This window comes from Mytilus galloprovincialis, chromosome 14 (assembly GCF_965363235.1).
Source record: "Mytilus galloprovincialis chromosome 14, xbMytGall1.hap1.1, whole genome shotgun sequence".
Lineage (NCBI taxonomy): Eukaryota > Metazoa > Mollusca > Bivalvia > Mytilida > Mytilidae > Mytilus > Mytilus galloprovincialis.
This window is the reverse complement of record NC_134851.1, coordinates 68,515,315-68,567,258: the sequence shown is the minus strand read 5'-3', so window position 1 is coordinate 68,567,258 and position 51,944 is coordinate 68,515,315. Positions and strand designations below refer to the sequence as shown.

Sequence of the window (51,944 nt, the reverse complement as noted above, 5' to 3'; positions counted from 1 at the left end):
GGATATACAGGCCTGGACCCATGTCAATAAATACATCTTAAGATATGTTCTCGGACATGTTCGAATTTTGTTTAGAACTAGATTTACGATGGTCTTCGCAATATGCTGAGACGGATCTAACATTGTTGGGCTCATGTTTAGACGAATTATATATATTAAAATTGAGAATGGAAATGGGGAATGTGTCAAAGAGACAACAACCCGACCAAATAAAAAACAACAGCAGAAGGTCACCAACAGGTCTTCAATGTAGCGAGAAATTCCCGCACCCGGAGGCGTCCTTCAGCTGGCCCCTAAACAAATATATACTAGTTCAGTGATAATGAACGCCATACTAATTTCCAAATTGTACACAAGAAACTAAAATTAAAATAATACAAGACTAACAAAGGCCAGAGGCTCCTGACTTGGGACAGGCGCAACAATGCGGCGGGGTTAAACATGTTTGTGAGATCTCAACCCTCCCCCTATACCTCTAACCAATGTACAAAAATAGACGCATAACAATACGTACATTAAAATTCAGTTCAAGAGAAGTCCGAGTCTGATGTCAGAAGATGTAACCAAAGAAAATAAACAAACTGACAATAATACATAAATAACAACAGACTACTAGCAGTTAACTGACATGCCAGCTCCAGACTTCAATTAAACTGACTGAAAGATTGCTTATTTGGCGATAATTTTCGTGAGGTTCATTTTCATTATCTGATGGGTTAAACACAAATGCAAATGTTTAAGAATTTAATTTGTTTAGAATTCATAGCAAACTTTTCAAGAAATATTTTTCTTTCTGTTCGACTCGTCAAAAATTTAAATTAGCATGAATAATATAATGGCCAAAAAAACAAAACAACTCTAAACAGTTCTACATCTTCTATTATTTATTTGATACAAATCAATCTGATGTACAGTAGTTGTCGTTTGTTTATGTAATTTATACGTGTATCTCGTTTCTCGTTTTATTATTTTATATAGATTAGATCGTTGGTTTTCCCTTTTGAAGGGTTTTACACTAGTAATTTTGGGGCCCTTTATAGCTTGTTGTTCGGTGTGAGCCAAGGCTCCGTGTTGAAGGCCGTACATTGACCTCTAATGGTTTACTTTTTTTAAATTGTTATTTGGATGGTGAGTTGTCTCGTTGGCACTCACACCACATCTTCCTATATCTATGTAGTTACTTGTGTATATTTTTTTTTGAAAAATTTTGATTTCAGTCAAGATAATAGCTATTTTTTGACTGAGAACTCACTTTTGTCCAATGACTTATGTTCTTAAGGGTAGGTCTTTGATTCATTCCAATATTCTCTCGAAGTGAGTCGACCCTTGTCTGCCAGGGCCGTGTTGTAATTTCATGATGTAGTATTGTCGGATCTCATTGGTGTATACAACAATGTTCTCGTTGGTAAAAAAAGAAAAGAATCAGATCTTTTAATTAATATATTCTTTAAAGCTTGACTACACAAATAAAAATTTAACCCTGGTATCTATGATGAGTTTTATTTACAACCACTGAATCGATGCCACTGCTGGTGGAGTTGTAAATTCCCCAAGGGTATCACCAGCCCCAGTAGTTAGCACTTCTGACTGAATTATCATTGATATGATCATATTTATAAATTACCTGTTGTACAAAATTTTAGAAATACAAGGGCGTTTCTACCTCAGGAATAGATTACCTTAGTTTTTGGTCCTCAATGCTCTTTAAATAAAGGCAACAGTAGTATACCGCTGTTCAAAACTCATAAATCCATGGACAAAAAACAAAATCGGGATAACAAACTAAAACCGAGGGAAACGCATTAAATATAAGAGGAGAACAACGACATAACACTAAAATGTAACACATATAGACAAAATCCCACGAGAATAACAAATATAACATATATATATAACATCAAAACCAAATACATGAATTTGGGATAGACAAGTACCGTGACACGTCTTATCGCAATGTGAATTTACACTCAAAAATAAGAGAAAACAAACGACACAACGTTATAATGTAATACACACAGAAACGAACTATAATATAACAATGACCATATTCCTGACTTGGTACAGGGCATTTTTAAAGGAAAAAATGGTGGGTTTAACCTCGTACTTTAATTGACTATTTTATTTCTAACTTTTTTGGATTCGGAGGTCACTGATGCGTCTGGCGTAAATACAAAATTTAATCCTGGTAACTATGATGAGTTTACACAATATTTGAGAGAAAAAAATATACAAGACCTACCTGGTATGGAATTCCTTATAAGTGTCGTTGATCCAATCATGTGTTCAGTTTTAGGACAACAAGCGTAGAATAATGTACATTGTCCTATAGTGATATGATACTTGCTAGAGCAGCAGTTTTTCACATTTGTGCATTGCATTGCACATTCCATTACAGATTCGACTCGCTTACTATATATTAACGCCTGACTTAAAACTATTTGTGAATCTTTTTCTTTAACAAACATTTGTGACAAAGCAGCACAGAAGGATAAAAGTTCTAGAATATATACTATTCTGTAATAAAACATACTTCTTTTTAAAGCATCATTAACTATATACTCTAATCGAGATGTCTATAAGACTTACAGTGATATAAAAAGTAAAATCACAAAAATACTTAACTCAAAGGAAAATTTAAAACGGAAAGTCCTTAATCAAATAGAATGATCTAAAGCTCAAACACACCAAACGAATGGATAACAACTGTAATATAACAGGTATCAATAAGGAAACTGCTTTTTATAGTGATAATGTCATCAATATAACTGTTGCTGAAATATTTAAATTTATAATCAATAATTGAACTGATCAAAAATATTGTTTGATACAAAAAGTAAAATCACAAAAATATTGATATCCGAGAAAATTCAAAACGGAAAGTCCCTTATCAAATGGAAAAATTAAATCAAAGCCCTGTAAGCGATTAAGGCAGTTAACCAAAAACCAAGCCAAATGTAATTATGAAAACTGTGGCAATGTTGCTTCAACATTAAACATTCATATATAGTACATTTATGTTTATCTAATGAATTAATTATTAAGGCAAATAATTTATACGTTATCAAGGTTTCAAAATCGATGCATATATCAATGTATATTTTTCATGGTGAGTCTGCAGTGGTACAAGTTTGCAATGATTGTAGTTGTTCTACTGGGTAGTTAACGTAGGTTTTAGTTGAGTGCTAGCAGTACACGTTGACTTATTACGAACATTTTATAGTATGAATGGACTGTTTTCCCTGGAAAGAAAACGGAGTATGCGTTCTTTAGTAGAAAAGTTATGAGACACGAATCAGACAAATGTTCACTACAATAGGGATCAAAGGTGAGGTCTGACACTGACCTGCCCATAGTAAATATAAATGATTTGTTATTTTTTTCGCATACATGCATATATATGGTTTAGGGGTTGGGATCTCAACGGTTTTCAAATTCTCAAACAGGAAGGGGTATGGTGACCATAGGGATCCCCTACATTTCATTTTATTTTTTATATTGTCCTATACATTGTACGTGAATATAAATGGTTTAGGGATGGGGATCTCATCGGTTTCCAAGTTCTCAAACAGGAGGGGGTAGGGTGATCCCAGGGACTCCTCCTATATTTCATTTAATTAGTTATATTGGCCCATACATTAATATATATTGTTTCGGTGTGGGGATCTCAACCGTTGCCAAGTTCTCAAACAAGAGAGGTGGGGTCACCGCAGGGATATATTATTGTTATATTGTTCCATACATGAGTATATATGGTTTAGGGGTGAGGATCTGGACCATTTCCAAGTTCTCAAACAGGAGGGTGTACAGTGACCCCAGTGTCTCCCCCTATATTTCATTTGAATTATTATATTGTCCCATACATGAATATATATGGTTTACTGGTTTAGGGGTGGGGATCTCAACGGTTTTCAAATTCTCAAACAGGAGGGGGTGGGGTGACCCAAGGGACTTCCCCTTTATTTCATCTGATTTGTTATATTGTCCCATACATGAATATACTGTGGATTCATTTATTTTCGTGGATGCCAATTTTCGTGGATTCAGGAAAACTTGCATGTTCGTGGATATTTGACTTCGTGGTTTTGCCGAAGTCTGCATACAAGCCATAAGAAAATTTGTCATTCATTCAACATTTAATTTCGTGGTTCAACTGTTCCCACGAAATCCTCGAAAATTGGTATCCAACGAATAATAATGAATCCACAGAATATGGTTTAGGGGTGGGGATCTTGGCCGTTTTTAAATTCTAAAACAGCAGGGGTGGGGTGACCCCAGCGACTCTCCATATATATCATTTGATTTTTCATGTTGTCACAAACATGAATATATATGGTTAAGGGGTGGGGATCTCGACCGTTTCCAAGTTCTCAAACAGGAGTGGGTGGGTGATTCCAGGGACTCCCCCTATATTTTATTTCATTTATTATATTGTCCTTCACTTAAATATATGGTTTAGGGTGGGGATCTCGACCGTTTCCAAGTTATCCATGGGTCCATCAATGCCCATGCTACGTCAATCTTTAAAGACCCAAATGTTGCTAAACACTTATCCGACCTCCATGATAAATATGTTGTTGTCCCCGCAGACAAAGCCCCAAATAACATCGTTTTTGTCTGTAAAAGTCACTACATTATAGAACCAGGTTTAATCCACCATTTTCTACATTTGAAAATGCCTGTACCAAGTCAGGAATATGACAGTTCTTGTCCATTCGTTTTTGATGCGTTTTGTTATTTGATTTTGCCATGTGATTATGGACTTTCCCAATTGATCTTCCTCTAAGTTCAGTATTTTTGTGATTTTACTTTTTAATTGCTTGATAAACGAATTAGGTATAGACAATTCACTTGGAAACTCAACATATACCCTCAAGACACTTACCAAAGAGGAAATCCTGGATAATCATAGGTCTGTTCTTTGTTCCTTTGGTATTTCAACCAAAGATGAAGAACTGGATCTTCAATCACTGTATTGGATACATAAACTACATAAGTGTCCTTACAAACAACGGTATATTGCTGGGTCTTCCAAGTGCTCCACGAAACCTCTTTCTAAATTATTAACATCTATTTTATCAGCAATCAAAGACGGGCTTCAAAGTTATTGTGAAACTGCCTATTCAAGAGGTGGCGTGAATCAGATGTGGATACTTAAAAATTCCAAAGATCTTTTAGAGTACATACAATCTAACTCTCTTTCATCTTGTAACAGTATTAAAACATTTGACTTTTCTACTCTTTACACAAGTATTCCACATTCCAAACTAAAAGACAAATTGAAAGAGTTGTTATTACTTTGCTTTATAAAAAAGAATGGCCAACGTAGATACAAGTATCTTGTCTTAGGCTGTCGGCATCCCAATGGGAACAAACTGTGCCCCTCTACTTGCCGACTTGTTTCTTTATTTTTATGAGGCTGACTTCATGCAGGAACTTCTTAGGAAGAAAGATAAGAAGTTAGCAATATCCTTTCACTCTACTTTCCGCTATATAGATGACGTTCTTTCACTAAACAATTCAGAGTTTGGTGACTATGTGGAACGCATCTATCCCATCGAATTGGAGATAAAGAATACTACAGATACAGTTAAGTCGGCTTCATATCTTGACTTACATCTAGAAATTGACAATGAGGGTCGGTTGAAAACAAAACTTTACGACAAAAGAGATGATTTCAGCTTTCCAATTGTGAACTTTCCATTTCTAAGCAGCAACATTCCAGCAGCACGGGGTATATATCTCCAAATTGATACGATATTCCCGTGCTTGCATTTCCTATCATGATTTTCTTGATAGAGGGTTACTGCTCACAAGGAAGCTATTAAACCAAGAGTTCCAAATGGTGAAGTTGAAATCATCCCTTCGTAAATTTTACGGACGCCATCACGAGTTGGTTGACCGTTATGGAATAACCGTTTCACAAATGATATCGGATATGTTCCTTACGTCGTAACTACAATCCCCTTCCCTTTCATGAATGTGACCTACCGAATTAAACTATTTACCGGATTTTTTTATCACATAAGCAACACGACGGGTGCCACATGTGGAGCAGGATCTGCTTACCCTTCCGGAGAACCTGAGATCACCCCTAGTTTTTTGGTGGGGTTCGTGTTGTTTATTCTTTAGTTTTCTATATTTTGTCGTGTGTGTTGTTGTTTTTTTTTTTTTGTGCTTTTCATTTTTAGCCATGGCGTTGTCAGTTTGTTTTAGATTTATGAGTTTGACTGTCCCTTTGGTATCGTTCGTCCGTCTTCTAAAAAGTAAAACTTATAAGGCTCATTTATACTACAAGAACAACAATCCATATCGTATAGGAAGCTGTGAAAGGTCCTGGTATGACAATTCAAAAGTAAAACTTATAAGGCTCGTTTATACTACAAGAACAACAATCCATATCGTATAGAAATCTGTGAAAGGTCCTTGTATGACAATTCAAATCAAAACTTAATGGCTCATTTATACTACAAGAACAACAATATCGTATAGAAAGCTGTGAAAGGTCCTGGTATGACAATTCAAAAGTAAAACTTATAAGGCTCATTTATACTACAAGAACAACAAACGAAAACATACCAGAGAACAATTTACAGTGAAACATGTTTAAACCGAACCTCTTCGGGACTTGAGATTTTGACCGATGTTCGTTTTATCAGTTCACAAAGCACATAATTTGATATGACGGTGCTTACGAACATGTTTGGTTTAGACAGGTTTTCGGTTTATACAGGATTCGGTTTAGTCAAGTTTCACTGTACATTGAATTGTAGGTTTCGTAGCTTGTTGTAGTCAATGTAATTTCGTATGTCACTGTTTAATTGTTTGCATATTTCATATTCATGTAGATTATTTGGTCTTATGTAGTATTTAGTTTTCTATGTTGTGTCTTGTGTACTGGTATTTGTATTTTTTATTTTTAGCCATGGCGTTGTCTGTTTATTTTCAATCTATGAGTTTGACTGTCCCTCTGGTATCTTTCGTCCCTCTTTTTGAGTCCTACTAAAAAGCGCCCGGGTGAAGAAAAAGCGCCCGGGGAAAAGAATAGGCGTCCAGGGAAAATATATAGAAATTGTATTGGCATGAGACAACTTTGTGTCGATGAAATAAGTTATGCACATTGATTTTTATTTTATATTTTAGACGAGTATTTTGCAAATTCAGATAATAAACATTTGTAATAAAGCACAAAAACAAGTATAAATGTTTCAATTTAAACAATAATAAATGAATACTATTTCGAAAGACAGATATAATGGCTCACAGCTTATGCTGAAGATTTATAAAATTTTAGACATCAAAAGACTTGTTTTTCAAAAACGATATCAAAATAAAAAATGCCAAAACAACTTAAATTTCACAGATAAATATTAATTTTATGAAATTAAAAGAGTTACACAATATTTAAGAACGATAAAGTGACATGCACATGTATATCAGCATCAGCAAACAAAACAATTAAACTATGCATGTTAAAAGCAGGTATTTGGTATAAAACAAATAATATTAAATCACCGATAAGCAACCGTGGTTTAAACAGTTTAAATTTGGTTTTTAAAAAAATGATCATAAATTTTCACGGCATATTCCACAAGGCCAGAATATAATATTTGCTTTAGCAGTGGGGTTAACTTTTCTTAGTTACAGGCATGTTGAAACCCTTCCACGATCTTCCAATGTCAATTCAAGTGTGTTTAATAAATCTACACACTTTAGACATAACAAGCAATGATTTTTTTTATTCAGGAAAACATTTATTGTTTATAAAATATTATTATTTTATTCACCGGGGTGCTTAATTTTCTTCCCCTGGCGCTTTTTCTTTTCTTCAGGCGCTTTTTCTTTTCCCAGGCGCTTTTTAGTGGGACTTTTTTTTTTTTTTTAGTCCTGCTTACTCAATCATGTATTGAAATTGAAGTTTATATAAAGCTAAACAGAAGGTCGCTGTATGACAAATTATGAAACAAATAAAAAAGCAAGGTCAAGATTTTAGACAAAAAAATATTTAAAGATACAATAAACAGACAGCAACCCAACACAACAACTGCAATACAGATTTCTTCTTAAAACAGACACATATAGAATGTGGGACCCGGGAAACATTTGTGTGTGAGCTTTCAGCCCTCTCAAACAAAGTCCTTACAAGACACTATTATTAAAGCTGTATTGGTGCAACATGTGTCTATAGTTCAGATTCACATTCAACACATGTTTAAAAGAAAATCACATTAAACATATTAAATAGCTTTTGTCTAATGAAAACTGACATAGTCATAAAAGTTGGAAAAAAATAACTGCCATTAGTAATTCTGCAATTTCATGGAGTTATGTCCCTTGAACAACCTACTGTCATTTTACCTACTTTCAGATGCAGATTTAGAGGGGTTTTCAGGGGGGGCTGAGAAACAAAATGGTTGAATATATAGGGAATCCCTGAGGCATGACTGGAGCAGGTCCCTCTTAGGCAGTCAGTGGGCCCCACTTATGAAAAATTCTTGATCCATCACTTTCAGACTAGTCACTTTTGATGATCCTTGTAACCTTTCATTTATTTCACATACAGTACTGAGCTTCATTTTAACAAAACTATAACATAAAGATTTCTAGTCAATTTTCATCATAAATCTATTAAAATAGAAATTATGTAAAAAAATGCAGCATGAAATAAGTCTTCAATTTTTATTTCTATATTTTCTGGTAAATACTACTTGCAAAAACTGAAATTAATTCACAATATATATTAGCACTGACACACTTACAATTAAAATGTTAAGTTAACACTGAAGGTTTAAGATTGCGTTCATTTTGCAGTGTGAATTATACTACATATTAAACTTTGCATTGCATTTAGCAATTGAGGCAAAATTTGAAATTGAAGACATCTTCCTTTGTCCATAACAGTGGGGGATCCAGAAATTTTCATAAGAGATGCCCATTGACTGGTAAAGAGGGGACCGGGTCCGGTCATGCTTCAGTGTCTCTCTAAATAATCAACAATTTTTTTTAGAAAGTGTGGGGGGGGGCAATAGTTCTCTAACTATCTAAATCTACCTCTGTATAACTTAGTTCAACATACTATGTAATTTCAATAGAATATTTTTTTGATTAGAAATATTATTCCCATACACATTCTTGTTCACTTGAATATCTGAGTATAAATTTTATTGATAAATTGCTTATCACACACATGGATAGGATGTAAAGAATGTTCACATTAAAAGCAATATGTTTTTGTGCTATAAAAAGCCTGGAAAATATAAATGTAATATGTAAACAAACATCATCAGAACTCAAATTATATCATTTTGTTTATAAAAATAATAATCAAGTAAGCTGCTGATGCTGTTCAGCTGTTCCTATGAAACAAGTGTTTGTTTTTATATTATAAATACTTTAATATGTTCATTTGAGGCAATGAATAACAATATAACTGCATGCTGCATCAAGCCAGTCCCATCAGGGTTTTAATTGCATGAATGCAATCTTTACCAGTATTTAAAAAAAAAGTATATGGTGATATATTAATATAGATTACAGTGACATTGGATATCAATACATGAAATGTTATTTTTTTATCTTTCATCCTACTCTCAGTTTATCATACATTTATTCAATATATATTTTTAATTATATAGATATCATAACAAGTAAAATAAAGTATACACATACATGTAATATATAACAAAGGGAAATCATTGAACCAATGGCATTATAATGATTATCCAAAACTAACTTTCGAAAAATGTAAAGTCCCTTAGTCTGTACTGCATGTGTTTATTCAACTTTTACATAAAAGTAAGAAGATGTGGTATGATTGCCAATGAGACAACTATTTATCATATACCAAAGAACTCTGATTGAAACATCTAATAAGTCAACAATGAGCAAAACCCATACCATGTAGTAAGCTATAAAACCATTAGCATGACAAAACGTAAAACAATCAAAAGAGAAAACCAGCAGATTGATTAGTGCCAAAAACAATTAAACTCAAATTGAAGGGGCACTATCCAATAGGAATCTACCCCTGAGATCATTCCCAAAACCAACATTCACAACATAATGGCATAAACAACAGAAGGTATACAAAATTATTAAAATAGTGTTCAGGTTTTACAAAAAATGCTGAACTCCAAGTAAAATTCAAATTTTAAAATCAAACAGCTGTCATACTTAACAGATTTCTCAAAAAGAGGTGGTCAATACGTTTTTGTTTTTGCTTGTGGAGATCAGTTTTTATTGGTGAAGAAATCTGAAGAGAAACACCCCTTTTGGTAGAAACAAATATGTTACTAGTTCAGTGATAATGGACTTCATACTAAACTCTGAATTATACACAAGAAACTAAAATTAAAAATCAGAGGCTCCTGACTTGGGACAGGCGCAAAAATGTGACAGGGTTAAACATGTTTATGAGATCTCAACCCTCCTCCTTATACCTCTAGCTATGGTAGAAAAAACAAACGCACAACAAGACGCATATTAAATCTCAGTTGAAGAGAAGTCCGAGTCTGATGTAGAACTACTTATACCACTCACCTCCTGAGGCTCCCAAGACGATACAAAAAAATTTATAAAGATCACTGAACCCTGAAATTGTCAAGGTTATGAGACATTGAGCATTGACTGTCAGATTTCTCTTGCAAAAAATCTAATGATTAAATCTTTGAAATTAGAAATTGACCAGATGACAAGTTTCTTGTAATATTTCAAAGACAGTCATAATTCTTGCCTTTTTAAAGCAACATGTATCTTCTGACATTTTCTTAAAAAGTATCACATCATATTGTGTAAAATCTGGCCCTATTTTTCCTCCTTTTATAACATTTTATATTATATTTAGATGAATTCAAAAATGTTTGTAAATTATGTAAATCTTTTGTTAACTTTGTCTTTAATCCACATTGATTTGACCTTCTCAATTGCAATCTGATTGGTCTTCTCAAAGGTCAATAATGGATTCTCATTGATGTCATCCAAGGGGAATGGCTTCAGATTTATCTTTTTCATGGAACCTGACCATTGATTTTGTGTAAGGATCTTTGATCTTTGACCTTTTGGTGGAATCTTGAAACAGCCAAGTTCGTAGTCTGCTATAGAAATGTATGCCAGATCTATAATGATTTTAACACATCCACTAAACGTTGAGTTAGAAAGGTCAAGGTTGAAGAATTTCAGGCACAAACTGGCTATTTTCTTGGTGTATGGTAGTTCTGCACATAATGCTGGAGGATTCTTAGCTAAAAATAGATAGAATGAAAGTCAAAGTCAGAAACAAAAACTTAGATAAAAAATTAATACTATCTAATTACATCCAAAATAGCCTTACTGATGATGGAAGTTTTTAACGACCTTGACTGGCTATACAGCCCTTGCACAGAATGTAGCTTAAGTTACTATCTTAATAGTTTCTGAATATATTTGTGGTGACTTTTTGGGTTATTAACTTGTGTTGTTTATTGTTCTAATTGATCTTTACCACACATTGTATCTTTACATAATGGGGGGGGGGGGGGGGACGTTAAACAGCCAATTGTCATCATCATTAAATGATTTGAGAGCAATTTGATTCAATTTTTAAAGAAATCCCAATGCATAAATAACCTCAATCAAATAGAATTGAATATAGTGTTTCTTTGGAGAGACATCCAATTACATCCAATTATTACAGAAAAGAGAAAAGTTGTCAAAAAAACAATTTAAAGAGATTAATGAGAAACTAAAATATAAAGAACAAAGAATAATGGGAAAAGTATAAAGAATAAGGACAAATGGTATAAAAATTTAACAATACAGAAATGAAGCCCCCCCCCCCCATCCAGACCCTTAATCATATACCACTTCAATGCTTACCTGAAACTGTTTCATTGATTAAGGCTCTCCCATCAATAGTCAGAGTGAGAGAAATACCATATTCTGTTGGTAAATATGTCATATTGACACACACTGAAAAATAAAAAGAGGCATATAGAGAGTAGGTGCAGTTTATCCTGCAATGAGGAATTGTTTTTGTTCTCTTTTAGAGGCTTTGTTTTGTTGCTTTACTTTGCATTTTATAAAGTGTTATACAATGTATTAATCAAACTTGTTATATTTGATAGAATATTTGTACCAGTCCCATGTGAGAAACTTCTTTAACTGTACTATTTAAATCCATTTCATGGTGTTCACGCTGGCAACAATCTCTTGTCCTGGAAGTGTTGAAGCTGTCTGGTCTATGATTCTATAAACGATATCATATGAGGAACTTCTGGACTTTCATTTACATGTTTCAGAATTAAGTGGGATGTCTATTTTGCCAATAAGATACATGTAGCAATAATTGCATGTACATGATGTATGGTAAACCTATATTTTATACATAAAAAAATGTCACTTTGATACAGATTAAAAACTAAATAACAAAATTGCCATGGTTACCTGTACTGTTTAGATCAACTTCATCTAGTTCTACATGTTGACAACAACCAGCATTGTATCCCACAACATGACACTCTCCGTTCCTGCCACCATGGATGATCAGTCTCTCGTTTAATTGTTGAAGCAGTCTCTCATTTTGTACCTGACCAAGTCTCGTCTGTAATTCTGTAAACAGAATAAATTAATATAATATTCATTGAATATTGACACACACGCACAGTATATCTGTGTTATGGAAATTTCGACTGCAGATTAACCACATAGAAGTAGAATATATAATTACTTTAACATGTTTAAAGTTTTTGTTATTTTTTAAATTTTTCATTAACATATTTTATTCTTTATCAATATAAAAAAAGAAGATGTGGTATGATTGCCAATGAGACAACTGTCCACAAGAGACCAAAATAACACAGACATTAACAACTATATAATTCAGATATATAAACATATCTAGCAATTCAATCTGGCCAAAAGACGATTCGTCCAAAAAACAATTTGGTCTACATGGCCTCAAGTCAGTCATGCACCAAAATGAAATATTTATCAAAAGTCAGGGATCTTGTTGCACCTTTATCACCCTTAATTTTATTTATAATATAAATCTAAAATATCATAAAAATCAAAAGTGTCAGTGTATTAAATATTTAGGGTTGACATGATGAAATTATTAACTAGAGTACATTTTCATACCTCTTACACTAAATGCAAATGTGTGACAAGACAAAAGAAGAATCACAAATATCAGATCTGTCATTGAAGTCATTTTGTTTCCCAATAAATTCCTTCCTGGAATGAATTTAGAGTGACTTCCCTTTTCCCAAATTTTCTCTAGACTTTTCGATACAAAAGATGGGAAAACCCTTAGATCATGTGACAGTACCTGTTTGTCTGGTCAAAATGGCGGCAGTTTTTAATTATTTTTGTTTGGCTATTTTACTCGATTTCAGCAGTGGCAAGCAAGAAATATACAAGATAAACGACGTTATTGCTGCTGATTATGACTTACCAAGTCTTCCGTATGACTATGATGAACTTGAACCTTACATTGACAAGGAAACGTTGAGAGTTCATCACCAAGGACATCATGCAGCTTATACAAAGAAGTTGAATGCTGTTCTAGAAAGCTGGAGACAGTATAATCATTCTGTGATTACTGAAAAAAATGATTTTTTTTCTTTCAGCATACAGTATAATCGTTTGAATACAGTTTAAATGCTTTAGTATTGACATGATATGAGTTAAGAATATTTTATATGTCATTATATATTGTTCTGTTTCAAGATTACATCAAAGACATATACCAGTACACTCTAACATTGTCTAATTTAAACAAATTTCATTATTTCATTTAGTCAAAGTTCATGTTTCCAGTAGTCATGGTAGTCATGGTAGTTAGCTGCTCGCAAGTGGGCATGTCAAATGACAACATCTACATGTCAGAGATGTATAGTAAATCATATAAGATATATGTATTCAATATGAAATAACATGTTATTTCTATTTTTAGTGGCCAGCAGAAGAGTCTATCCAGACAATTTTGATAGCTATTGAAAAAATTCCTCAGCAATATAAATCTGCAATAGTCAACAACGGTGGAGGGTAGGTGTTGTGTAAATATAAGACACAAATAGTATGCAGTAAATTCTTAAATTTTTGCTTGTATGGCACTGTACAACAATACCTTGAACAATGAGAAAAACTCTTGTTGTATAATCAGTTGTAAAAGGCATTAACATGGCATAATGTGAATCAATTCAAATGAAGAAAAAAAGATTGATCTGATTTATAACTAAACAATTTACAAAAACAAATGACAGACCTTGCAAACAACAACTGAATTATAGGCTTCTGACTTTGAACAACCCTGTTATATAATAACCTTTGAAATTCTATTGCTGGTTTAAATCATCGTCAATTACCAGCAGTCACCTTTAAAATCTCAAATTGATTAGTAATTTTTAACTGATGTATACTACATATAATATTAATGAGGTCATCCAAATCTTAACCTTTAATAAACAATTTACAGATTTTTAAACAGTTATCTAATTACATTTAGTAGATGTTGTTATCACATTAAGCTATTAACTTAACCAATCATATCTTTTCTCTTTATAGATTTGTGAATCATAATTTATATTGGTGGATCATGTCACCAAACCCTGATGAAGAAGACAGAAAACCTTCTTCAAATCTGATGACTGATATTGAAAGAAGTTTTGGCAGCTTTGATAAATTTAAAGAAGCATTTACACAGAAAGCATTGTCCTTGTTTGGATCAGGTATTTCAGATTTTTTTTATGAAATTGAAATTTATTTCCCCTTTTTTGGATCAGATTTAGATTTGTTATGAAATTGAGAATTATCTCCCCTGGTTCAGTCAGAGATATAACTCTATAGGGTTATTACAGAAAATAACTTGCGTGTGTTTTTACAGATACTTTTCCTTAAATTTTCTAAATCTATAATAACATATGTTTGTTATTTGTAAAATTATTTAATCTATAGTGGACTCTAGGGAACTCTTGGGACTTTGCGCAGAAACCAAATGCAAAGCCTTGATAATTAATTTTTAAATTGAATTAATACATTTTTGATTAACCATGGTAAATCAATGAGACAAGGCTATTAAAGAATTAACTTAGCTGTGATAACAAGGCATAGTTATTAAAGGAATGTAACTTATTATAATTTTTATAAGAAACTTGGGAATTACTGAGAAACTTGTGCAGAACCTCATTACATGCTCTGGTCATTATTTCTTACAATAAATTAAAATACATTGTAATTAAGCATGATTTATGTCTGAGCAAATGCTTTGAAGTGATATAGAGAAGCTGTGATAACACCCTTTAGTTATTACAGGCATTTTTTTCTGTAATAACATATAAGTGTACTGTTCAAAATTGGAATACTATGAACTGTTACATCTTTCAATAGTTAAGTATAAATAAAGACAATAGTAATATCAATAGAACTTGTATACATTTTAACTAAACTTATGATGTATATTGTCCCTTTGAAACATGTAACATAGGTATGTTATCACAGTTTTTGATTTTTTAGTCCACAATAACAAATGTATGTTATTTTCCTGTAATAACCCTATAGAGTTATATCCCTGACTGTTGTTTGGATCAGATTTAGATTTGAATAATGAAATTGCATAACTATCCCCCCTTGTTTGATTCAGGTGGCAAGTGACAGTTTTAGTGTACCAGAACATGTGTCTCATGCAGAAAATTTGTTATAGTTATTCTGTGAAGCATTGAGGTATATAATTGCATTATGTGGACTGAAAAAAAAATGTCTGTAAATTGTAGGTTATTGTACTACACATTGCCAAGTAAAAAGTTGCATACACAGGTTGGTGATTTCCTTCACATATGGGTCCAATCAGAAGTCAAAATTCTGGTCTCCTCACTTGACGACATCCAATCGAAGTGGGGGGAAATTTAGTTTTATTTAAAGAAAAATATCTTGAGATTTTGATGGTAAGGATACGTTCTGACAAGGGTCTTATTCACTGAATATAATTTATCTCTTGAATTTTGGCTTCAATTCTTGTCGGCTTTTAGCAGGATTCTGCAGGTGAGGATTAGATTGGTATCAGAGCATCAAATTTTTTGCCTTATTTGCAATGCATTTATAAATTTTAAAATCTCCATGCTGGACAGACACCCAAAGTAAATGGTTTTCTATATGTTCACATAAGCGTGCACACATCTTCGTTACTTGAAACCATACATTTTATGTGTATATAAGCTTGAATGAATTTTTCAAAAAATAAAATCAAAAATCCAGGAAATTCTGAAGATTTAATGGTTTCTGCCATCTCAGGAATTTCAGATTTTTCATGAAATTGAAAATTATCTCCCCTTGTTTGCAGCAGGTATTTCTGATTTTCATTATTAAAAAATAGTAAAAAAATTACCTCCCCTTGTTTTGATCAGTAATTTTTAGATTTGTTATGAAATTGAAAATTATCTGAAGTACCTGATCTAAACAAGGGGAGACAATTTTCAGTTGACAACAAATGCATAGAACTTCATATAGTTGAAAACTTTCATGACTAATGTAAAAAAAAAACACTTGTTAACAACATGAAAATTGTCAAAATCAGTCAACAAAACTTGAAAGTATCTTTATCACAGCTTCAACTTAAAAATCATGATTATAGCTAGTTATATAACAAGTAAAGTTTTAACCTCCACGTCAAGGACCCTATCCCTTTATCTGTCAGTCCTTCCCTCTGTTTGTACATCAAACAAAGCATTGTACAAATTCAAGCAATCTTTCATACTTTGATGAGTTTCCGTAAAACTTTCATAAAAACATTTTAAAAGATGACAGAAAGCTCCCTTCTGATTTTGTAAAATTTACTGGTTGATGAATTTTAATATCTCACATATCCTACTCCAGCTTGTGCATTAATTTTCTTTACACAATTGTTGAGATTATAAAGATAAAGAAAAATAGACTACTATGCTAGGATAAATAAAAACAAGCTATCAATTGATTTTGAAAATTTTCTGATTTACCATTCTTAAGTTTTAGGATGTCAGTCATCAATTTAAAGAAACGTTTTGCTTTCTTTATAGTATACTTAGATAAATGAGATTTATTTTAATTTTAACAAGAGACAAAATTGTTCAATGACATTATTTCATTGACAGATCATAAATGTTGAACTTTTGGAAAAATGATATGCTTAATACTGGAATTTGAAAAAAATAATTTTCCAGATTACAACACCATCAGAAAATTTACTTACTGACCCCGTATAAACTGTAAGTCAGTGGCAATCACACATTATCACCTTACTTTATAATAAAGATAGGGAACCCCTAAACGCAAGTCCAGTTTCAATATTGACTAGTATTTCCATTTATATCCAAGTTAATATTTTTTTCATTCTAGATAAAAATATTGAAACTCTAAGCCAGTACTATATTATATTATTCCTTAAATTACAGGTTATGTATGGTTGTCAAGGCAACCAAAGGACAGGATGCTCATCATTTCAACAACAGCCAATCAGGATTCTCCATTGTCACAAGGACTCTGCCCAATTTTAGTGATTGATGTATGGGAACACGCCTACTATTTAAAACATAAAAACAAGAGACCTAATCATATCTCTGATTGGTGGAAACTTGTGGACTGGAAAAATGTAGAAGAACTGGATTCTTGGTTTTTAAAAAATAAAGGGCATGATGAACTATACTTATGGTTTTAACTTAAATTATTTGTTCGGTAGATATCTGTCGACATATATTTGTTCCCCCTAACAGAAGGTCCCCTTAACCTACAATTTCATTGATTCCTGTTTGAAATAATATTTCATATCATTTAGTTTGTAGGGAAAAAATACCATATTTGTTCCAGTGGAAAAAATATTACAGAATATTTCTTCCATTTGGTTACGGGTACCGGTACTCATAATATGATGGAACATCCATTTTTAACGTTCTTTGTTACTTTTGTTTGTTTTTATAGTGATTAAGATGATAACACAATGTTGACTGCTGTACCCCTATTTTAACATTTTTACCTATTGTGTCCATTTGTTTTGTTCATGTATCGTTGTCAATATAATGGAATTTGATGCAACTGTCATACAAGTGAGGGTTAAGATAGCTATAAAACCAGGTTCAATCCACCATTTTCTACATTTGAAAATGCCTGTACCAAGTCAAGTATATGATAGTTGTTATCCATTCTTTTGATGTGTTTGAGCTTTTGATTTTGACATTTGATTAGGGACATTCCTTTTTTATGTTTCCTGTCTGAGGGTTTTACCACAAGTATCACATGAACTTAACATTATCAATCTTCTATGATAATGAGGTCATGGTCATATGAATCAGGTAAGACAGACATGTACACCTTACAATCATTCATTAAACCAAATATAGTTGACCTGTTACTTTAATACATTTGTAGTATCTCATAGACATAAGATGGTGTCAAGGTCTGATAATACCTGCCAGACAGACATGTACACCTTACAATTATTTCAATCATCAAATATAGCTGAAATACTACTTGAAGAATTTGAAAAACTATTACTTTATAGCACTCGAAAAACAGACAAATACACAAAAAAAATAACATTGACCAATGAGCCATGATAATAAGGTCAAATGTCAGATGATACCTACCAGACAGACATGCACACCTTACAATCATTCCAACTATAGTTGACCTATTGCCTGTAGTAGTTCAAAAACAGGCCAAAACATAGACTTAACATTGACCAATGAGCCATTAAATGAGGTCAAGGTCAAATGAAACCTGCCAGACTGACATGTGCCCATTACAGTCATTCCATACACCACATATAGTTATCCTTCTGCTTATAGTATTTGAGAAATGGACCTAATCACACAACTTTAATCTTGATCAATGAAACAGGGAATGAGGTCAAGGTCATGTGAATCCTCTCTGATGGTCATGTATATCTTGCAAGGGACCAATATACTAAATATAGTTGTCCTATTACTCATAATGAGAGAGAAATTCACATGACAAAAAAAACTCAATTTTGTTACTGAACCATAAAAATGAGGTCATAGACATTAGACATACAACAGGCATACACTTTGTAACATAAGGTAATGGTATAAAAGATGAGGCATCCAGGACATTTGCCTCCTGAAATTTAATGCTTTCAGCATATAGCTTACACCACTGCTGCCGGATAGTAATATCCATGCATACAACTTCAATATATACTGACAAACTTTATGAATGCAGCAGATCACCTGAGGACTTGTGGACAATATTTCAAATACATTTTACTTGAAGCTTTAGTTCTCCTTTTGAAGATCTTGTTTATCTGTTCAATGATCTTGAATTTTGCTAAAACACAAATGAGGATATGTGGTATGATTGCTAATGAGAAAATTATCGACCAGACCATGAGAATGTAAACGAACTATATGGAACTGTATGATAATTGTTAATTACTTCTTCTCCTCTAACCACACAGCATTACAGTAGTAACATTAATTAACAGCAGAGTGGTTTGCTACTAAATGTAGTAAAGAGTTATTTGTCTAAGCAAGTTAACTGGTCTTTATTGTGGTTTGTTAGTTCGTGCAGTGCACTACCACATTTCAAAAGCCAGCCCAACTTGTTGGTCTAGTACAAAGGAGGCTTCATATTCATACCACATTAACATGTTCTCATCTTGATCAGAAACATGCAGTGTTTTCCCTAGGCTATTCAACCATAGCGGTACCGCTACGCATCAATTTAGACCGCCATGCTTTCATCATTGCCGCTATGCATCCCATTATGTGTGAAAATCGTAGCTGTGTAAAATATTTATTATCGATATTTTGAAAGTGAAGTGACAAGTAACAAATATCCACAGGTGATTTAAACTCATCCGACTGATAATTGAATGCATCACGTAGCATGTGCCTGGATTTTACAACCTTCTTTATTAGTTCGTTATACTTCTAGACTTCAGTTACATTATAGAAGTTGCCAGATAGCTAATAAATAAATAGTCAAATTAATCTCCGCCGTGTTGCAAGTTAATCATGGACCCACCATGCATGAGAAATTTTCTAGGGAAGACACTGACATGGATATTTACTTGATATATATATGCATGGCCAAAAAGGGCCCTCAGGGAACATCCTCCTATGAGAAGGGAATGAAAATGGAAATGGGGAATGTGTCAAAGAGATACAAATGTAACAACCTGACCAAAGAACAGAAAACAGCCAAAGGCCACCAACTGGTCTTCAATGCAGAGAGAAATTCCTGCACCCAGAGGCAAGCTTCACCTGAACATATATGAAGCTGATCATGTTGATTAACTTGCATAAAAACTGAATAATAAATAATTAACAATTAATCTAACATATGAAAGACAAAACCTAATTAGAAAAATTGTTCTTTTACTGTCTCAAAAACTTTACATACATATACACAAACAGAAATATATCGTCTATTCTATTTATAGACACAGTTACTGCGGTAAGGATAACAATGTCTGTTGGCCTGACGGTAAGTATGTGATGTTACGTGACCCAGACAATTGGTAGGCAATGTCTTCTGCCGCCTCTAGTTTACGTAATTCGACTAATCCTTCGCCTGCCTCTCTGAATGCCAAGGCCAGTAACTTGGCTCCTTCTGAATCTCCTTCTGCTGTTATGACAGCAGCTTGCCTCATCATCTCGGCCTATAAAAAAAACCTCTAAAAAGTTACAAACCTCGCCACTATTTGAAATATGTTACTTTTTTCTCTCCAGTTTTTACTCATTCTAGAATTCAGCGTTTTTTTCTCTTTTTTTTTTTTTTTTTTGTGTGTTGCTTTTTATCATCATGATCATAAGGATTAATTACATAATAGTTATTGAAAAACTGGTGATTATGGAGATATACGGACTGCCCAAAGGACAGTGGTATTGACTAAAACAATGATAATGACTGAGCCATAGGGGAGGTCATTATTGCTGTCGCAGTCAAAACCACTGTCCTACTGCCAGTCCATGAGGAACCATGTTTTCACAAATTCTCATAAATTCAAAAAGTTCAAAGCAAACTCAAGTTATTGTACCACTTCTATAGCAAAGAGTGAAGACCAGCCGTAGTAATACATGTAACTATAAGTCACTGCCATTCATTAAAGTGCAATTTTTCAGTATATGAATACTAAATAGTTTTTTAAAATTTTATAATTTACGAAAACATATGGTAAACAATTCAACAACTTAAATATAAAATTGAAAACAGGAAAATGTTTTATTAAAATGATATCTCTCTAAACAGAGAAACCATGCCTCACCGGTCATTAACATGTAAAAGTCCGTAAACGATCGGTTTTCTGGTCAATTTTGTTCTGTTAAAGACCAATGGAATGAATAATAAAGAATGTCATGTGGCCCCTTTTTATCCAATAAGAGAAGCCAATCCTTAACCAATATGAAATAAGCGTTGATAACAGATCATTGAATGTGTCTGTTAAAATATTCGAAACTTTGATTGACTCGGGACTATTTGGAGATTGACATATTATTTAGACCCACTGCACATTCAATACCAAACTATGTGTCCTCTGCTTGTTTTTTTTTTTTTTGGGGGGGGGGGGGGGGTTGCTGCTTATTAATGTGTACCCCCATCTAATTATTTTCATATTTAATATAGATTGATCAATTAATTTTTTTACAGCTGATTTAACTTTTTAAACTTTTGACTTGTTCATTTCAAAATGTTCAAGGTCATCTGTACAAGTCTGTGTGTGCATGGTGTGTCCATATTGGCCTTTCTTAGTTCATGTTTAAAAATATACAAGCAATGGAATTCTTGAATTTCAAAATAGTAAAATTTTATAAAGTGAGACTTAAATATCATCAAATGAGCAATGAACAACAACACAGGTGCCACACGAAAACAACAAGACAGGTGCCACACATGGATCAGGATCTATCAAAGTGTTGGCGGCATTGGTTTGCTTAAGACTTTAGTTTTCTATGTAGTGCCTTGAAGATTTGTTTTTCTTTTCATTGTTATTTTTGTCATGGTAATATGGTATCATTGGTTTTTCTTTGACCTTTTAAATTTTATTGTTCCTTTAGTATATGAGACTCCTGATTTTGATTATGTGATTACTTGGTCATTTTACAGTGATTATTTGATTACCAAACCAAATATATATGATTATTTGATAAACAAGAATAAAATTGAGAAAGGAATTGGGGAATGTGTCAAAGCGACAACAACCCGACCATAGAGCAGACAACAGCCGAAGGCCACCAATGGGTCTTCAATATAGCGAGAATTCCCGCTACCGTAGGTGTCCTTCAGCTGGCCCCTAAAAATATGTATACTAGTACAGTGATAATGGACTTCATACTAAACTCTGAATTATACACAAGAAACTAAAATTAAAAATTGTACAAGACGAACAAAGGCCAGAGGCTCCTGACTAGGGACAGGCGCAAAATTGCGGCGGGGTTAAACATGTTTATGAGATCTCAACCCTCCCCCTATACCTTTAGCCAATGTAGAAAAGTAAACGCATAACAATACGCACATTAAAATTCAGTTCAAGAGAAGTCCGAGTCCGATGTCAAAAGATGTAACAAAAGAAAATAAATAAAATGACAATAATACATAAATAACAACAGACTACTAGCAGTTAACTGACATGCCAGCTCCAGACCTCAATTAAACTGATTGAAAGATTATGTCTTCATCATATGAATATCAGGCACAATCCCTCCCGTTAGGGGTTTAGTTTCATACTATCATAAGATATATATGAGAAGAACATAACCCGTGTTTTAGATTATTTGATTATCCTGTTAAAAAAATAATCAATGAATATGTGATTATATTGGCAAAAAAATTGTGATTATGTGATTACTTGACACCCCCATGAGGTCTGTCTTTTTTATTCAACATGGGGGGTACCTAAAAATGTTGAATGAAAATTGGAAATGCCTATCCTCATATTAATCTTACCTTTTCTACAAGATATCTAGCTCGTTCAGCATCTTGCTGGGCTACCTGTTTCATTTCTACAGCTTGTGTGAATTCTCTACCAAATGTTAAATGTGTCTGGAAAATAAAATATCTTTGGATTATCTTCCCTTGATCATTCTGAGAGTGTAAAGAATAGTCACAATCATCATTCCACTTCTCTTTAGTTTAAACATATTTATTTATAGTGGATTGGGAAACAAGTTATTGCAACTTATATTTAAATTAAATCCCTATCCACTTTGCGGGTGTGAGTGCTGCCTTGTAGCGGCATTAGCCTGCCCTTTTTTTAATACTACAATGGTGTCTTTTATGTGCAAGAGATATGGCTCTCTCTTAACACGGGTTAGCCATTTATCGTCCCCTTCCAAAGGACTATCATCGTTTCTCAAGACCATACTCGCAAATGGTGTCAAAGGAGAGCCAAAATTTATTCCCTCAAATTTTCTTCCCAGTGGGGATAGAACCAGGAACCTTTGTGTTTGTGGTCGGATGCACTAACCACTACACCATGGCTCTCCTTTGTAACATGTTTAAGGTATTTTTCCATTGAGTACCTTGACATAGCCTATGAGGAATTAGTAAAAAAAAAAACCACACATTTTCAACAATTTCTATGGTAATTCCATGATAACGGTTATAATAGAGACATATATAATTATATTGTCTTCCTGAATAGGAATTCGTTATTATCCCAGGGATACCAATATACGTGGATTTCATGGGTACAGTAGAACCTCAAATTTAATAATGTTAAACAAATAAACTAATTTTCTACATTCTTGTATAAATACATGTCAGACTTAAAATCCACGAAATCCATTTTTTATAAAAACTAGGATTTTTTTTTTTAAAAGCACATGTTTCATATAGTCCAAATTAATCTTAGAAATATTCTTAAAATTATTAAAACCCAAAGGTCAAGGACCAATTCTTGACCCCTGAAAACACTTACCAATGAAATATCATCCAGAATTAAACCAAATGTGGCAGCTCTTTCTGTTAACTCCTCACTAACTCTGTGTGATACAATTTCTCTCTGTGTTATCATTTCACTTGCATCAAACTGGGCCTAATAGAACAAAAAGAAAACAAATTAAAGGTGGTACATGTATTTTAAATTTCAGTTTTTTTCTGTGAAACACTGGTCATTTTTGTGGATCTTTAGGCCAAATAAATATATATGTGTGGTTCCAGTTACCAGACAAATCCTAGTTAAAACGTCCCAACTCTAGAACTTTTGTTTTCATTTCTGAAAAATAAATTTTCAAAAGATGAAATTTGTGAATCAAAATAATCAAATTCATAGATTTCTGTCATCTGAATTTCCATCAAAAGTATCTGGGATGGCTAAAATGCAAAAATTCATACAAGAATGCAACAAAATTAGCTAAAAACATATCATGATTGTTTATTTTACAACCAAACACATGTAAAAATGACGGCCTTCCTGTTTGAGCTTGTATAATACTGGAAACAATTTCAGTAAACACTCAATTTTTTCCCTGATTTTGACAATCAAAAATTAAAATTTTTTATTTTTTTTTAAAATAGCGACATACCGACCCTATTTTTTAAAAGTTTGTAACTGGAACCACACATATATTTTTATTTGGCCTTATAGCTGGCTGTTCATGCTGTTTGATGTGAGCCAAGGCTTTATGTTGAAGACTGTACTTTGACCTTTTACAAATTGTGACTTAGATGGAGAGTTGTCTCATTGGCACTCATACCATACATGCCATATCTTCTTATACATATTTACTTTATATTTATTCAGATCTGTAGGGTTTTATTTTCTCTTCTTTCAAGGCTACATTTAACAATTAACAATGTATTGACAATTTGAAAAAAATGTAAATATTAAATAAATGTGTTTGTGCTTAATTTAGATTTTTGAGTCAACCTCAATCATTGAATGAGGAACATGCAAATAAAATTATCAGTAGAAAAGGGATTTTTGTTTCAGATTACATTTTTTTACCCATTGAGTCTATCAAATTGTCTATCTTGGAGATATTATTACTTCAATACAGCCAAATGGAATATGGCAGAACAGGCGCGGATCCAGAGGGGGGGTTCCGGGGGTTGGAACCCCCCCCTTTTTTTTGGCCGATCAATGCATTTGAATGGAAGCATATAGCTGGAACCCCCCCTTTACTCTGGGTTGGAACCCCCCCTTTTTAAAATGGCTAGATCCGCCCCTGCAGAAGGAATAAGGGTAATGGTATCCAGGTAGTTTCATATTCCGGAAACAGTTTTCAGATGTGTGCTTGACTTTTAACATTAACTTTCTTTCTTCCTGTTTTACAATACTATAACTTTGCATTTTTTGAATTTTAATAGACAATATATTTCAAGACGTTCATTTGTGTAGGGATTTTCCGGTAGGAAATAGGATAGCTCTGGTGAAATCAAACATATACTTTTAATGTTAACAAGAGACGCCAATTCATCAAAACAAAATGAAATATTGTTTCATTTATACATCCTTGCATGCTGCATCTCTAATCAAATTTACTCACCACTACAGCCTTTAAGACTTCATTTGTGATGGATGGAAGAATTCTTTCATCGTAATCAAGACCAACATTTGTGTATATATTTGGGAGGGCATCAGCCTTTGGTCTGAATAAAATTCTCAATGTGACATTAACGTTCTGTAAATCTGAAAACATAAAATGATTATTCTTTGATTGCTCAAAAACCATCATATAGAAAAGTGCAAAGATTTTGTATACTGACAAAAATTGGGAAAATAAGCAAATAATATGCATGATATAAACACGATAAATATACGGGAAATGTGTCAACTCAAAAAAGTTCTGTAAAAGTGACTCTACCCAAATTTTTACTTGATCTGAGTTTTGAGGTACATGTAATTTAGGCATTGTGTATGAGTTTCTTAACATTTGTTTTTCAGAACAAAAAAAACGAATCCAATTTTGAGACAAACTGATGTATGGACCACGAACAGACAGACAAGGATATAACTTAATACCCCCTCCCCTGCAGCAGAGGCTGAAACATTCCTTTAAAAGAAAACAATTCAATATTCTTTGATTTTTACCCTTCTGATAACAAGTTGAAATCATGCTATCATTGAAGACTAAATGAAAATAATGTTGCCCTAATAAATGTATATTTTATTTCTTATGGATTGCTATCTCAATGATTTATTATATACCCCATCCCGTAACCCCTTTAAATATAAGCAAAACATAATCATGATAATGTACTAGGATGTTTTAAAATTATTTTATCTACCAGGCATCTGATTTAAACACAATCAAGTTACTGTGAAAGTACTTTAATTCGTGGGTATCAATTTTCGTGGTTTGAGCAATATTTACATGTTCGTGGGTTTTTATATTCGTGGATTTTAGTTTTCTAAAAATAATAATTGAAATATTAAAACCTTTTGACACGAAGGTTACAAATAGTCTGAATTGAAGGAAATTGCAAAGTAAACATTGACCTGTGTAAATCGTAGTGACAACACTAATTAGCTCAAGATAGTGTGATCATCAGATTAAAGACCATCAAAGGTGTTAATTATGCCATAAACATGCCATTTAAAGAAAACAGTAACATAAACAAATACCATAAACGAATCTTGAATTGTCAAATAATTCTTCTCAAGCCCAGCATGAATTATTATTTCCCATATGTACGAGAACTATGAGGATATAAATGAACACTTTATCATACTAGCATATCAATACCGGAAATCTAACTTTCATCGATAAAAATATTTTTTTATGAGAATTAAAAGATCAAAAGTTGTAAAGTTTAGGTTATTAAAGATTAAATTGGTATAATCCTGCATGCAGTTGTGGTTCTGTGACTGCTATTAACTTGGCGTTATTGAATATTTTCTCTAGATCTATCAGTAGTCAAACTTACATGGGGATCTTTCCATGTCTAGATTTGGACAATGGTTGTTTTATTTCGTTGGACACTTAAATTCGTGGATAAAAACATCCACGAAAACCACGAAAATTGGTACCCCACGAATAAAAGTACTTTCACAGTAATCAGCTACATCATGTAGTCATAGGCAGATCCAGGGGGATCGTGGGAAAAATTTGGTTATATAGGGAATCATTGAAGCATGACTGGAGCGGGTCCCCCTTAGGTCAGTCAGCGGGCTCCCCCTTAGGAAAAGTTCTGGATCCACCACTGGTAGTTAGTAGTTAGCACAAACGAATAGTTTTTTCGATAGTTTCAGTTGTATATTTATTATCAATGGAAAATTTTCCTACCTTTGCTTCCTGTAACAACAGGAACACTTCTTGGTCTTGATCGAATGTCAAATATGATTGGTTTCTGTACCCATGGTATCAAAAAATGTGTTCCTTCTCCAGAAACTATGTCTTGTACACCTCTGAATCTGTCAAATATAACTGCTCTATGACCACCATCAACTGAAAAAATAGAAAAGAATACATTTTCTATCATTGTGATATATATATGTGTTCTTTAACCAATAAAAAATTTGATTTTAATATTGAAAACCTTAAAAACAAGAATGTGTCCATAGTACACAGATGCCCCACTCGCATTATCATTTTCTATGTTCAGTAGACCGTGAAATTGGAGTCAAAACTCTAATTTGGCAATTAAATTAGAAAGATCATATCATAGGGAACATGTGTACTAAGTTTGAAGTTGATTGGACTTCAACTTCATTAAAAACTACCTTGACCAAAAACTTTAACCTGAACGAACGGACTGACAGACGGAAGGACGGACGGACGCACAGACCAGAAAACATAATGCCCCTCTACTATTGTAGGTGGGGCATAAAAATCATGCATGTCATGATGTTAACAATGCAGGAAAACTCAGCCTAGAGACAACTAGGTACTAAATAAAACCTGATCAAACAACATTGTCTAAAAGTTGTGATACACAGTCTGATTTGTCTAATCATTGTTTAAAGTCTTTGAGTAATCATGTGATTATGACAGCCCAACTTCTGAGAAAAAGTTTTGTTCATGTAAGAAACTCATTTATGTAGTCAAATCTTTCCTATTTATACTATTAAACATAACTTTGTCCAAGTCGATTGTATAGATGGTCAGAGTTTACGTATTGACGTATTGGTCCAAGATGACTTTTATAGCGGACTATAACTTTTAAATCATACTACATCTTCTTTTTTATAATTAAAAGATGTTCTGAGTTGTCTTTTCCTTGAATCAGCACATTTTATCTCAGTGACTAGTTGTCTTGCACCTGATGTAAGTTATAGGTCTGATGATGAAATCAAAGCCAGAACAATATCAATGACCTACTTACTGCAACCTTGTTTTGAGTTCACATGCATTTCAATTGTTGTTAATTGTTACCTCTGAGAGCCAGTATTGTTTCTACTATACTAAAATAAAATTGAAATATGAAGGCCAATAAGGACCACTGGCACTGAATCGATTATTGAACCCACATGACTTCTACACCTGTGGCTGTGCAGCTGATTACATAATTGTGTAACATTTTAGAAATTAAATTACGAGTCTCAAATGTACTGTCATTTAAATTTAACATATAAACAATATCTCAGTGCGTCAAACTCATCTTCGACAAGACGAAATAAGGTTTTCAAAAAGATGAAGTTTACCGTTGTATAATGCTGTTTGGGCGACTCCACCGACTAGAGCAACACCAAGGCCTAGATATCCAATTTTACTAAGAAAAGACATTGTTTATGGCGTTTGTGGTGGTTAAGAAAGAATATATTGCTCAAAAATGTTGTTGTCACACACTCTGAATAAAAAAGGATGATAAAATCCAAGAAAGGTCAACTTTTTTTGGTCAAGGCAGCATGCTATGAAAACCGGATATTTTCTAAAACATTTACCGGACGACGGATACAAACCTGTTTTAAATACGGATGAAGGTATTTTTTAGAAGTAATTTGGTAATTTGCCACAATTTATTTAAAAAAAAGGAATTAATGTAGTATGATTAACCATGACCAAAAAACCCTATCTAGAGGATGTAGACAAATACTTTTAAAATATTCAAAAAAATGTGACCATATTCATAATTAAAAGATTCAAGAATAGAACATATCTCAGGTTAGTATAAATCCATACAAACATCACATTCAATCTTACTACATATATGAACTAGATGTATTTTGACTTCTTCTTAAAATTAAACTTTGGATATATAAACTGCACGAAAAATCACGATCAAATAGTAGTTCACACTACCAGCACTTAGTAATGACTTCTGTTTTTTGTATTACATGTCTCTGATATAAATTAGGCAGTGGATATTTTGCCAGCTCCGGCAAAATAGCGATCTATATAGAGTTTTACTATTTTGCTGGTCTTATTTCCGATTTTAATATGACTATATGAAATCCAAATTTATTGAATGATACTATTTATGCATAAATGATATGTGTTGCTAGATGTCAATTACTCTGTTTTCGCCTTGCATCCTGTGTCCTAGGTCTGGTGTATTCACTTATAGTGACCTCAGTCCTGGCTCATTAAATCACATGTACACACGATATTTATATGTTTATCTTGTAAAGCATTTTGATGTTGTTGAATTTTTATATAAAAACTAATATGATATGCTTATCAATAAAATAATTAGAGTTATCATTTTTCATATGGGTTTGCATGTTTAGTAAGAAGTAAACAATGCATATCTTCTATTTCAATACAGATTGTTTACAGACTTCCTTAATTTTAAAGAAAAGAAAACTAGTATCAGTTTTAGTATGTATGCTTTTAAAATGTTTTAAAAAAAGATATGTTTTAGAGACTTCTAATTAAAATAAAGAATATAAACTTTTATATGGACGCTTTGTACAGACCTTCTAAAATTCAAACTGACCACACGCACGATACACGCACGCACGATACACGCACGGTGAATGCACGATACACGCACGGTACACGCACGATACACGATACACGCACGATGAGCGATGAGCGTTACACGGAGGATTAACGCAAAATGAATGATGAATGATGAACGCACGATACACGCACGATGCACGATGAATGATAAATACACGATACACGCACGATACACGCACGCACGATACACGCACGCACGATACACGCACGATGAATGATTCAGTGACGAATGAACAACGAACGCTTTTTACACGATTCTCAAAGCTATTTTATTTAGAATAGTATTTAAAATCAATATGCATTTTAATTAAAGGCACTACTTGTAGCTGTTTTGCTGATACCAGCATAATAGATAATATGCTATTTTGCCAGCTCAGATTCAAATAACTTAAAATTAAAGTCGGCTATTTATAGGCACCGGAAATGTTTGTGAACTTGCACAGAAGCTCCTAACAGTCAAAATATAGTGTCTTGATTTTGTTCAGCCTGAGAGTTCAAGTTTACGGCAAACGAAGGCGAGACATTGTGTTCCGCGAAACCCTTACTAATTTTATTTCATAAAGTTAAAAATCTTAATTTTATTTTTATGCATACAATGTCCGACACATTATATCTACAGACAGTGACTGGTTCTAGAAATTATTTCAACTACATGTTTGGTATAATTGATTGCAATAAATAAATGTAAGAAATTCAGACATATTTCAAACATCCTGACACTTCAAATTTCTAGGAGGTGAGATTCACGGGATTTTACCTAAAACTCTTTGCGGAAATGCAATTTTTAATTCCAATTTGAAACCAAACGGTAATAGATATCCCAAGGTTTTTTTCAAATGCATGTCTAATTTGATGAGATTTGAAAAATCAATCTGAATGGTAGTTGAAATTATTCAGTGCAATCATTTTGTGTCCGTTGTTGTCTTTCATACATATCAATTGTTTGCTGTTCGTAATATGTTGTTTATGAGGGGGGGCAAGGGGGGTCCCAATAACAGCAAAACAGCAAATTGATTTGGCCCATAACAGATAACAAGGAATTAAAATGGACAAAAACAGATAACAGTAAATGAAATATTAAAATAATTCGGTCTTTCACAAATCAGTATTTCTTATTACGGATATAATCCTTTGTAATGCATTCCATTTTTTATGACTATGTTTTTAGTATTAATTTATGTATCTTTTTTTTTTTTTTTTTTTTTTTTTTATAAATTTTAGATTTTAAGTTTCTGGGTAATGGGTTTTTATTCAATAAAATTGGTGTTTTTTTTTCAGTTTTCTGATAATATCTCAAAAATGCTTTCACAAAGCAAGGAATTTTGGTGAATTGTTTATATCTATCAACATGAGGTAACTTTCTATTTTTATAAATTTTAGACTTTACGTTTCCGAGTTAACGGGTTTTATTAATTAAAAAGGGGTGATTTTCCAGTTTTCAGACATTAACACAAAAATGTTTTCAGCAGTTCTCATGAATCGTTGGTGTATTGTTTATATATATTGACTGAAGCTCCCTTTGTTGCTAATAAAAAAAGTGACCTAAAAGAGTTTGAATATTCTGACTTTTTCTAAATGACCATTTAATGAGGTGTGTGAATCTTTCTTAATAAAACTATGAGGCAAAGTGGTATATAGGGTAGAAAAATCAAAAGCACCAATTATAAGCATGCAATTTATCAAATACTTCGAACGAATTTTGACACTCTAAAAGCAATTTATTCCACTATTTTCAAAGGCCTTATTTGAACAATTTTTTATCAGCTAAGGTTTTTGATTGTACCAAGTGTACTAGTAAGTAGAATACATAGTTTAGTAGGGAAACAATGGCTTGAAACGAAATAAATCTTTGTTTGTAATGAGTTATGTGCAGCTTCGGACCCAAGTACATGGTTGGAACTTTCATTGTACAATGCATTTGGTTCTGCTTTGAAAAGAATTACAGAGCTGAGTCTATGTACCATATTATATAAAACGTTAAGCGGTTGTTAGGACCTAGTCCTTAATTGAGACCCTTGTCAGATATTCCTGGCCAAATGTTTTCCTTTTTGTCATATTAAGAATTGTTTTAATTTAATATGTTCGTACGGAAAACAAGGAACATTATTCTCATACAAAAATTAAGATAATTCTAAATACACATTCATAAAAAAAAATGGAATTTATTACAAAGGATAATCGTAAGATATACTTGAATTGTCATGGACCTCACTTCTGTGATGGGTATATGTTAATGGAATCCTTCTCTGAATACGGGACAAACATATTAGTAGTGGTAGACCCCAATGGCCAAAGATCTTCAATTTATACCGAATATTGACTGTCAAAAAAAATGCTAACATTCCAATTTTCAATAACAGTTAACAGCAAATACATTATCACAATAACAGATAACAAAAAAACTAAAAGCCCAATAACAGCTAACAAAGAATAAGACAATAACAGCTAACAGCAAATATATTTTCAAAATAACAGATAACAAAGAATTAAATTGCCCCATAACAGCATAACAGTTAAACCCCTTGCCCCCCCTCGTTTATGGCAGTCAGGTCTCGCGATCGGTGTCCAAATTTAAGCCCCCAATAAGGTAAATTAATTATCATTTATAGGGGAGGGGCTATTTTTCTCGATGCAAACATTATTTTCCTTCCTAATAAAAAAACAACTTAACAATTTTCTATATTTTTTCATTAAATCATAAACCGATGCATATTAAATGATTTTTAAAAAATGTTTAAAAATATTTTTATGGTAAATATATCTAAATGTCAGGGTAATTTTCTTCTCCAAATAATTATTTTTTTCATTTTTAAAGGTAATATTGATATCAGTTATGTAATTTGACACGTGTCTTATAGTTCAGTGATTTTCGGAAAAAATAACGAAAACCGGCACAGGCATTGTTCAGTTATTATTTGTGATCTTTAATGATTACATTTAAATATATGCATTAAATATCTATCTCTATCTAGATAAGAAATTTGTTTACATTGTACATCACTCTTTTAGTCCTTAGTAGCATATTATAACTCATTAGTGCACTTGGGAGTCCTGAGCCGGGTTTAGACGCACCATTTTCTGCTCTTTGGTTAGATTGTTGTCTCTTTGACACATTCTCCATTTCAATCCTCCATTTTATTCAATTAGTTGTGATTCTCTTTATCTCTCTGTTTGATGTTTTGTGCGGACAAAAACAATTCGCAGAATTAATCTAAAAAAGCAGACATTAAACTCTTTCTTTTAGCATTTTAACTTTTTTTTTCGAGATTTAACCATTTTAATTTAGCTTAAGAGCATATGTCTCCTCTTTTTAGAAATTTGGCTTGATACCGTATGGAGATTTTTGTTCCAACTATTATGAAAAAATTAACGACTTTTTTTAACTAGATAAATATTTAACAAAAATACCGTTTTTTCTTAAATCAATTTCTTTTAACAAAGAATTGTTACACAAATGTAGTAACAACCCAATTTTGTAATGACGATAATCCTTATCTCTTTACCGAAATCTGCATATCTTTATATTTTGAAACATAAAATGTTAAGGGTGTCTGCGCAAAGGACAGAAATGTCCAAGAAACCGAAATATTAAGTAAATGTCGAATAATTCAAACCCATTTGTCTTTTAAATTTAGCACATGAAGATATAATTTTTAGCACATATACACATGTACAAATTGATTTTGTAAATAAAAATCACCGTCGGTCTAAAACTGTATCGCATGCCCATAATTGTCCTAAAGCTTTAAATGTCAGATCATGAGGGTCTGAATGGGGATTCATTATTTCTGTATTCTATTTTAGGCAATTTATAATTCGTTTTACCTTTTGCCGATCATTCTTTATTCCATATATTCTAGTACCTCATCATTTTCTTTTCTATATATTTGTCTGGTTATTTTCTGTAATCTTTATTTTTTTGTCTATAATTTCCTTCTATAAACCCCCATCTTTACCCTCATGTATAATGGAAGACGATAAACATTGTAGTATATATACCACCCGTTGTCACTTTCACCTGACATACAAATCACATATTGTTATTACCGCCCGTTATTTCCACCTGGACACAGGACTTACATGTATGATATATATATATTACGTAATAATAACGGATATAGTAGATTCAGTAGAATATAACATGTATCAACGCACTCTGACTTGTTAAATGTATTTTGAACTAACAATTGTTAATAACATTTTTAGTTATTTTAAAACTAAGAATGAAAATCAGGAATATGTCAAAGAGACAACAACCCAAAAAGAACAATTGACAGCCGAAGGCCACCAGTTATATTTGCTAATGTTTTAGTTTCGAATAAGGCAAAAGCCATTCGGTATTTTCAGAAAATCTCTCAACGGATAATGAGAGTTTAGCGATTTTGACTTGCTAACAGCCCTAGCATGGTCTCTCAACATTGCAGAATTTAAGAGCCTATATCAATTAAGGGATATGCTCTACCTAGCTTTTGGTGTTTACAAAAATATCCATTTCAGAACCAAATTGTGGCTTCTTTATATTTATACCAAAATTGAGTTCAAGGCAGTAATTTGTTGAAGAGGACTATTACCCAAAGTTCAACATGCGAGAAGAAGTTTCATTTCCCTTATTGTTTTTAGTGATGTGACTAATCTTTCGAGGTTACGCCACGGAAATATATCTTAAATGAGAAGGTGCAACTGGGTGCATCCCTAAAAAACAAATTTAAAAAAATCTATATATATAAAATGACGAGTATTCGTCAATCAGACAGCAATCCAACATATGAACATAAACTCAAGAAAGTTACCTGACATCTAGAATAAGAGGTACATAAGCATACATGTACCCCGCGCTGGTATCAACTTACTGAGTTGTGAGTAAAATTCAATATACATGTAGGACTGTGAAACGAGAAATACACGAAAGATTTGTTTTTTATACGTACGATTGGGTATCATTCCCTAAATACATACGGGTCCACAAACTTTTCTTATGAATATATAATGGTAACATGTAGAAGCAAGAATGATTTCCACATTCAAAACATCAAATAGGACGATCTCTCAATAAGAACGCAGCAAATTGAACTATAACATCCATAGGCAATAACACTATAGTAAATGCTTTATATACTTGCATTGAAACAATTATACTGCTCATAATAATTACACATATGTAGACTTTAATTGAGGTATCCCGCGTTATATAAACCATCGCACACCATTGCGCCAAAGTCTGCTGGTCTGCGCCGAAGTGTGCTGAGCTATTATTTCATTATTCGACCCAATGTAAAGCAAAACGAATAATACCGTTTTGAGCTATAAAACCAAGGCAACCCTTTATACTAGTCAAAAATTGCCTGGTCTTGATAGATGCATACGAAACTTCAATTAATTGTTTGTATTTTGCAATCTATTGTATCCGATAAAAATGAACAAAAAATGGATAAAAACTACCGATTTTTCTATGAAACAAAATTTATCCTTATTGGAGTCTTTGTCATATGGATTCATAAAGGACAAAAAATGTCCTCAGTTACAGAACAAAAAACACCCCATTGTAAAAAAAAAAAAAACACGGGTGCGTCTAAAGTTTCATAGAAAAATCGGTAGTTTTTATCCAATTTTTTTTCATGATGGGATTGTAAATCAATTAACCGTCTTACACGTGTCAAATTACATAACTGATTACACGGGAATCCTCCTATCTGTTGCGTTAACGTTTAATCGACAAGATCGGTAAAGATGGATACTGATAAATGAATAGTTGTTGAAAAAAAAATCAGAACGAAGAAGTATTTTTTCAAGTGTATTTTGTAAATATTTCAAGTAAATAATAAATTTATCAACAGAGCAATACATCTAATGTCGGTTTTTAAAAGACCGCATACAAATTCTGCGTTCGTATTTTGGTATCACTTCGTCGTCGTCTGTCGTCAGCTTGACGTGTTCGTGGAGCGTTTTAACAAATTCTGGTATACTTTGTTGTTTCCAGTTAATCGACATTTTGAATACGTGTTTTATAGATTCGCAAATGATTCTTGTCCACAAATGAACATGTTGAAGCTGGTTACGAGGTTTCAATACATATTCGTACAACCGTTCTTTAAGTTTTTGAAAATACGTGTTGAAGTTTTGATAACAAGAACAAGATGTGGTATGATTGGGGATGAGAAGTTTTCACCATAAGTCACCCCACGGCCTTCAACAGTGAGTAATGAACATACCACAGTCATTAAATTTATTTCATAGATTATCTCATACAATATGTTAAACAGACACTTTGTTAAAAAAAATCGTAAAGGTTCTGCGGAACCCAGTGTCTCGCCTATTCTTTCTGTTAATCATATGCTCAACAAAAACGAGAAAATAAATCAATAAAATATTCCTGTTGATACTATCTTTTGATTGAAAAAAGCTTCTGTCCAAGTTTGGTAAAAACCCAGGACAGTTTATGAATCTAATAAATATTTAAAAATTTCTTGATTCTGTCTTATGATTATAAAAAAGCTTCTGTCCAAGTTTAATAGAAATCCAGGATAGTTTAAGAAACGGTTATAAAAATTTCAAAAACTTTAACCACAGAGTGAATATTTGTAGACGACGCCGACGCCGACGGAATGTAGGATCGCTTAGTCTCGCCTTTTCGACTAAAGTCTAAGACTCGTCAAAAAACATACAAATCAGATTTCCTTCTGACATACGGGCGCACTACGCTTTTTTATACGCCCGTCAACATTTTGACGGGACGTTTTATGGTATACAAATGTCCGGCGTCCGTCCGTCCGCCGGGCGTCCGCATGTCGCACTGTAACTCGAGAACCGCTTATCCATTTCATGAAACTTAACATATAGTTGTTTCTTATGATGGTTTTCGGAATTTACTCATATTTTTAATGAAACCATTTGTAGAATCTTTGTATATACACGTATCTTTTTCAGAATTAAAATAAAATCGAAACACTTATAAATATATATGTTGGCGCACATAAAAGTCGTGCTCCTATGGCAAACAATTTTGTTGGGAAGGAAATAAAACAACAGCAAAATTATTTGTCCTTTTTATCATTTTGAATAAGAACAACACATTTAATTATAAATATTTGAAGCATAAATATTTTCGATACAATTGTTTTAAATTACTTGAAATAAAAAAAAGATCGTGATTGTTTAATCAGTTGCTATGTTATTTGGCACATGTCAATCGGTTCATTGATTTTCGGCATGTCAAAGAAAAAACGGCACGTGTCTCAATAATGTTGAATATCTCGTTTATTTATGATTATTTTCTGTAAAATTTGAAATTTATGCATTAAATATCAATCTCTAACATGATATATAAACATAATACATATAACAGCCGTGACTCATTCTAATCCTTAGTGGAATTGTATAGTCAAGGCCTTAGTGCACCAAGGAATCCTTAGCAGTGTTTAGACGTACCGAAAAAAACATCCGCCATTCTTTAATAATCATAGACGGTTAACAACTACATGTAGTCTGTTTCCCGGCCGTTATTGAAATTCTTGACATTACCTTAATATTTTTATATTCCGAAGGCATACTAAATGTTTTACAGAGGGGACCAACCTAGTCAGCAACAACGTACTATTGTGAATTATTTTTGCGGATAAAAATCTTTTAGACATACTAGTACATTAAAAACGGTGTCATTGATAGGCAACCATGAACACAATGAAAAATGAATCCGTTAAAGTGTTCCGTGTTTATTCAATTCAAATAAAGACTTGTTATGATAAAACCATATATTTAACTATTTTATATATAAAAAAAACAAGATTATATCTTAAACTTGTAAATTCAATTTCAAGTTTTTAAAGGTTCCTCAAGTTAAAATAATACATGATATATTTGCCTGATCTTATATTTGTTTAATTAAAATAATGCCTTCAAATACATATAATGTTTATTTTTATTCAATTTTCCACAAAACATTTTAGCTTAGTTTAAATGAAATTCAGAAGAGAGAATTCAAACACTGTTGAAGAGAATATACATATTCGTGTTAATTCGCCTCAGTTTAATTTGTTAATTCAAGTTTGACATTTAACATTTTAATCCGCAGTCCACATTTACCCGACAATCTTGTATATTGTATTTTCTCAATGGAATAACATAACGTGCATGTGACCATCAGAAACTAAGACAAAAATGATATTTATAATGGTATTTATCAAATATTTGAAAATATCTTAGTAGCATATAAATTTGCCAAATAAGCGAAGAATTATAATCTAGCCTAGTTCAACCAAGGATTTGTATAGTTTCTTTTCAATAAAATATTGTTGGTGTTTTTGGCGACTATAGCAGCAACATTGCCGTTATTAAATAAAAATATAAAATTTTCGCTATCTGATAATTATTGGTTAAAATGTTCATTAAATGTATTATATTTCTCTTAAAACTACATATAATGGGCATTTTAGAATGACATGAAGTTCATCTTCAATAGTAGAGCTACAACACGTGTCATCTCGTGGACTTCTTTTCTTTCATACTTTCCAGTTTCGATTTTTTTAGTGGAGCTTCCCCACATTTGCAAAAGCACATTTGTTTTAATTGACAGAATATTTTTAACAAATAACAATTGGCCAACAGTATATTTTTAAGTCCATTTTCGCTCAGTTGAACAGAAATTTCAATTTTAATGTCGTAGAAATGTCAATATCATGTTATTGTTTGTACGTACAACATGTATCATTATATCAAGAAGTGTCAGTCCCAGCCAAGATTCACTGAATAACCACGAAATATTTACAGATGATAAAATATTTACACAAAAGTTATAAATCTGTATGAACGTTATGTACGTTGAAGTTAATTAAGTGTTCACAAGAAAGTAAGTATGACTGTAAATTTTATTTAAGTCGGAACGTACACATACACACACACACTATATATATATATATACATGCACACGTATAAAAATTGCGGTTTTTATCCACGCAATCATAGGTTTGAACGTAGTTTTCAATTTAGACTCGTTTATATTTTTCGTTTGGGCTTGTAAAATCAAATCAAATCAAATATTTTATTATAGTCTCACCTCTCTACATGTACAATACAAACATGAATACAATATATACAACATGTTTTAATTAAAAGTACAACACAATCTTAAAAACATTCGAGAGCCACTCTCAAAAGAGTTATGAGAGACTTTTACATAAAAAGGACAGCTCGATAAAAATACAAAACATTTTTTATCTATATAAAACATTCTTCCTTTGAATTAAAATATCATGGCAGATTTTGGCAGAATAAAAGCACAAATTTTCATTTGTAAATAAAAATATAAATTTTTCATCATCATTTAAGTCTAAAAAATCAATATTAAAAGAAACTGCTCTAGTAAAAACCTCTTGTCTTGCATGTGAATATAAAGGGCATTTGAGTAAAACATGTTTCTCATCTTCAATGAGTTTCTGTTGCATACATGAATCATTGTATCATATTTTCCCCTCGGTTTATATGATCCGTTCATCCTACATTGACTCTTAAAATTCAAGAGTCTATCTAAAAAATGAGGATACTTTTTCAAAAAAAGAGGGTACTTTTTATATGGCCTTCCAAATACCGTTTCGATCCATAACTTCACTGAAGAGACATTTATTGTCGAAATCAGGATCTGGTGTAATAAAAAAATATTGACACCGTATGTTAGTGGCATAACATCGTGGCCACAAGTTAATTTTTTTCTGTTTAGTATTAAATTTATATTAAGATCCATTTATTACATCTTGTGATCAATTTTATTTGGCAATCGCCGATGGTCAAATGCGTTTTGTTTAAATATACTTTTTCACTTTTTTTGGTCTTTTGGAAAATGTTGTTTGTGCTGTTTTTAGACCCTTCTACAACGAAATTTGTTTTACAAGCACACGTATAAAAATTTCGGTTTTTATCCAACGCAATCATAGGTTTGAACGTAGTTTTCAATTTAGACTCGTTTATATATACATGTATATACTTTAACCGTGAGAAAAAATATAAGCTTTGGTGAGCTCTATAACCGACTATCATATAAAAACCGCACTGTATGAACGTTACACAATTAGAGATGAACGTTTGACAAATGCACATTATCTGATATACACAATTATACACGATTGACGAACGCACGATACACGGTTAAGAATGAATGATTGATGAACGCACGATACACGCACGATACACGGTTAAGAATGAATGATTGATGAGCGCACGATACACGCACGATACACGATTAAGAATACACGATGCACGCACGTTACACGGAAAATACACGGAACGATGAATGATGAACGCACGATTGGCACACGCACGATACACGCACGATGCACGCACGCAACACGCACGATACACGATGAACGCACGGAATAATGGTCAGTTTGAATTTTAGAAGGTCTGTATATATATATAAATGTGCTATAGAAGACTTATTTGTATAAGATTTCTATTTCAAGTGTATATTTCTATATTTTTTCTATTCTTAATCTGTATACTTCTAAGTCTTGATCTTAAAACCGGCAAAATAGCAAAACTCTTTATAAATTTAGCTATTTTGCAGGAGTCGGCAAAATAGCGCCAAGGATGCCCCTGTTAATTACCATTGATGTGGCCATATTTCTTATTAATCAAATGTTAACAATTTCTACACTCTGAATTGTTCAACTGAATTATAAACGACTTTCTACTCCCAGGAATAGCTAGAGATTGCATAAATTGTAGTTTGTCAAACGTTTTGGAATCGCCGATTCCGGGGAGTATTCGAAGCTCGTTAACGAATTACCAATCTCCCGAGCTATTTTCCTCGATTTGGACATAACTGAGCGAGACTTAAAATGATCATCATGACATGAGTGTCATATATGGAGCAGTACGTGTTAGGAGCATCCGATATTACCACATGCCGATTTTGTAACCTAAAATATTGTACATGTCCCCCATGAAATATTGTCTATCGGACAAAAGTTCATATAGAATATTGTCCACTGACAGTATTTCATAATGAAATAGTGACTTTCTCCATGAAATTTTGTCACCTCCTTCTGGACAATATTTCACTATGAAATTCTGTTCATGATAATACCTCACTATGAAATACTGGCTTTGAAAATATGTTTTTATCTAATTATTACACTATTAGAAATAGCACACAAGCATGCAGCATGCACATTTTCAAATTTATGACTGAAATGGTTTTGTATAGAAAGGAATTTAAAGTATTACTAATAGAGGGTGGTAATGGGGGTACCTTCATGACGAATAACGGTAAAAAAATTCTTGCCAAATGACGTAAACGGTAATTTTTGGCGCATGACGATAAATTATGCACTTTCTTAATATTAGACCCCAAAAAATGGAATGACTTTGACGAATCACGTTATTTTTTTCCACAAATAACGGTAACGATAATTATTTGAGACCTCTGACGAATCACGATAAGGATATTTTGACGAATCACGGAAAAAAGTTTAATCAATTTCACGCTAACGGTAGCCGAAAATGGCCGTTTGACGCCTGACGGTATAGGGCATTATTACCATTCCAATAACGAGTTTCAAATTTTCATAGATATATTACAAATGGTTAATTATAAAGGCAACAGCTAGTATACCGCTGTTCCAAATTCATAAATCGATAGAGAAAAAATAAATCCGGGTTACAAACTAAAACCGAGGGAAACGTATCATACGGCAAACGTCAAACGGTAATTTTCGGCTGCTGTTAGCTTCAAATAGATTAAAATTTTAACGAGGTTCGTCAAAATAACTTTTTCGAAACATGATATATTGAATAAACTATTCGCCATCGCCTGATTCATTAAAATCAGTGGCGGATCCAGGGGGGGGGGGGGGTTCCGGGGGTGCGCACCCCCCTTTATTTTTTGCCGATCAATGCATTTGTATCGGGACATATGTTTTGCACCCCCCTGCACCCCCCTTTGCCCTAGGTTAGCACCCCCCCTTTCGAAAATTCCTGCATCCGCCCCTGAAAATTATAATTTTTAAAAGTCTAAGCGTTATTTTGAAAAGTAAAAAAAGAGGAAAGTTAACAGATTAGGTGTAACAAAGGATTTGTCAGTGACAGTAAACAAAATCTTGGTGTAACAGGTGCCCTTTTATAATACGTTAACATTACAGATCAGTTTCCGACATTTGTTTTTGCATTTACTTAGTTCATAGACGGAAACAGACCGGTCTTTTGGGCGCATGCGTGGCTGTATGATGCAAAACGTGGTTGAGAACTGAAATCGAAAATAACAAAGTTTAGGCGACTAGACCAAAATTTGAGTGGTAAGTTAACGATAACATCTTCATTGTGTATTTTGGTCAACTGCTATTAACCCTTTTGAATGTAATTTACTGTCAAACTGCAATTTGAAAGTGAATAAAATGTTGGGGACGCTATCAGGCCATCTTGCGCCACAATAGAAACTAGACTTTCTTATATGACATTAAATATCCCATGTGTAAATTAATGTACTTGTTATTGATTAAATGTGTTAACGAAGGAGTACACAAAACATTTAAAAAGTTTGTTTTTAATTGAGAAAATTATACACGTGTATATTTAGGTTTTGTAGGGGAAATAACTCTGGTTTCGAAAACCATGTACCTTTTCTTTTGTAGTTCCCTCCTTTCTATGACCATTAGGATGAGACTGATAGTGATAATTTATATTGAAAGTATCTGTACACTTTGATAAACTTAAAATCCTTCTATATCTTTTTTTATGAACACTGCCACTATATTGTCAATCTGGCATCATGTTCTGATTTGAAATGTTAGTTTTTAGTGATGGTTTGTGGTACAGTTTCCTCATGGTGCCTCTTTTTCTCTTTATTATTTCTGTTACTGCTTCATTTTATATTTTGTCAAGATTAATTATTGTATAAACATATTTAAACTGTGAATATTGCCATTAATCATCATGATGTTTTAACCACCCAAGTTCCTTCAAACAAATGCAATTACAATTCAAAACATTTCAAATTTTGATGTCAATATTTAGAATTGATTGTTGTCTAACATTAGAAGGTTATAAATATTGTTAGACAGATCAAGGGTCATTAAGAAACAAAATTCAGCTAAATAAGTGTAAATATGTTTATGATATTATTTATTTTATATGCTGTAGGCTAGACTATTGAAACAACAAAAACAACCATGGCAGATACAGAAAACAGTCCACCTGCAGATGATGTTGACATGAAGGCTGGTGGTGATGCAGAAACAAATAACAAATCACCAAATGGTGAAGTGAAAGTAGAAATCAAAGACGAACCAGAACCTGAACCAGAGGTTTTAGGTCCACCAAATGGTCTGGAAAAGAAAATTATTAAACAGATGGAGGTATATTATCATGGTTATTATAAAAAAGATGTGGTATGATTGCCAATGAGAAAACTCTCAACAAGAGACCAAAATGATACAGAAAATAACAACTATAGGTCACCGTACGGCCTTCAACAAAAATCAAAATTAAAACTGATAATAAGTTGGTGATGTAAATCATTATCATTTTGATCAGTAGTAGATTACATACATCAAACTTGCAGATAAATGTTGTTTTTATAATATTTAAAGTGATTAAGTAATTACATGTATGAAGATATTTTTCCTACTTCGTTTTATTTTAACCATGCTGTTATACATTGATGCATGCAGTGACCTACATATATCTTAATGTACTACTGGACATCTCTAGTAAATGATTTGTATTATATTTTGCAGTATTATTTTGGAGATGTGAATCTACCCAGAGACAGATATTTACAAGAACAGATCAAGTTAGACAATGACGGATGTATCCTTTTGTCGTCACAGCAACAGTACACTAAAAGAGTGTATCAATTTAAAGTCATTCTTTGTGACTCACTCTTTATATATCTCCCTATATCAGTCAGAGCTCAGACATAAATAAGTCTGAATCTGCTTTTGACTCATAGAGGCCTAAATTTGTAAGTTTTAGGATTTGTCTCCCTTTAATGCAAGACAAAATACGACTTTAAATATTGTTAAGCAAGAACTAATTGACCAGAATCAAAATGTTGCAAATATCGTCTCCTACAAGTTGATAAGTGATAAAAATTGGTTATCTTCAAGACCCACGCATATTTATAAGGAGGTCATGCATCTAAATCAAATAATGACAACATTGAAAGACTGCTTTGTCTTCTAAAGAAAAATATGAATGAGAGTCTAAAAAATCGGAGATAATGTAAATTAACCTTACAATGCAACGACCTGGAACCACACTTAATGAGGTAAAACATCTGTGTTTAGTAAGGATGTTCAATTAGACAATTAAATATAGATAGCTCAAGTCCTTGTGAACTCTCAGACAGGTTTTTGCTGTCATAGGTGGTGTAGTTTGGCCAACAAGTGAAATTAAGTTTTTTCATCAACATAAATAGACCTAAACAAGTCTGTCATTTTCTGACTTAGATAAGTCTAAAATTGAAAACACATTTTTATGATAAATACATGTTTTGACTTCTTTAAGTCAAAAACAAAAAATCTACTTGTTTATGTGTGCTCTGACTGTATATCTATTACATACTCACATAGGTTATACATCCTACAGAGCCATAAATCTGTGTTGTTTCCTTAGACTATTCTACATTTTCAAGCAATCACCCTGTTTCAATGTGTAGCCAGCAAAACAGGCAAGGGTGATTTTAACAAAGCCTCTTCAGCATAAAAAAAACGGCTATGGAAATATTCAGTGGAGAAATTTTTTTTATTGTACCACACCACACATCACATCTTTTTTTTTTCATTTTCTTATATCTTTTCTACCCACATAAAAAAGATTATGTGGTGTAAAAAACTACCCGTCAACTGTATTTTTTCTATGGAACTTTTGCAACTTTGATCTGAATGACAAGGACATAATCCCTTACACAATTTCAGTAATCCCTAAAGCCGGTCAGACATGTGCCAACATCCAGTAATAAAAGGTTTGGTCTAGTAAAATGTCATTAAATTACTGGACCAAATGACCAGTCAGTGTAGATGTTAGAATTTAATAAATGTAAAAGACTACTAAAACACTGACTTGACCAATAATGCTTTCCCTGTGAGTAGTGTGAGATTTTAACAACATTTTTAGTCACTGAGAGTAAAATATTATCTACTTATTCATCTGCATGATAATTTACCTTAACAGAACTTCAGGGGTTGCACTTGCAGTTTTCACACGATTCAACAGATTAAAGGTTTTAACAACAAATCACAATATCATTGCCAAGGCTATAAGGAAAGCTTCATCAGGTCTCATTAGTGTAAGTAAAATTGAGAATGGAAATGGGAATGTGTCAAAGAGACAACAACCTGACCATAGAACAGACAACAGCAGAAAGTCACCAACAGGTCTTCAATGCAGCAAGAAATTCCCACACATGGAGACGTCCTTTTTTTTTACAGTTTGATATCTCGCATTTGAAATTAAAGATCATAAAATAAGAAATATTTACCAAAATTGCATCTGCTATATAAGCTTAAACAAAACAATAATGGGTTACTAGGCAATTGCTTTGGAAAAAGTCTGAAGGGTTACAAAATGTTCATCAAAATTAGAAAAAAATTTAAAAGACAAATCGTTGGCAACAATTTTATATTTTAACATGACCAGTTTTTGTGAGAATAAAAGGGTTAAAAGGATACTACAGTTGTTTGATACATTTGATTTATATACCTTTACAGAAGCTTTTTTTATATATTTTTTTCAGATCAGTAAAGATGGAGTGTTTGTACGAAGGAACCCAGACATGGCAGTACCAGAGAACACGGAGGAATGGAGAGAGGATTTCAATGCAAGGACAGCATATGTTGTATGTTGATTTCTATATAAAAAAGAAGCACTTATACAAACAGAGCAAGCAAGCCTACCAAAGTCTTACTCTACATGCATTAGGAAATAAGCTGTAAACATCATTATCAGCTCTGTTTACTTTATCATGGTTGTCTGTTTTCATCGGAGGAGGAAGCCCAAGTTTTACAGAGAGAGCCATCTATCAACCAAAAGAAAACTTTCTACCATTGTCAATTAATCATACAAATAACCTTATTAGCCAAGTTAAGACCAATGGCCAATATTGATTGTACATTACTAAAAGAAACAGGAAAAACTACTGATTATATGGTTTAGAAATGTCCTTGAAAAGAAATAAAAATGGCTAAATTAAATTTATATAAGCAGTTCCATTGAAGACAATAATATTTCAACAATAAATACATCAACCACACAGCAACCAAACAACACAAAAAACTAGAAACGATCAACTTAGTGTTTTGAAAAATCATTCATGTTAATAGATATAGGAAGATGTGGTGTGAGTGCCAATGAGACAACTCTCCATCCAAATAACAATTTATAAAAGTAACCATTATAGGTCGATGTACGGCCTTCAACATGCAGGCAGCCTTGGCTCACACCGAACAACAAGCTATAAAGGGCCCCAAAATTACTAGTGTAAAACCATTCAAATGGGAAAAACAACGATCAATCTATATATAGAATTTTTTCTTAAAAAAATGAATGGATACAGAATCTTAAGATATCACATTTAAAATAAAGATAACTACTGTAATTCTGTAAAACATGACTGTTTTAAGTGATTTAAAAATACTGCTATTTAATTAATTTCTCTCATTTTGTGTTTTATAGAAAGGATTCCCATTGAAAGTTAGTTTGGACAAATTAATCATATTTTTCGACAAGCTTGGCGCTGGAGATGTAGACACAGTATTTATGAGACGAAATCCAAACCGAGAATTCAAGGTAAGTAACTCTTCATATAAGGCTGCTCATTCAACCAGCCTTGTTATAAAATGGAAAAGATCATCACTAGTCAAGGATAAGTTTTTTTTTTTCTGTAAGCAGTATAAAAGTTAGAAGATGTGGGGATTGCTAATGAGACCAAAAATACATGGATGCACTCATTTTAAAAGTACAATTCATGTTATATAAACTGATTCCAATATCTGATTATATTTTATGTTCAAAACGAAATATTTTTCACATTCTGACTAACAAACATTCTAAATTTCCCCCAAAAAAAGTTTATTGCCATATTTGTTAACAAAATCATCAAATTCAAAAATTCTGCCATTTATAGAAACTAGTTCATGGTGTATGAATCCATATCTGTTCTACTTCAAGTTTTGAACCATGTGATTTCTTGATAAAATTACTTCCAAAATATGTCTAATTGCTGTTAATACAATGTACTTATCAATTTCAAGTTCACAATATCAGTACAAATTGAAAGCAATCTACTCCCTCAGCATTAACCAGCATTTTGATTTGAATAAATGATTGTATTTTTCGTGATTATTATTTTACAGGGATCAGTTTATGTGACCTTCCACACAACAGAGGGTATGGAAAAATTTATGAATTTAGGGGAAATTAAATATGAAGACAAAGTGTTAGAAAAGAAAACAAAGTGAGTAAACATTAGTTATCTCCCTTTTGTTCAGTTTAGAACAAAACAAAAATCAGTTTAAAATACCATTTTATTTCCAGAAATTGAAGCATCACATCCATAACACTAAGTAACATAATAAATCTGTGATTGCATCACATTCAAGCAATTAAACAGTTGGTTATTGTCTCTTTGACACATTCCCCATTTCCATTCTCAATTTTATTACTCAAAATATTTGAAAGTGTGGGTGAAAAGTTGAAGTGAAGAAATTTTCATCAAAAAGTGAATTAGTGTTGGTCAGATGACCCTTAATGCTTATATTTATATGAAACACGTTCCAATTTTCTTTGGGAATGGATATATTAAAAGTTCAGGCCTGAAGTTAAGACAAAAGTATATTGCATGTCTGGCAGAATTTCTCAACAAAATTTGAAAAAGAAAAAAATATAAACAATATAAAAAGAAGATAGTGCTTGATTGCTAATGAGACTTCTCTTCATGAGACTAAAATGGCACAAATTTTTAACTGTAGGTCACTGTACGGCCGTCAACAATAAGCAAATCCCATATCACATAATTGATATAAAGGGCCATTAAAGAACAAATTTAAAAGAATGCAAACTGGAAAAATAAGTCTAATTTATGTACAAAAAAATGACTAAAATACAAATATGGTACACAGCAATAAAAGACAACCACTGAATTACAGGCTCCTAGCAGGTCAATTTGTCTTTCTGGTTTTACGGTAAACTTGCACACAATTGACACAAATACAGGTGTTATTTTCATTTTACAGAATGGATTATTTCAAAGAAAAAGAGGAAGAGAAAAAGAAAAAGAAGTTAGAACAACTGAGGAAGAAAAAAGAGTAAGTAAAAACTATTTTCAATTTATGTGTCTGTATACTTTAACAGGTTTTTTTTTTATCATTGTCAAGTTTGGGTTTTCAGATAAGCAAACATTTAAACTAGAAAACTACATATTTATTATGCTTTTAAAATGTATGCTCCTGCTTTGGGAGTGGCTAAACATTAAGTGTCTTATTGTGAGTGGTGCATGGTGTCTTATATACAAGATTTTCTTGCTTGAGTATTATTAATGTTTTATGTGGAAATTATTTTTTTTTTTTTTACAGAGAACAAAAGAAGAGAGAAGAAGAAGAAAGACAGGTTAGTATTTGTATTGTAGGTGTATGTTGTCCTTGTCATCTACTCATAAAAGCTATCAGTGAAAAATCTATTAGGAACATAGTCTGAAAATTTCAAATAGTGTAAGTGGCAATAATAGCCGCATAAAACACCCAATCAATCAATTAAATAGCAACCTATTATAAGGCCAAATAAAAAAGAATGTGTGGTTCCAGTTACATCTGAAAAAAAATTGGGGTAGGTAGGGATTTTTTTTTATTTTATGTTTTTTTTACATTGAGTCTATGGGAGCAACATTCTGACTTTTTAAAGTGGGGATGGTAGGGTTACTAGAACCACACATATATTTTTATTTGGCCTAAGAGAAAGTTTTATGTAGCATTTTCTTCCTGCATCTTGCAGGTACATGTAGGTTGAATATTTTACATTCTGTATAGTTACATAAATATTAATTCTTATGTATGAAATTTTAAGTTTTCTCATTTGTCAAAATGCATTAGATTTTTTTAAGATACATGTTTACATAAATAATGCATATATGAAAGTCACCTTTTAAATTCATTTACGTTTTATTGTTTTCAGCACATGATTTAATGAACGATATTTTTGTTATGTTTTGCTTTCTTTCTTTTTAAAATCGAGTAAAATCTGTTCCATTTAAACTTGTATGGTATCAAGGGAAGTTCTTTCAAAATGGCTAAACCACAAATTGAGGCAAATATAGAATTTCTTGACGAACAATGAAAGTGGAGATTTTGAAGTTCTTTTTCCGGTTCCCTTGACCCTTGTATGTTGTTATGGAAACAACCCCAAGATTACCCATTGGATATGTATTAATTTTTCATTTACATTATGTTGCAGCGGGTAATCGATGCAATGCAAGTTGGATCTGTACTTTGTGTGGAGAACATTACAGCAATTGACACAGAAAGGGAGGCAATCAAAAATTATTTCACAGACTTTGCCCCAGTGGCGTGGGTGGACTTTGATACAGGTGATACAAAGGTAAGGAATATTTTGATAGGTACAAAGAGTTGGTTCCATATTATTTCAAGTAAACATTACATCCTTCAACATAATAACTTCATAAATTTTACTTTTGTGACATGGAAGTGACCAGGTAGCTGGAATTTGATTGAGTAAGGTACGACAAATGAGTTTGGTCTATAATTTTCATGCAATTATTACCAAAATATGTAATGAATTAGTTCAGAAATTTTGCATACGAAAGTTGCTAGATTGCTGGCATTCATTTATTAAATTGGTTAGTGTCTAGGTATATTCCAGAGTTTACAAATCATTTAATTGTCATAAGCAAATGTAAAATAAAAGGAAACATTTCCACATACAGTCTAAAAGGCTGGACTAAAATCGAAAGAAAAATTATTTGATTTTGTTGTTTCCAAGTATTTAACACTCAGACTTTCTGAAATGTGCCAGACTATTTGAAATTCTGCATATTATGCTGTTTGACAGGTAACTGTTGGAAACACCTCATTCCAAGTATAAAACATGAATTTGGGATCCCATTTTTTACAGAGCAAAAAAAATAATAAAAGTATGTCGTCTGTTAGTGTAAGTATCATTTTGCTTAAATCTTGAATATTGTAGCTGATATCTTTTTTCGTTAAAAATTAACAAATTATGTTAAAAAAATGGTAATTTTTTACCAGTCATGCCCTTAATACTGAAAACACAGTAAATCAGAACTTCGGGAAAACAGGTAATATTTAAGGATTTTACTAATAACAGATTTCCCTAAACAATGTTTGGTAATTGGATGAATCATCGCTGCCTGTCCAAGCAAATGCTTACAGTCCTTGATGAATATCAAGTGGTTAGGCAAAAAAAAAAATTATGTCTGTTTCCTGCTGCCAAGTCAAATAAATTAGGGTCGGTAGGTCAGGATTTTTTTTTTTATTGGATTTTTTTAATTTTATTTGCACTCCCTGTCAGATTTGAAGTTGGTTCAATGTCATTTTTGGTTAGGGTTCTGTACTCTAAAATGATTTAATCTCTTTAAAGAAGCTATAATTGACTTCTACTCCCAGTGCCGACAATTTTTAAACCTTAATTGTAGCACATTTGTGCTGGGAGCAGGCATTTTGATCGTTTTGGGCATAGTAAGATATGGATCTGGATCAGACCAAAAAACGACACGTCCAGACCAGAAACAATTTTTTTTTTTTAATTTTAAAGAAAAAATTCTAGGGTCAGGGTCGGTCAGGAACAGGAAACAGACATATATTTTTTTTGGCCTTCGGACATATTTTGTAAAAATGTATTTCTATCAAACTCTTAATTTATTACTAGGCTTGTGTCAGGTTTGAAGAGGCAGGAAAAGCAGAGGATGTTTTAGAAAAAGCAAAGGCAGCTAATGAAGATAAAATTGTCATTAATAATTGTGAATTGGAAGTTCGAGTTTTAGAAGGTAAGAATTACTACAATAAAGAAATGGAGACCTATTCTATTCTCTTAAAGGAAAAGAATGTCAACAATGAAAGTGAAACAAAGGTAAATCATTTGATTGACTGATTCGATCCACAAAAATCATTCTTATACAGGTAAAAATGATGATTAACGTATAGTTTTAATCTATAATATTTAATTAAACAGACCTAGAAAAATCCAATTGCACAAGTTCATTTATTTATATCTGTATTTATGTTTTAACTAAATATTGCTTATATGACCATATAAGGTATTCAGATGTCAGCTCGATGGTTAATTAGATAGCGTCTAGACTAAAATACACACAAATGAAGCTTCTTATTATTGAGCCCATGCCCTGTAAATTGTTTATTTTATAGTTTGGATAACTGTTTTACATTGTTATAAATCTGAAATGGGAATTTGAGTCAAATCGTTGAACATAAATTTGACAGCTACTTCCCCCTATAAAATTTGTTAACACAGTAACTGATTTTCATTTTTTTTAGGTGAAGAAGAAATAGTCCATTGGAGAAAAATTTTACGAGATCAAGATGAAAAAAAGAAGAAAAGCAGCAGTAAAAGGAAAGGACGAGATCATAGAGATAGAGGACCAAGGGTGATTATCTGTGTTTTGTAAATTAACATTGTATTGATCATGCATGGTTAGGGGAGGGGGGGGGAGCAGTAAAAGGAAAGGACGAGATCATAGAGATAGAGGACCAAGGGTGATTATCTGTGTTTTCATTGTACTGTTTGTGGTGATATAAATTGGAAATCATGCAGTTATTTGTACAGTTAAAGATTTTAATGTTTTACACATTACAAATGAAATACACATTAAAAATGATAATCATCAAACAAACACAATTGAAAATCTTGGAGGGCAGAGGTCAAACTGTATTTGGGAGAAGATAAAAAGCGTGAATTTATAATACAGAATCTTCACTTTTATAAATACACAAAGCGAGTTAGTAGAGAATTATAAAATTTATGGACTCAATGAAAAGAAAAAAAGGTTAAAAAAAGAATTCCTACCGTAACCTACCTACCTATTTTTTCAAAGTGGTAATAGTCCAGCAGCTAAGTCCAATATTTTGGGACAATTGATCACTTTGTGGTAAAAGCATGAAACTT

General features: G+C 32.5%; 4 protein-coding genes across 6 annotated transcripts in view; 2 read left to right on the top strand and 2 right to left on the bottom strand.

Annotated features, from left to right (window-relative positions):
- Positions 1–455: 455 nt before the first annotated feature.
- On the bottom strand, positions 456–13,248 carry LOC143059599 (uncharacterized). 2 transcript variants are annotated; one of them, XR_012973534.1, is made up of 5 exons: positions 13,111–13,248; positions 12,418–12,582; positions 11,851–11,943; positions 10,437–11,237; positions 456–473 (listed from the first exon to the last, which is right to left on the bottom strand). XR_012973534.1 is itself a non-coding variant. In XM_076233115.1 (4 exons), the coding sequence occupies exons 1-4, from the start codon at positions 13,181–13,183 to the stop codon at positions 10,864–10,866; spliced, it is 705 nt and encodes a 234-aa protein (XP_076089230.1). In that variant the 5' UTR covers positions 13,184–13,248; the 3' UTR covers positions 9,046–10,863. The 2 variants fall into 2 exon arrangements, 1 of the variants encoding a protein (XP_076089230.1); XM_076233115.1 differs by lacking the exon at positions 456–473 and having other exon boundaries at positions 9,046–11,237.
- A 42-nt stretch (positions 13,249–13,290) lies between these two features.
- On the top strand, positions 13,291–17,674 carry LOC143059598 (superoxide dismutase [Mn/Fe]-like). Its single transcript, XM_076233114.1, has 4 exons — positions 13,291–13,566; positions 13,928–14,019; positions 14,539–14,702; positions 17,397–17,674. The coding sequence occupies exons 1-4, from the start codon at positions 13,318–13,320 to the stop codon at positions 17,657–17,659; spliced, it is 768 nt and encodes a 255-aa protein (XP_076089229.1). The 5' UTR covers positions 13,291–13,317; the 3' UTR covers positions 17,660–17,674.
- Positions 17,675–20,319: 2,645 nt separating this feature from the next.
- LOC143059627 (prohibitin 1-like) lies at positions 20,320–28,777 on the bottom strand. Its single transcript, XM_076233141.1, has 6 exons — positions 28,547–28,777; positions 27,189–27,350; positions 25,449–25,591; positions 23,879–23,995; positions 22,906–23,001; positions 20,320–20,620 (listed from the first exon to the last, which is right to left on the bottom strand). Exons 1-6 carry the CDS (start codon positions 28,626–28,628, stop codon positions 20,408–20,410), a joined length of 813 nt encoding a protein of 270 aa, XP_076089256.1. The 5' UTR covers positions 28,629–28,777; the 3' UTR covers positions 20,320–20,407.
- Positions 28,778–41,958: 13,181 nt separating this feature from the next.
- The window catches only part of LOC143058730 (lupus La protein homolog), a 25,867-nt gene continuing 15,881 nt past the window's right edge, over positions 41,959–51,944 (top strand). The window contains exons 1-12 of one of the 2 annotated variants that reach the window (XM_076232179.1): positions 41,959–42,088; positions 42,933–43,147; positions 43,529–43,601; positions 44,975–45,081; positions 45,529–45,630; positions 46,467–46,580; positions 47,147–47,247; positions 48,026–48,097; positions 48,365–48,398; positions 49,239–49,382; positions 50,691–50,808; positions 51,317–51,426. In XM_076232179.1, the coding sequence (XP_076088294.1) occupies positions 42,962–43,147; positions 43,529–43,601; positions 44,975–45,081; positions 45,529–45,630; positions 46,467–46,580; positions 47,147–47,247; positions 48,026–48,097; positions 48,365–48,398; positions 49,239–49,382; positions 50,691–50,808; positions 51,317–51,426 (1,161 nt within the window). In that variant the 5' untranslated portion in view covers positions 41,959–42,088; positions 42,933–42,961. The remainder of the gene's footprint in view (positions 42,089–42,932; positions 43,148–43,528; positions 43,602–44,974; positions 45,082–45,528; positions 45,631–46,466; positions 46,581–47,146; positions 47,248–48,025; positions 48,098–48,364; positions 48,399–49,238; positions 49,383–50,690; positions 50,809–51,316; positions 51,427–51,944) is intronic. The other variant, XM_076232180.1, reaches the window with a different exon arrangement.

What these genes read in the sequence shown, in the direction of transcription:
- LOC143059599 (XM_076233115.1), bottom strand. Translation starts at nt 13,183, where the DNA reads ATGACTTCAATGACAGATCTGATATTTGTGATTCTTCTTTTGTCTTGT. An exon ending in AGTTGATCTAAACAGTACAG is followed by an intron (nt 11,944 to 12,417) that starts GTAACCATGGCA and finishes TTTATTTTTCAG; the next exon opens with TGTGTGTCAATATGACATAT. An exon ending in AATCAATGAAACAGTTTCAG is followed by an intron (nt 11,238 to 11,850) that starts GTAAGCATTGAA and finishes ATCTATTTTTAG; the next exon opens with CTAAGAATCCTCCAGCATTA.
- LOC143059598 (XM_076233114.1), top strand. Translation starts at nt 13,318, where the DNA reads ATGGCGGCAGTTTTTAATTATTTTTGTTTGGCTATTTTACTCGATTTC. An exon ending in GGAGACAGTATAATCATTCT is followed by an intron (nt 13,567 to 13,927) that starts GTGATTACTGAA and finishes TTCTATTTTTAG; the next exon opens with TGGCCAGCAGAAGAGTCTAT. An exon ending in ATTGTCCTTGTTTGGATCAG is followed by an intron (nt 14,703 to 17,396) that starts GTATTTCAGATT and finishes CTTAAATTACAG; the next exon opens with GTTATGTATGGTTGTCAAGG.
- LOC143059627 (XM_076233141.1), bottom strand. Translation starts at nt 28,628, where the DNA reads ATGTCTTTTCTTAGTAAAATTGGATATCTAGGCCTTGGTGTTGCTCTA. An exon ending in TTCTGGATGATATTTCATTG is followed by an intron (nt 23,002 to 23,878) that starts GTAAGTGTTTTC and finishes TTTATTTTCCAG; the next exon opens with ACACATTTAACATTTGGTAG. An exon ending in CTAGATATCTTGTAGAAAAG is followed by an intron (nt 20,621 to 22,905) that starts GTAAGATTAATA and finishes TTTTTTTTATAG; the next exon opens with GCCGAGATGATGAGGCAAGC.